A 57,269-nucleotide genomic window follows, 5' to 3' on the forward strand; every position below is an offset into this window, starting at 1 on the left:
GCCTGTGCGCCGTTCGCTGTCACCCGCGCGCCTCCCACCTGCTCGCAACCCACCCCCCCGCCTACTCCCTGTTGACCAAGACAGTCTGGATCGGTCCGTTTGACCTGGTTGAGCCGGTTTGACTGATTCAACTTGGATGGAGTTTTTGCCTGTTCAGGAGTTTTTGGGCCGGTTCGAGATTTTTTGGCCGGTTCAAAATGGTTCAAAGTATTTGAAGCCGATTCCAGGAAGCTGGTTGCTGATTTGTGTAATAAATTAGTTATTTGTTTCTTTTCAATGCCAAAATCGGTCAACTTTAGTGTTGTTTACCTATTATGCATTGTGATGTATAATGTTGTTGATTATGTATGCATACAATATGCCATATAATTTTAAAACCCCACCATAGGAAAAAGCATGTGACATGCATTTGTTATATCATTAGAAGTTGTATAAATATATATATTGTCAATGCTCTAGTTTTAATATAGTGTTATATTAAAGCATGTTTGCATTGAAGGAAGCCAATGTTATAGATGAATACTCTAGGGTTATAATTGTTATAAAAATAACCTAGACTTCTTAAATCTTTAACAAAGTAAGATTGCATGCTCACTTAGGGTTAACCATCAAGCCAATTCCATTTTTCGTAGAAAAATAGGTCGATATCTTTGTAAACTGAATTACAAGAAACTCACACGGCAAGATCTTGCCAAAAAGTCAGATAAGATGACTAAGGTTGAAGGTTTTTAAGTTGACGGTTCACGGAACACCTACTACCTGAAGATCGAGCCGGCATCTGAGTTAGGGTAACCGATTTTATGAGCATTGCGTGAGCGGTATGAGGTATAAAATTTGTTATATCACCTAGACATCGTAGGTTAAAAATCCAGTATTAAAGTTATATCGGTATGATCACCTAGGACTTAGGATATGTTTAGTTAACGAAAAATGTATCGCTAAATTATTTTAATACCCTAAACCGCCTAGAACACTTCAGCTGGAGAGAAAGTAATGTTACTTTTAGCTATAGTATCCCTAAGATTTCACACCGTGAGATTCATGCTTGGCTTTGAGTCGCCCTGGGAGTGGACTCCAATTCGGGATGGAGTGAGTCAATACCAAGGTGTAATAGGGGAAGTTGTTTCATAGTAAGTGGGAGAAGGAAGTAATGTCAACACATCTACGGTCTCTTCCATATCTCTCTCTTTAGTTTAGAGATACAACTTTAATATTTAAATGTGATTTAAATATCAAGAATATGAATACGTTCATATTCGGAAGCTCGGAAATGATGGAAATGGTCAAAGATGTAAAAAGTCAAAGAGTTGACTTTTGACTTGGAAAAGTTAAACTTTGACCAATCTTATATTCAAATATGATCTGAATTTCGAGAAATAAACGTGGATTCATGCTCGGGAGGTCAAAAATAGTCAATGCGGAAAAAATCATAAAAAGTCAAAATGTTGACTTTTTGGTCAAAGCTTGACTTTGACCAAATGACTATTTTGCTCTTTGACTAAAGTTAGTGGGAAAATCCAAACTTTTGTTGGATAATTTCACTAACAAAATAGTGGGCTAGGTGTTGGCTTATAGTGGAGACATTAAGCCCACTTAGATAGTGGATTCAAGATGTTGGATTTTTATGGATTTGGATTATGCAAATGTTGCATGGTTTTTTCTATAAAATGGGCTTTTGAATTTGGATAAAAGAATTTTGCCCATTTTTGCCAAAATTATTTTTCAAATTTGGGCTGAAAAAAAACTATTTTCTTTGAGGAAAATTCATAACCCAAAACCCAACCCAAAGAACCATCTTATTTTCGATCTCTTTTCTCTCTCTCGTTTTCTTCATCCACCGGGTCCCATAATCCAGTTCTGAGTCCAGAGGATAGTAGGTCAACTCCAGTGGTGGTCTGGAAGAGTTCGGATCGAGATTCAGCGAGGAAAAGCGGTTTTCGGGAGCTACAAAGATTGTATCCCATCCTATTAATTTACTGTCTTTCCACTTCAATTTGCATGATTATTTCCTTTTGTTTAAAAGCAATTAGAGTGTAATTAGATCCTAATTCCGCTGCATATGTCTCGTGTTTCATCAGTCATTTACTAAATTAATGACGAAATTCTAAATCATTCAATTTGGACCCAATTAGGAGTTGACATATTTCCCAAATTGAAGTTGAAGACAAATTTTAATGATGTCACGTGGTTTTATCATGACCGTTGAATCAGATAAGATTAATTTAACCCAATTTAATATTATTATTTGGGTCAAAATCCAACTCAGTCTAGAAATAGGATGAATTTGACCCAAATGTCAAATCAGACCTAAATCCAATTAATTTAACCTAAAAGGCAGGCCCATGGACCAATCAAGCCCAAACCCATAGGCTAACGAGGCCAAAGCTCATAAAGCCCATCAGAGAACCCTATAAATAGAGGCACTCTTCTCGTTTCAAAGCTCATGGATTCCAGAGAGTTTAGAGGGAATTCTCTAAAATCAGAAGACTTCTTGACTCCTGAAGCTGACCACGCTTGAAGACTGACGTCCTTTGAAGATACAACCATTTTGAAGACTGAAGTCATTTGAAGATACAACCATTTTGAAGACTGAAGTCATTTGAAGATACAAACATTCTGAAAGATGAAGTCCTTTGAAGATACAAGCATTTTGAACACGCTTGAAGACTAAAATCCTTTGAAGATACAAGCATTCTGAACACGCTTGAAGACTGAAGTCCATTGAAGATACAAGCATTCTTTCGAGACTCGAAGCTCAAGAACATCCACATGCCCTGCTTTTATACATCAAGAGTACGCATTCAACCGAGAGAATTTGTAATGACTCGACCTTTCGAGTACTCTAACAAGGGCTGTTACGACTAAATACAAATTTAAAACACAAAAATTTTGACCATAAAAATTCATTAAAATAATAAACATAGTTTTCCAAAATAAATAATAAATAAGTAAAACCTTTGTTCGGGGCCCCTAAAATAATGAAGAAAAAAAAATAACTTAAACAAATAAAAATTTAACCAACATTGAGTTTCAAATCAAAACTTTTAAATAGTTTGAAAATGTAAACTGAGCGGAAGCGATTTACATGTCCCATATGGCACGATCACAGGTCCCTTTCGTCACCCGCCGGTCCGTTCCTATCATTACTTGAAAAACATAAATTAAGAAAGGTTAAGTATAAAATACTTAGTAAGTGATCCCATTAACGAGATCAGGCTATGCATCCACGAGCAAAGAAAAAAAAATAGCCCATGGATCATACAGCTACATCAGTTTTTTATGATGAAAGGAAAACCAAAAGACGTACTATCTTGTCTTGATACGCATGTCTAGCGGCTCGTAGGCACACCGTCAAACATGATAATAACATGAACGTAAACCTGTTGATTCACGCATGTCTTGCGGCCCGTAGGCTCGCCATCAAAACATGAAACATGAAAATAAAAGTAACATGAACGTAAACCTGTCGGCTCACGCATGTCTAGCGGCTAGTAGGCACACCGTCAAACATGATAATAACATGAACGTAAACCTGTCGATTCATGCATGTCTAGTGGCCTGTAGGCACACCATTAAACATGATAATAACTTGAACATAAACCTGTCGGTTCACGCATGTCTAGTGGCCCGTAGGCACACCGTCAAACATGAAACTAGACCCGTAGGTTTTCTGAAATAAAACATGCGTCAAGACGAGACAATAAACTGCTCTACTGGTCTATTCATGCATCACATACATAATAACAGTACTGATTATAAATTTGAACATGCTCATAATACTTATAACTGTCATGCAACAAGTAAAACATAATGAAAAAATAATACTTCAAGAGTCCATCAGTTAACTTTATAATTCTAGACTAAAGACACCGATAATAGTACAACTTACCTCAACTTGGTAAAAAAACGCAAAACAAAATCTCCTTAGAACTTCTTTAGCACGCTTGAATCAACCTAAAGTTGTGGCTTAGTCCATGACAAATTCCAAAACTTGATTCAATTAGTCAATCTGATCAAGAATTAAATCCAAAATCAATAACTTAATTTTCCACTATTACTCTCAATCCAAAAGAATAATCATCCAACAACTTACAAAACTTATCGATCTTCACCAATTTTTTGCACAACATAATGATCTCTAGCTTGATGGTCAATGCCTCAAAACTTCCAAATCTTGAATCTAAGTTTCACACCAAAGAGAGGTTACTAATTTAACCCAAAATCAAATGGGTGAATTTCACCTCCCAAATTATAAGGAAAATAAGTCTTACCTGAGGTTTTTTTCAAGATTTCGGCAAAGATCGAGCAGTGGCGGTAGATGGCGCGTCGGCTCGTGGATACTATAGATAGGAAGCGGGTGTTGCTGTCAGACGGCATAAATTATTTAGGCTAGCGGCTGGTAGTGAGGGTCTTGCATGAGGAGGGTTTGCGAGAGTGGGAGAGAAGGGGAATTTCTAGTTTTACAAATTTTATTCAGCAATAATTACGAATAAACCATAGCTGTCTCTTATACACATCTAGATGTGTATAAGAGACAGATTTAGGCTAGCGGCTGGTAGTGAGGGTCTTGCATGAGGAGGGTTTGTGAGAGTGGGAGAGAAGGGAAATTTCTAGTTTTACAAATTTTATTCAGTAGAAATTACGAACAAATCATAGCTCTAAACAACGATCCAACCGTTCAAAATAAAACTCCATATGTCTCGAACAAACTGACCAAATTTGAGCACAATCCAACGGTTCAAACTCTGGAAATCAACAATTTTGTGAAAGTTGTCGTTGAAAAACTGAATTGCTTTCTCCCCATTTTTTTCCTCTTTTCACTCTCCTTTGATTTCTAAAAAAATCTCAACTCTTTTATTTTTTTTCAAATTTTTAAAAGATAAATAAAATATTTTATCACAATATCTCCAAAGATTCTATTAAATTTATAAATCAATTAACTTTTCAAATTATCTTAATTTAGACTTCAAAAACCAAAATTAAAGGACATAAAATCCATCAATTTGATACAAATTAAATCCTTCCAAATATTTAAATCAATAAAATTCAATGTTTTCAAGATAATCAGTTCGAATATTTAATCAATTAAATTCAATTTAATAAATAAAAGTTTTTTTTAGATTATTTTAATTTAACCCCAATTTTCCAAATGAAAGGAAAATTTTAAACTCAATAATTTTAGATAATTAACTTAAATTTTCCTGAAATTCGGGATATTACATTCTTCCCTCCTTAAGAAACTTTCACCCTCAAAAGTTCAAGTCCTTAAAGGCTCGTGATACTTAGTTCTTATCTCAACCTCATGTTTCCAAATTGCTTATTCAAATCGATAATTCTACCAAAGAACTTTTAATTAGCATTATCTCCACATTTCATAAAGTCTTCACCTCCTACCATGAATTGTATAACTTATCTGAAACAATATCATGTAACTTTCTAATCTTAAAACAAACACATATCACCATTTAGACCCTCCTATACACGAATCTGAAAATCTCATTTAAATGAAGCTCTTGAAGTCTCCATATACTGTAGAGCATTTGTCATTCCAAAATACATCACCATAACCTCATAATAGTTATAACCATTACCTGATGTCAGTTTCTAAGATATAGACCTTCATGATTGCATACATCTATATTGAGAATATTCACACTCCATAGAGTGGATCACCTCACTATCCATGTAACAGAAAACATATCTCTCATGGCATCTCAAGTCCAGGATTCAAAATTCGGAGTCGGCACCTAATTTTCCTGACAATCCCTTGCAATTGAGATACGTTATCATATTCAATCCGTAATAGTTGATACAAAGTCGCATGAATCATCGTTCTTTCCTAATAAATAAAGTTGATGTGCTCCAAGGTAAAACAGTAAGGCACATATGAAACACTTTGCTAAATGATTCTTGTATCAGTGACTTAGACTATTCCAACTCTACTAGAGACCTTCTATGAGGAGCCGTAAGGATAGGAGTTGCCCTCAACTCAAGTTCATCTCTAGTGCTAGGGGTCATTCTAAGAGATCAAATTTACTCAACCTTAATACTCATATAACTTGTTTTTTACTTGGAGCTAGATTACTTTCACCTTCGAATCAAATCGATGGCTTCATTAATTCCTTATTCTAGATATTTGTGTCCACAATCAAAACCTCAAAACCTACCTTTCAACATCTTTCCCCTCTTTAACGAGGCCTTACTAATTCCATTTCCATAATTTCTAACAAATATTGCTATTAAACATCCTTTCATAAAACGTTATTTCCTCCGACTCCACTATAATTTGAAGAAGATTGCTAAGCACTCTTCCAACGCGTGATAATCTAGCTTAATCAAATTCCCATGCTAAAACTGTGTTCCATGACCAATAGCTTAGGCATGATATCCATTCAACCAACAAATACTAAGATCCATAGTTCCAAATAGTAACGAGATTGTTCATACCAACTCTAAAGGTTCGTAAACACATATTTCCTATCTTGGAAACCAAACCAAACCTTTATTCTTAATCTCAAAACATCAATTCTCCTTACCTTCTCAAAACAACAAAATATTTCTCAAATCCTTTAATCTCCCTTATCTTTTCCAAGACCAATAAATCCAAGATGCTCTATTTCACTTTCCTAGTAAAATATATCTGTACCAAAACATGTGACTATTCGAATCCCTTTTCACAGTCTACAATCCAACAACCTAAGCAAGCTATATTTTTTTTTCGAACACTGCATACTGCAGTACAAAGTTCTAAATGGTAATGAGAGATTCCTATTTTATACCAAACCATGCCTTGTATCCACCCATATTATGTCTTAAAATCCAAACATTTCTTAACTATTTTAGAATCTTGAACACATTAATTTCCATTTATCTCCCCAAATGAATAAAACCTTTCCTTAAATACTATTATTTTTCTTCATATTTATCCTTACTTAACCCAACAACTTGAAAGTGCAATTTTCACTTCAAGAGAGAAACATAATCCCTAAACCAAGGCATATGACCCTTTATAATCTTTCCAGAAATCTAAAATTTCATTCCAAACTTGGAACTTTAGTAGGGTATCCCCACAAGATAACATTACTTTTAAACTTCAAAACGTTTATCCTTCCTATTGGTATGGTTAATTAAACTTGAACCTTTCCATTGCGACAAACACATAGTTCAAACCCAAGCACCTTAAGAATTTTCAATCCAATAACTCGTTTTCTCCCATCTAAAGGCAACTATAATTTCAACCATCTTGGTATTCCTTGACTAATTCATCTTACCTAGGTCTTGTAAGCAGTTCCTCATGCATCGCTTTATGCTCCAACTAGTAATTCTTCTTCCTTTTAGGCACGTTACATAAAGAACCAAAACACCATACATTACTCCTGTCTCTTATACACATCTAGATGTGTATAAGAGACAGCAATAATTTTAGATAATTAACTTAAATTTTCCTGAAATTCGGGATGTTATAGAATAGTTAACTTTACGAAACAAGTTTCTCTGGAAGCCGAGCAAACACTAATCCTTCGAGAAGATCAACAATCTGGAGGCCGATCATCCAAGAAGATCAACAAGCTCAAAGGTCGATCATCTAAAAAGATCATCAAGCCCAAAGGTCAATCATCCAAGAAGATCAATAAGCCCTGTCTCTTATACACATCTAGATGTGTATAAGAGACAGGAGCAAAGAAGAAAAAAAATAGCCCGTGGCTCATACAGCTACATCGGTTTTTATGATAAAAGGAAAATCAAAAGACGTACTATCTTGCCTTGATATGCATGTCTAGCGGCCCGTAGGCACACCGTCAAACATGAAAATAACATGAACGTAAACCTGTCGGCTCACGCATGTCTAGCGGCCCGTAGGCACACCGTCAAACATGAAAATAACATGAACGTAAACCTGTCGACTCACGCATGTCTAGCGGCCCGTAGGCACACCGTCAAACATGAAACTAGACCCGTAGGTTTTCTGAAATAAAACATGCGTCAAGGCGAGACAATAAACCACTCTACTGGTCTATTCATGCATCACATACATAATATCAGTATTGATTATAAATTCGAACATGCTCATAACTGTCATGCAACAAGTAAAATATAATGACAAAATCATGCTTCAAGTGTCCATCAGTTAACTTTATAATTCTAGACTAGGTCGCCTGGCACAAAGGCATCAATCAAAATCTCCTTAGAACTTCTTTAGCACACTTGAATCAACATAAAGTTGTGGCTTGGTCCAAGACAAATTCCAAAACTTGATTCAATTAGCCAATCTGATCAAGAATTAAATCCAAAATCAATAACTTAATTTTTCACTATTACTCTCAATCCAAAAGAATAACCATCCAACAACTTACAAAACTTACCGATCTTCACCAATTTTCTGCAAAACAAAATGGTCTCTATCCTGTCTCTTATACACATCTAGATGTGTATAAGAGACAGGGCTCATACAGCTACATCGGTTTTTTTTTTTATGATGAAAGGAAAACCAAAAGACGTACTATCTTGCCTTGATATGCATGTCTAGCGGCCCTTAGGCACACCGTCAAACATGAAACTAGACCCGTAGGTTTTCTGAAATAAAACATGCGTCAAGGCGAGACAATAAACCACTCTACTGGTCTATTCATGCATCACATACATAATATCAGTATTGATTATAAATTCGAACATGCTCATAACTGTCATGCAACAAGTAAAATATAATGACAAAATCATGCTTCAAGTGTCCATCAGTTAACTTTATAATTCTAGACTAGGTCGCCTGGCACAAAGGCATCAATCAAAATCTCCTTAGAACTTCTTTAGCACACTTGAATCAACATAAAGTTGTGGCTTGGTCCAAGACAAATTCCAAAACTTGATTCAATTAGCCAATCTGATCAAGAATTAAATCCAAAATCAATAACTTAATTTTTCACTATTACTCTCAATCCAAAAGAATAATCATCCAACAACTTACAAAACTTACCGATATTCACCAATTTTCTGCAAAACAGAATGGTCTCTAGCTTGATGGTCAATGCCTCAAAACTTCCAAATCTTGAATCTAAGTTTTACATCAAGGTTTAACCCAAAATCAAATGGGTGAATTTCACCTCCCAAATTATAAGGAAAATAAGTCTTACCCAAGGTTTTTCTTAAGATTCCGGCAAAGGTCGGACAGTAGCGGTAGATGGCGCGTCAATTCGTGGATACTATAGATAGGAAGCGGGTGTTGCTGTCGGACGACATAAATTATTTAGGCTAGTGGCTGGTAGTGAGGGTCTTGCATGAGGAGGGTTTGCGAGAGTGGGAGAGAAGAGGAATTTCTAGTTTTACAGATTTTATTCAGCAGCAATTACGAACACATCATAGCTTTAAACAACGATCCAATCGTTCAAAATGAAACCTCATATGTCTCGAACAAACTGACCAAATTTGAGCACGATCCAACGGTTCAAACTATGAAAATCAACAATTTTGGTGAAAGCGTTGAAAAACCGAATTGCTTTCTTTTTTTTTTTACCTCTTTTCACTCCCCTTTGATTTCGAAAAAATCTCTAACTCTTTTATTTTTTTTTTCAAATTTTTAAAAGAATCTACAAAGATCCTATTAAATTCATAAATCAATTAACTTTTCAAATTATCTTAATTTAGACTTCAAAAACCAAAATTAAAGGAATAAAATCCATCGATTTGATACAAATGAAATCCTTCCAAATATTTAAATCAATTAAACCACATGAAATTATTATCTCTTTAATTTTTTTTTAAATTGGCCCTAAAATCCAAAATCAAAGGGAAACAAAATTTAATATTTTCAAGATAATCCATTTGAATATCTAATCAATTAAATTCAATTTAATTAATAAAAGTTTTTTTCAATTATTTCAATTTAACCCCAATTTTTCAAATGAAAGGAAAATTTTAAACTCAATAATTTTAGATAATTAATTTAAATTTTCCTGAAATTCGGGATGTTATAGAATAGTTAACTTTACGAAACAAGTTTCTCTGGAAGCCGAGCAAACACTAATCCTTCGAGAAGATCAACAATCTGGAGGCCGATCATCCAAGAAGATCAACAAGCTCAAAGGTCGATCATCTAAAAAGATCATCAAGCCCAAAGGTCAATCATCCAAGAAGATCATCAAGCCCAAAGATCGATCGTCCAAGAAGCTCATTAAGCCCAAAGGTCGATCGTCCAAGAAGATCAACAAGTCCAAAGGCCGATCGTCCAAGAAGATCCAAGAAGATCGTCAAACACAAAGGTCGATCATCCAAAAGATCAACAAGCCTAAAGGCCGATCATCCAAAAAGATCAACCAACTTAAAGACTATAGTTTATTTCGAAAGCATCAAAATATTACGTGTTAGAGATTGTACTTACTTTCCACAAAATTAATACAAAAACAAAGTTCAAGTTTCACGAAATAAATTTCTATTGAAATCACGTGTGAACAATTACTTACTAAATTTTATCTGGATTTTTTTTTTCTGTTTATTGAGGTATATTTAAATCTTTTTTTTACTAGAATTAAAAGAAAAAAGAAAGAACAAAATATTGTGGTATTGTATGTGAGATGGTGATGTAATAATTCATATTTAAAAGGGTACTTAATGACAACATTTAACATTATAATTATATTCATTCAAAATAAAATATTACAATTAAACAAAATTGTAATTTTTTTTATTCGTATCACTAATATAATCTCATTGAACTATATTATAAATTTCAAAATTTTAATTAAGGATCATATTTTCTATGCGTAATGCTTAATAAAATAGATTTTAAAATGAACAAATACTCTGAAAATTATGATATAAATAAGTCCTAAGAGTTTTTTAAAATAAGAATATAAAAAGTACGTAGGTGGTGACTATGGGTTTAATTCTTTGTTAGTTTCATAATTTTTTGTTGAGGTAGGCTCACTTTAATTCTTTTCATGAAACTTGTTCACTAATAACTCAACTAATTCTATTTACCCAAATACATCATGAACATGTTATTATACAGTTTTTTAATCTACAAGACACATTATAGTTTTACCAAACGTCGTTAATATTAATATATTGTCAATCTTATATCATGTAACAACGAAAGTGAATATAATTTAACAGTAATTGACATATATTACCTCATTTAAGGATATCAGAGGTTCAAATCTCTTTGTCTTCATTTATTATATTGAAAAATATGAATATCATGTAATCAGGAGTGCAACAAAAAATCAAAAAACTAAAAAAATCAATCCAATCCAAACCGATCTAATGGTTTGATTTGGTTTTTTAGTATAAAATTGGACATTTTAGTTTGTATTTGGAGAAAACGAACAAATATTGATTTGGATCGATTTTTTATTAGAAAAACCAATAAAAACCAAACGGATCTAATGATATATACATACTCTTAAAAATAAAACATCTTTTAGTATTTCAATTATTATGGGTAGATATATTTGTTGTCTAGAAAAAACAAACAAACAAAAAAAAAAAACTCGATGATTGTGGAGCTTCTATGCTTTCTATTTAGAGAAGTGTCAAGAAAAAAATTGTCAAATTTCAATTTATGAGAAAAGAAATAGACCCAATTTTAATTTTAAATTAGCAAAATTGATCCATTCAAAATAAAGTTGTAGTAAAAATAAAAATTGGAAGAAAAAATAAAAATGCTAAAAAGCGAGAATCAAATTGATCCAAATAAAACAAATCCAATGGTTTTGTTCTTTATTGAACATTGGTTTGGATCTCTTATTTGTAAAACCGATTGGTTTGGTTCGGTTTTTGTTTAATCTCAAAACTAACAAAATCGAATCGATTATCATTCTTATATGTAATTATAAAACTAAAGTGAGTTTAGTTCAAAGGAAACAGACACGACCTTGTACGTTACCGACTATCATCTTACATGTAATTATAAAACTAAATACATGGACCATCATACTTGTTTATCTAAATTATATATTAAGAAAAGTATTTTATTTTAAAAATGATAAAAAGAAAAAGCATAACTAATAACTTAATTAACAATCATAAAAGCAGTATGAATGTGGTGTGAATGGGGTGCAATATCTGGATTTAAATAGGGAATAATTTTGCACATGTTTCATGCTCACCAACTCTCTCGTCAAATCAAATCAAACCATTCAAAAAGCTTTATCACAATATTCCAAAGGTCTTTTGTGCGACCACTATATTTAAAGTTGTGTAAAACCAGCAACAATTATAAGAGAATAAAACATTATTATTTTTTAATGATGGACCCTCGTGTATGATGTATCCAAAAATTTATTAGAAACAAATAGCAATATGTTTGCAATTAACTAGTATTTTCCACATCCTACTTGATTACAAGCTCGTCATATTTTGTAGACTATTTGTGATCGAGAACGACTTATAATCGTTTGGACCTTGACCTATTTCAAGACCCGACACATAAGATTCTACCTATCTCACGTTGAAAAGTTATGAGTTGAAAAATGAGCATGTATATTAGAGCTCTTTAAGGCACTTGCGAAAATTAAAAAAATAGTAGTAAAATCTCTCTTCCCACATATGGATAAATTAAATTTATTTTCTATTAATTTTAACCATTGAACTTTTATAATTGAGAACCATCTTTTTCATCATCTTATTTCTCTATTTTTCGTTATGTCGTTGTGAACAAAGTTTTTTTTTTGTTCCAACTCATCACTAACAAGTGCATGTTTGATGTGGGTGTCCTGTTAACCATGCGAAACACCCAACTTACACTATTCGCTATAAGGTTGTGTTGAAGTTGCTTTGAAGGCACCGATCATCTACACCACAACATTCTAGTTCCAAATTGTTGACAAATTGCATTTGGAGAGACTCTACAAACTTTAACTTGTATTTTTATGACTGATATATATTGAGAAAGTAGGCTTGTTGGATATTTCCCTTTTTTTCAAATGTTATTTGGAATTGATGCCATTATCACAAACATGATCATGGTTTAGATATATTATTACAGCCAACTTGTATAGTCATAAAATTGACACATTGTACTAAAATTTAGGGGTGATCAGACAAATATCTAATTTTAAAAGATAATCTTAAAAAAAATGTCTAAATCCAATTTTTATCTCAAAAAAGTCCAAACATAAATTTATTTATTAAAATATATAGTAATTGTTTAAAAATGTAGACTAATATACCCTTTCTGCAATCAAGGGAATTACACAATATTTAAATGTAGAATCTAATAAAAATAAATTCAAAACAACGAAATATAATCCAATAATTCAAACTAATTTGTAAATAAAGGTAGAGATATGGAGATTAATAAAAATTAAATCAATATTATATGTAGCGAGCACCCCATATATATAATAACCTGAATATCGGGGGCTATTCACTCTTCTTTTAGAACTCCGTGTACTTTGCATTAAAACAAAGTTAAAACCTTACCCATATTTTCTTATACAAATACTTTATATTAAAACTATTAGGCTTAATTTACCCAATACACAAATACCTTGTAAATCGAGGGATGACCTACAGCTGCCTAGCGTATAAATTAGTTTGAGGGCAAAGTAGGAAGACATTTTTAAAAAATCTTAAGAATAGACATTTTTAAGAATAATCTCACATTTTAGGCATATTTTACAATTTCTCTAAAATTTATTTTTTAGAAACCAGGCCCATGGAGGGTACGTTCACTATTTTTGGTCTATAGGTATGGTTTTGAAGGCTATAGTGGGCTAAGGAATGAGAATTTTGGAGAATGAAATGGGCTATAAGAAGGCTAGCGATAAGGACTATTGAGAAGTTTTGGGCCCAATCAAAGGCCCAATAGAAAGCCCCAAAAGGCCCAATGGAAACCCTGTCCTTCTTCGTGGATTCTCTCTCTTAGATTTTGAACTTTTAGCAAAGTTATTACCTTTCAATTTCAACGAATCTCGAATATGATTCAGATTGAGTGCCCCTTTCTTTTTTGGGGACCCTTCAACCAAAAAATTATAAAGGGTGAAACTTTATGGTTTGCAAATGTAGTTTAATTTCTTTTTTTTTAAAAAAAAAAAACAGAATTATCTACGAAAATCTACTACTACTTAGTTAATTACATTTATTTGATCGTTTATGCCTACCTAAAATTTCAAATATTAAACCTTTTTTTTTATCATCTCTAGATATGAATTAATGGTTATTTTATTTTATTTATTATTATTTTTTTTTTTGGGGGGGGGGGGTAAGATTTTGTTAAGAAACAGATTCAAGATTTTTTTCATTGAAACAACAAAATCTTTAAGAAAAAAGAAAAAAGAAAAAAGAAACATAAATTATTGGCTTACTCTTGAAGCTAACCCACATGGCCACATCAAGCACTCATTGGTTAATGGGTCTCCAATGCAACAACACAACACCACCACTACAAAGAAGATGGCTTTTTAAACTGCACCCCAAAAAAAATCCTCTTAATTGAAGACAACAAAACAAAGAAAAGTAAAAAAAGAGGGGTGATGGGTACTGAAGGGAAAAGACAAGTTGGATTGGAAAATTGGAAAAACTCAATCACAATCATCCACACATTAAACTTCACTAGTGTCTAATATTACTAAAATCTCCTAAACTTCTAAACCAAACCCATTAACAAGACAGCCAAATCTTTTGCTAACAATTAGAAAAGGACTGACCAGACACACAAAACAAATTAATAACAATAATAATAATGGGGCAAAAAAAAAAAGGGGGAGAAGCTGTAATTGATGACATAAAGGCCCTCCACACATTTCCATTTCAATATTTTTCTTTCACCTTATCACATGATTAAAGATAAAAGTAAAAATATTCGTTTTACATAAGTTAAGATCATAGGACACGGTATACATATTCAAATATTATGCTTCCTTTACCTAAACTATATCCACATATATAGGACTCCCAAATGCTAATTAAAGAAAATTCCGAAAATTTTATTTTCAAGATTTCTTTTGTGAAATTGAAGTGAATCGTCGTAAATTTTAAATAAAATACTAGAATCACTAATTTGTATGGTATAATACAAAATAACTTTATCGGCCATGTAGTTAATAATTTAACAATTTTAGATTTTAGTTAGAGATTGTCCTGTCAAAGTAAGTTAATTTTGTGATTAAGTTAGGAAATTATTTTAACCCATATGTTTTTAATATACATTTCTTACACTACTAGTGATTTTGGAATATGTTTATAAAAAATAAAAAATAAAAAATTGACAATTTGAAAGTAGGTAAGTTAGGATGAATTTATTCATATTTTAATTTACTTTTTCACCCTCCTCATCCTCCTCATAGGAGTCTCTGTACAATATTTTAATTTATGAACCCCAACACTTTTTCTTTAGTATTTATAACCCATCAAAATAAATTGCCATCTAATTTTTGAGATTTTCAAGCTACAATAATGGATCCCTTAATATGCACCTACGTGCCCCAAAAGTTCAAAAAAGACATTAAATGATGCTGGCGTAATACATTTCGTAGTTTAATAATTTACAAGTCTATTATGTGGTCAATTGTTGACCAATTAAAAATTCCAAAAATTAATATCAATTTAATATGTTTACACACATAAATGACATCTGAATGTGACAAACATCAACATAACTCTACGATAATTAATATATATTATTTTATCTAAAGTTTGAGGTTCAAATTCACTAGCCAACAAGAGCTTAGTTGTAACGACCCAACCTTTTGAATACTCTGATAAGAGTTGTTACTCATCATTACACACTTACATTCAAAACATTTTGCCTATTGAGGAAAATAAATTTCATTAAAATAATAAAAACAGTTTTCCAAAATAAATAACAAATAAGTAAAACCTTTGTTCGGGGCCTCTAAAATAATGAAGAAAAAAAATAACTTAAACCAATAAAATTTTGACCAACATTAAGTTTCAAATCAAAACTTTCAAATAGCTTAAAAATGTAAACTGAGCGGAAGCAATTTACATGTCCCATATGGCACGATCACAGGTCCCTCTCGTCACCCACCGGTCCGTTCCTATCATTACCTAAAAAACATAAATTAAGAAAGGTTGAGTATCAAATACTCAGTAAGTGATCTCATTACCAGGTTCAGGCTATGCATCCACGAGCAAAGAAAGATAGCATGTGACTCATACAGCTACACCGATTTTTTATTATGAAAGGAAAATCAAAAGGCGTACTATCTTGCCTTGAAACGCATATCTAGGGGCCCGTAGGCACACCGTCAAATATGATAATAACATGAACGTGAACCCGTCGACCCACACATATCTAATAGCCCGTAGGCACATCGTCAAACTTGATAATAACATGAACATGAACTCATCGACTCACGCATGTCTAGGGGCCCGTAGGCACACCGTCGAACATGATAATAACATGAATGCAAACCTGTCGGTTCACGCATGTCTAGCGACCCGTAGGCTCGCCGTCAAAACATGAAACATGAAAATAAAAGTAACATGAACGTAAACCTGTCGGCTCACGCATGTCTAGCGGCCCGTAGGCACACCGTCAAACATGATAATAACATGAACGTAAACCTGTCGATTCACGCATGTCTAGCGGCCCGTAGGCACACCGTCAAACATGATAATAACATGAACGTAAACCTGTCGATTCACGCATGTCTAGCGGCCCGTAGGCACACCGTCAAACATGATAATAACATGAACGTAAACCTGTCGATTCACGCATGTCTAGCGGCCCGTAGGCACACCGTCAAACATGATAATAACATGAACGTAAACCTGTCGATTCACGCATGTCTAGCGGCCCGTAGGCACACCGTCAAAACATGAAACATGAAAATAAAAGTAACATGAACGTAAACCTGTCGGCTCACGCAAGCCTCTGTCTCTTATACACATCTAGATGTGTATAAGAGACAGAGTGTGGGTCTTGCATGAGGAGGGTTTACGAGAGTGAGAGAGAAGGGGAACTTCTAGTTTTATAGATTTTATTCATCAGCAATTACGAACAAACCAGAGCCTGTCTCTTATACACATCTAGATGTGGAGGGTTTACGAGAGTGAGAGAGAAGGGGAACTTCTAGTTTTATAGATTTTATTCATCAGCAATTACGAACAAACCATACCTTCAAACAACGATCCAACCGTTCAAAATGAAACTCCATATGTCTCAAACAGACTGACCAAATTTGAGCACAATCAACGGTTCAAACTCCAAAAATCAATAATTTTGTGGAAGTTGTCGCTGAAAAACCAAATTGCTTTCTCCCCAATTTTTTATATCTTTTCACTCTCATTTGATTTCGGAAAAAAAATCTCAATTCTTTTTTTTTTAATTTTGAAAATATAAATAAAATATTTTATCACAATATCTCCAAAATCTCTAAAGATTCTATTAAAATTATAAATCAATTAACTTTTCAAATTATCTTAATTTAGGCTTCAAAAACCAAAATTAAAAGGCATAAAATCAATCAATTTAATACAAATTAAATTCTTTTAAATATTTAAATCAGTTAAACCACATAAAATTAATTATCTCTTTAATTTTTTTTATTAATTGGCCCTAAAATCCAAAATCAAAGGGAAACAAAATTCAATATTTTCAAGATAATCAGTTCGAATATCTAATGAATTAAATTCAATTAATCAATAAAATTATTTCAATTATTTCAATTTAATCTCAATTTTCCAAATGAAAGGGAAATTTAAACTCGATAATTTTAGATAATTAACTTAAATTTTCCTAAAATTCGGGATGTTACATTAGCTTAACTCGCAACTGATGACCAAAAAGTCTATGTTCAAATTTCCTCACCTCCAATTTATACTAAAAAAATAGCTTTAAATTCATTGTACCCCATATTTATTGTACTAAAAAACTAGAAAAATTATCTTTTTGGTCCTTAAGTTTCAAAATGGTACACATTTAATCATTAAATTTTGAGTTTGGTTTTAATTTAGTCTATAAATTTCATTAAATTACAAATTTATCCTTGAATTTCGATATTTTTTTTAATGTAGTCCATAGATATTAAGCCTTACACTTTTAACCTCAATTTTTTTTATTAAATACTCACCTAGGTCATTGGCCTTAATGTTTAGTAATTAATTTAAAATAGTTTTGAAGTGGAATTTTAAATTTAAATTTAATAGTGATAAAAATAATTAATTATATAAATCTTTAAATTCTTTTGATTTAATTAATAGACATTAACAGTAAAAACGAAAAGTTATTATTGACAAATCGAGGTTAAAAATGTTATGTTTTGAAATTTATTGGCTAAATTGAAACTAAACTCAAAACTTATTAACTAAATACGTAACATTTTGAAATATAGGGACCAAAAGAAAACTAAACACAAAATTCTAATGACCAAAAAAGGTATTCTTCTCAATAAATAAACATGAAGAGGTAGATATTCAAACTGATATCGAGAGGAGTAACTCACTTATCTTATTTAGTTTATAAGATGTTTGACTCATATATAAGTAAAACGATACATCATATATTGTTCAAATATAAGTCCACCAGCTCACTATAATGGAATGAAATTGTTAGTAAGATGAATTTTAATTTATAATGGGAGTTCATAAATTTGGGGACATGAAGATGGGTGTAATTAAATGAAACAAGAAACTAATGTGATTAAATGCAAAAGATTCTCTTAGTTTGACTTTGTTAATGAAATTAGAATATATACGGAGCATATCTATAGGTTGGATCTTGTGCCTAAGGTTGTATAAGTGATTTTCATTGGTTCTTGCATACAAATACTTCTTCCTATATTAGTCCATCTCGGTTAATTCAACTAGCATAAGAAAGAAAATTCAATTCTGTACCCCTAAAAACACTTTGGTTTTCAAACCAAATCAATAATATTAGGGGCTAAAAAAGGAACCCATTTTACTTGTTATTTGATTTTGGACTTAATTTAGTCTTTAGTCCTTTACAATTAGTACATATCAAAAATTGAATTATAAATTAAAAGGTCAAATTACAAGTTTAGTCCTAATTTTGTTTATTCGTGACAAAAAGGTCCCAACGTATATATAATAAGTCTCTAAACGTTCGATTTTGTGTTTGTTGGGTATTCTTGAACATTAAAATTGTTTAATAGGTTTATGAAATTTTATAAAATTCAATGTTGTTTAGAATCACAAGCATTCATTTTTCTATTGAATTTTAAATATGTTGAATAGGTCAAGAAAGTTCAATGACTTATTAGAGTTCAAGTTGAAAGTTTATAAAAATATTAGATACTTTTTTTAAGTTCAGATGTCTATTAAATTCAAAATTGAAAAGTTTAAGTCCCATCTAATAACAATTTGGTTTTAAAATTTTTGTTTTTTTAAAAACTAAGTCTATAGACAATATTTCTACATCGAAATTTTTATTCTATTGTTATTTACTTCTTACTAATGATTTAAAAATTCAAACGAAAATTTGAAAACTAAAAGAATAACTTTTAAAAACTTGTTTTTGTTTGGGTAAAAATTAAACATTTATACTTAAGAAATAAAAAGATAGAAGAAATATGCTTAATTTAAAAAAAAAATAGAAAATGAAAAATGAAATAATTACCGATGGAAATTATAAAAATCTACTGGAATCATTTAAAAGTTTGATAAACAGAGTGGAATTTTACTTTTAACTAAATTAAAACCATTCAAGAATCAACCAACCATGACAGAAAAATACTCAAACATATCTACAAAATTAAATAGATAATATAATATTTGTAGTTTAACTTTGATGTCGTGATCAAATTGAATGGAGGGAAACTGAAAGGGAAGAAGAGTGCAACTGAGTTAAAAGAAGGAAGGAAACAGAAAGGAGAGGATATTGAGAGTAAAAAAGAAAAAGCTTCAAAATTTGAGGAGGCGAACACAAATACCCATACAATAAATCAAAATATTATAAATGAAAATACGCAGTATTATTATATTATAAGGTCAGGTGTATAGTATTAAGGAAATTAAAATTAATGAAATAAAGGAAATGAGTGACACCTTACGGGGATAGAAAGAAAGAGGAGCGTTTTGGTGACAGCAAAGGGAGGGTGGTCCATATCCTCTCACACGTGAACCCGCTCCTCCAACCTCCCTACACTCATTCTATATCATTTTTTATGGTCACGTGCCTTCCGCCATCCCCAATCAATTTTCCTTTTTTTGTAATTAAAAAAAAACCCAAAAATCGGTTTGGAACCGGGTTGGAGTTGACGATGAGAGAGAAAAATAGAGAAGTATTCATTGGCACAGAAGCATGATTTGCATTATAACTACTACACCCCCAAAATTGGCCTTCTTTCTTTATTCATCAATGTGGCTCCTCCCTCTTTTTTACTTCGCTTAAAACAATCATTCTCCCCTCAAACTCTTTATAACTGACATTTTTTTATATAAATACCATTTAATTACTACTTTATTTCTATTTTTTTCTTCACTTTCTGTTCCAAACGTTACGACTATGTTTCTTCATTTCACTTTTTCACTCTTATGTTTTAAATTACATTTATTTTCTACATCGTTTTAATTATTATTTTAGCGATAATTTCATATTTGAATTATCATAACTTAAAAGTCAAACCCTAATTTCAATATTTTAACTTCAACAGTCAACATAAATGAATAATTAAAATTTTAGACAATCACTCAACTTCTCTTTTTAGGCATGTTTTCTATTCTTAACTTTTGTCTATTTATACTTTCTTTAATCAATTAATTATTTTATGTTTAGATATTTTCATTTCAATACTTTCTCTCATTACATGCTTAATCTTCTTGCCTTTATCATCTCTCTCTACTCCTAGAGATGCTTCTTTTTCTTTTTCTTTTTTCCTAGCCAACATTTCCATCCTAATCTCTCTCTAGTCCTATATATATGTCCTTTTATGCCCATTCATTTTGAAGGAGGTGTGTATTTGTGTTTACCTATTTTATTTATTGAAATGTCAATTTTTTGCTCATTAAGTTTACCTATTGTACTATTTTAATCAAGAAAAAAATGATGCCTTTCTAGAATTTGAATATCGATGTTGTCTGGAGTCATGTTTAGAAGTTAGATGGTCTTAGATGAATGCTTCGAGTTGATATGAGTCTTGTCTATCTTTCTAATATGAAATTTATCCTTTGATGCAACTCTAGGCAATGACCATTTGCCATAGACTAGAGAGCATCTCTTCTCTCCACATTTCAAACTTACTGATGCACTCTGACAGTTTTGAGGTTGTTCTTCTACTAAATGATGTGGTGTTGGACATTTACGAGGTTTCTTGTTCTATATCGAATATGTTAAGAGTATGGGTTATAAACTGCAAGTTGTCTCCTTTTCTCGTATTAGTCAAAGTCAAGATGAGTTGACGTATTGTGTAGCGCATAAGACCTTGGAGGAGCAAATATCTTATTTTCTTCCATCTTTTTATTTTGATTGGTTTATCCTGTTAGTGAATCCCATAATTATTTTTATAGTTTAGTTTGGTTTTTTGTTTTCCTTAAAAAAAAAAAAAATACTTTCGATTAAATAATAATGTATATAATTTTAATTATTTCACTTCTACATTAAATTGAACTTTCAATAAAATCCAAATCTTTCAAGGGGGTGAATTGAAATTAGTTGAGGTTAAATCAGTTTTTAGTTGGAAAAATGTACAACAAAGAAAGAAAAAAAGAAAGTAGTTGTGCTTGGAAATAGAGAACTCCATGGAATGAACATCATCATCTCATTATTTATCCATTTGCCCATCCTTTAGCATCAAAGGTAGGGATGACATTGGATAAGATGGGCTCAGGGATGCCCCTCTTTCCCCAACCCTACACCATCATATCCTTGATTTCACAAGTTTAGGATTATATGATTATTTTTTTTAATTATTTTTTACTAAAGAAAGAAATTCATATTTTTAACTCCGTAAAAATATATTCTTTTATCTCATTTTTAAAAGGTAAGTATAAATAAAATACTTTCTCGTTTTACTATGAACAGAAATGATTTTCGATTATTCTCATTTTCCTTTATCTTAATTATCTCTTTATTTAATGTATGACTATTTTAAAAGTTTCAAATACTATTTGTAAAAAAATTGTTTCTCGAGATGCTTCTTAGAACTTAAATAACAAGATGCCAATCAAACTTTTGTTTTCTTTTTTATTAGAAACACAACCTTAACTATCAAACAAACCTTTCCTACCTTTCAATTATTTAATCCCTCAAACACAGAACAAAACAGGAAACTGGAAAATAAAAAAAGCAATTAACAAAATAAACAAAACCTCCCAACTTCAAAAGAATAAATCAAAAGGAAAAATCCAAAAATAAAAATCATTGCCTATTAAATTTCTTTCCCTTCCACCCTAGCCATGCCCAACAACATAACTTTACACGCAAAAGATAGAAAAGAAATTCAGGTATGGAAAGTAATATAAATATATATAGACCTCAGTATAAATTTAAATCATAAACTAATAATTTTAGCATTTTAAACTATAAACTTTTGTAATTATATCAATTTATATCTTTAATTATATTTTGTTTGGATAAACATATACGAAAATAATATATTTTTTCAATTAAATTAATTTACTTAATAATCTAATCAATTTGGACTCTCTTTAATATATATTTTTTTAAATTATTCATGTATCGGTTTAATTCAACAATTTTAAAAAGACTACACACGTGTAAAAAATTAATGCATTGAATATTTTAAATTTAGTTCTAAACCAAGGTCTAAATTAAGTTCACTTTTGTAATTTCATAGTTTAATTGATATAATTATAGTTTCATGATATTTTTCAAAAATTCAAGGATAGTGTGAATTGACCAATTTACAAAAGTTTAGAGGTATAGATTGATTTTCTTTTTGTCCGTGTTCTAAAAATATTTCAAACTTGAATTAATGTGTATGCATATAAATAGTATATTACATCATAATAATGGCTATAAATATAGGAGCATGTTTACACCTTATATATCCATTTACATTTAAATATTCAACCCTACATGAGAATGCATCATTTCAAGTCCAAGACCTTCCACTGTGATATATTATCTTATTTGCAAGTTATTAATAGCTGGAAAAGAAAAAAGAAAAATAAATTAAAAAAAAAAGGAAAAATAAAACCAAGACATCCAACAAACACTTTGATTGGGAACCCAGATTTTGGATCTTGTGTCCGTTGCTTCTTTTCAATTATTATTATTTTTTCCTTCTTCTTTATATTTCAATATGCTATATGCTCTCCTTGCCGAGGATATAAAAAATACAAATTCAGAAAAGTAACGTTGGGAGTTAATTTTAATTCTTGTTCCTTTTAATTTTAATTTATATACTTTTTTACCTTTTTTTTTTTTTTGCAGATTATATAAATGACAAAAATATATTTCATTTATTTAAATGAAAGCCCCCATGTTCTATTTGAAGATTTCCTCTCTCAATGTGGATGAATTGTGAAATTTATTTTAAAATAGTTATAAAAAATATGGTTTTTGTTTCTATTCCAACGGGCATATTTATGCTAAGTTTTCTGAAAAAGATGTACCTCTTAGTTGTTGGACCAAACACACAAACTTTCAAAAAGTAAAAGAAGTGTGCATGGGTTAGTCTATTTTTTCCTTTATGAATTTCAATTCAATAAAGATATTAGACAGAATTATAGAGGAAAAAACACAACCGTTGCTAATATTTCAGTAAATCGATTTTGTTTTTTAAAATTATTGTTGAATAATTTCTAAAAAGTTATTGTGTGCATTAAAATCGTGGTTCTTAAATAACGGAATTTACTTATTCACTATCACCGGTAAGTATGAACTTTTACTTTATCGCATAAGGGGATTTTTACTAGGCAAAATTTCAAAGTGTGACAGATAAACAAGATATATATAAAAAATGTTTGAATATGATGATCATTTGTGGGAAAGATGTGCATAAAAGTATAAAATTTTAAATTCTTGGAAGGAAAAAAAAAAAAAAGAAAATCAATTTTGACCTTCAATTTTAACGTTAAAACTTCCAATTTCTTCAAATTGCATATCAGATATAGATAAACATTACAATCTTAACCTTTTGATTTAAAAAGTATTGCAATTTAAATAACTAACAAGAAAATTTATAAAATTAATTTGTACACTAAATCTATAAAATCTATAAAATTACAGAGAAAACAACATTATAAATAAATATTTTAATCGTTGAAATTTGACAAAATTATTATATATGCGATTAATTTGTACGTTGATCTTAAAAAAAGAAAAGAAAAAAAAAAAAAAAAAAGAGAGAAGAAATAGTGCATAGATCAAAGCTGCAAAGCTTACGGATTTTTTTTATGTTGCCCCTTGTTAAAATTAGTTGGTAAATTAACAAAAATTGAACCGAATATATAAGTTGTTATTTAAATTTATAATTCAATATAATGAACTTAGTTTAGAGTCAACAAATTTATTCCAAATCGATTGTTTTTTTCCCTCAAATTTCACCATTCGAACATATTTTTATTTATCTTTTGAGAATTTTCAAAAATAGAAAAATAAGAAAAACTATTCACACAAAATAACAAAATTTTAATCTTCTTTATCAGTGATAGAAATTTATCATTGCTAAAATTTTATTAATGTTTTTTTAGTACTTTTATAAATAGTTTAATATTTTTTCAATCTATAAAAAAAATCCCTATATTTTATCATAAATAAAAACTATTTTGGAAGAGGTATGAACACTCAATCCCAAATGTCAATGCTTAAGGTCATTCAATTTTGGTGTTTGAGTTTCCCCTATTTATTTCATTTTAATTTCCAACCATTAAATGTCTAGTGTTTATCTAAACTATTTTTTTCCTAAAAAAAGAACAATAATCATTTTAGTTCTTCCTAATAATTGTCAATTGCTCAATATATAAATATTGTAACTAGAAAATAACACGAGAATATATTTAAATTGAAACCACGTAGAATGACTAAAACGAAAACTGTATTAGGCGAGTAGATAATTACGTGACGAAATAACAACAAATATATATATATATAAACACATCTCGAGAATTTAAAGAAAAATAGAGATGAAATGTAAATCCTTTATACACATTGAAGTAGTGGGTGAAATTATGAAAAGTTAAATCCCTTGGTGTGAGAAATAGAATACGAGGCAATTAATGGGGAAAATAAAAATAAAAATAAAAGAAATAAAGGTGAAAAAACACATCGATCGGCCAGCTGCTTCTACATAAGACATTGACCAAAACGACAATGCATCATAGGACTAATTAGTGAGCCCCACAATCCAACAATCAAATTTCAGCAGTAACAAATATTTATACTTCCACTCCCCACAGCTGGCCCTATTTATATTTACCTAATTCCTCCAACCTATTTTTTTTATTTTTTTTTTTTGTTTCTTTTTTCCTCCATTTTTAATTTTTTTTTAAGTTACTATTTACTCCAACTTCAATTATTCTTCATTTATTATAATTATTGTTGTTTTTACAGATCACCCCTCTCCCCTACTATTTTTGTGTGTACAAAATTTTATTCTATATGAGGTTTTTAGAGTTCAATTACCAATTAATTTAACTTTAACATTAATGATCTCTAAGAGTTTTTCAGTCTTTAACGTTATGATTACTTATCATTAACATTTTACACTCCAAATTTCATCTTCAATTCAAAGTCAGCAAAGGTCATCAATTGTCACCTAAATTTTATTTTTATTTAATATGTAAAAACAATGTAGATATATGTTAACATCATAATATAATTAATTATGGAAAGCAATATATATATTTTAAAAAACAACTATCCAAATATTAAGTGAACCATATAACCTTTTTTTTCTGTTAAGATTCAAATTGTATTATACAGCTTATCATTTTTTTATTTTATTTTATTTATTTTATTTTATTTTATTTTTTTTGCAACTAGCAATGCTGTACGAATTATTTAGGACTGGGCCAATAATAGTTTAGTTCAGTATCTCTTCAATTTTTTTTTTTTTCAGATTTATACTTGTTTACATTTATGATATTATCTGTAATAATTGATGAGGTAAATAGTTAAATTATTTGTATAATTTAGTGAATTTGTTAAGATATGATTCTGGTTATATACTTTGAAAATTTTTCGGCCATGTACTTTCAAATGTCCAATTATAATCAATGTACTTTTAAAAAGTCTTAATCTTAGCTCATACGATTAGTTTATTGTATTTCTTGCATGAAAATTCTTATTCTTATTTAACTAATTTTGAAAAAAAATAACTTTTGAGGACTAAATTTAGAATTTATAGAAAGTGCTTGAACAAAAATTGAACGAAACAATATAATATTTTAACCTAAGTAATGTTAGTGTAATTGTTAGTTTGAGTTTTTAAACAGCCATTTTAAGGCTATAATGGTAAGCTTTTGAAATCCTATTAGAATATAGAACATCGTTGATGCAACAGAAAAAGATATTAGACTCAATCCATAACAAGAAAAGGGAAATAAATCACTTAGACGATAATACTCTCCAAAAGAACAAAAGTTCTATTATAAAAATAATCAAAGTCTCATGCTACAATTGCAAAGAAATCAAACAATTAATTAATTAATTCTAACATACTATTTAAACACCAATTAATCTAAATTATAAATTAAATTAAATACTAACTAATATACTAATCACTTATCATCAATTGTTTTCAAAAGATCTCTTGAATTTAAGGATGAATTTTCTTGTTTAGCCATGAATTTGACCTAATACCTGAAACCCACTGCAACAATAATCTAATCCAACCTTAGTGATGTAAAAAAAAAAAAAAAAAAAACTAATCCAGCCTTAAGTTTTTCTTATGAAATTGATTTTAAAATTTGACCGTGATTTCAAATTTGTTCTCTTTAATAGTTTTCATGAAAAAAAGGAAAAAAAAAAAAAAAACCACACCTAACTGAATTTTTAACTGTAAAAAGTTTGTGAATGAGATAGAGGTTAATGTTCAAATTTTACTCAACACAAAATTATTTCTAAATATACGTTTTGTAATTCAGGTGAAGTTATTCTGCAGATGCTGTGATTTTAAACTTGAATTTGAATTTGCCTTTAAGAAAAAGAGAGCAGTGAAGAACGAGAAGATAAAAAAACATCTTATAATTTTCTAAAAAGTTATCTCAACAAAAATCCAAAATTACCATATAATAGTGCCTTTCTTTCATTCTTTTCCACTTAAAAAAAAAAAAAAAAAAAACAATGGGGTAAAATAAAAATTAAAAAAAAAGAAGAACAAGTCACATGCTATGTTTAAAAACGTATACAATTTGTATTTTTTTAAAGGAAAAAAATATAAAAAACATGTAAATGTTATATAGTAAATAATTTTTTTAGTGTAGTACAGAGTAAAGAAAACAGAGTTTATTTATAAGGAAAATGAAAAATGGAGAGGTTCTGTATTGATATGAAAACAACAAAGAAGAAAACAGAAATTGAGGGATTGAATGAGAGAATTGTTGATATGATATGAAGAGAAAAATGGTATGCGATTGAAGATCCAAAAGAACTCTATATCTCATCCGCTTATTTTGGCGGCAACGAAACCGCTATTTTCGCCCGCCTCCCCACTCCCCAAAGTCCACTCTTTTCCCTCTTTTTTCCCTTACCTTCCCCTTCTTTCTCCCCCCCCCCCTTCTCCTCTCTCTCTATTTCCTTTTTTTGCCCCTAAACTCAACTTGGGCTTTCGTGGGTTTACCAGTTAAGCTTCTCTACATAATTACCCACATTCCCCTTTCTTAGATTTTTCTTCTTGTTCGAATGTACAGAGCAGCCGACGCCCAGATATGGGGTACACTACTGACCGTGCTTCTTCTTTCTCTCTTTCCAGTCTTTTGTGCCAAGAAGATGCTTCTTTCTTGACTGACGATGACCATACTGACCAACCCACTTCCCCTTCCGACCCTCTTCCCTTCTTTTTTGCCGATGATGATGATGAGTATTTTGAGATCTTAGTTGCAAGAGAGACTGAGACTGAATCTAGGACCCCTTTGCCCGTTAACGATTCCCCGGCTGCAATTCAGAGCTGGTTGAGGAGTGTCCGATGGGATGCTGTTGAGTGGATTCTTAAAGTTCGTCTTTTATTTTTAACCTATAATTGAACTTCCCCTCTTTAATCGATTTGTGTTTATGGGTTGTTTTTCATTTTCTGTGTTTTTTTTGGGGATTTTATAGCTGGGTTTTCTGTGTGTCTTCTGATTCAGAGTCGGGTACTTTTTGGATTTCAATTTCATACTGCGTATCTATCCATCAGCTACTTCGATCGAGTTTTATCAATCCGTAACCTAGTAAGCAATCTAATCCGTCAATCTGAATGTTGGGTTTTGCCGATCAAGTGTTTGATTAATTGATTGACTGTCTGTAATTGACGAACAGCAAAAGAGGTCGTGGATTTTCCGATTGTTGGCTGTAGGGTGCTTGTCACTGGCTGCTAAGATGGAGGAATCTAAAACCCCTAAGTTATCGAGCCTTCAAGTAGAGGGATTTGATATGGAAAGCAAGGCAATTCAAAGAATGGAACTGTACATTCTCAATACTTTGGGATGGAGAATGAGCTCAGTTACTCCCTTTTCTTATTTGCAGTATTTAATAAGAACGATCTTTGTCGATTCCAATTCACAAGGATTACTCTCTAAAGCTGCGAAGTTTGTAATGGCGACAGTGAAAGGTACCATCCGATCCCCCATTTCATGATTAATTGCTTCTTCGTTTGCAACTTCAATTGATCTGTTCATTAAACTGAGACTTACGCTACAGAGATTAACTTGGTGGATCATAGACCATCTATTATAGCAGCTGCTTCATTATTAGCTTCATCTGATGCTCAGATGACAAGAGAACAACTGGAGCTTAAATTGAAAGCGATAACTTCATTTGGGTCTTTAGAATATGTGAGTTATGCTACTTTCAGATAGTTCGTAATGCATAAATCAGATTTGATGTGCATATCTCGCATTTCTTGTTAGTTTGCTTATTTTCTTCCTGCATTGTTGAAAAATGCAACAGGAAGATGTCTTCTTTTGCTATAATCTGATGCTAAAAACAGAGAAAGAAAACGTGAAAGAAGAGTTAACTGGCACTCCATCGTCTTCAATCTGCACCACCACACCTAATATTGTTGACAACCGTTCTGCTACCTCCGCGTCTGGTACTAAGAGTAAGAGACGACTCACATTTGAGGACTCCAATCCAGATTGTCCAGAGAAGAAGATTCATCGGCCATAGCAAAACGTAGTTTGGTATTAATAATGAGAATCTAGGATGTTTTTCACTCCAACATTGTTGTTCGAGATAAAATTTTGTTGATCGAATGATTGGGGCTCCATTTTTCCAATACCCAATAAAGGATCCAGCAGTGACAGACAAGAAAAATAGAAATAAGGGAGAAGTAAATATGAGAGAAAGGGATAGCTATAGCCTGGAGAAGGGAGAGAAAGAAGAAGAAGATGAAGAAGAAGCTGACCTAGTGCAAGAAAACCATCAAATTCCAAGAGAATGCTTGAAGGTGACTGAAGGTTGTGGTTATTGCTAATGTTTTGTCTTCATGATCACTTGTTGTTGTCACTTGCTCTTTCATTATATTTATTTATTTTTGTTTTAATTCCTTCCATTATTTTTGTCATCATGATCATGAATTTTATTGTTAAGTATCTGTTGCCACCCTACCTTTTGATGGGAGGCTTGGGATGCTTTCCCCTTCTCTTTCAATACACTGGAGCTGAAAAGTTGTGCTTTCCTGTGTAACATTTGAGCCATTTGGTAGAGTACAGCTAACATTAATAAGAATTTTGGAATACCTTTTGATCCACTGTTAGATTCCTCCTTACTCTTTCATCACTTGATGACTCTGAAAGTTGAAGCTAGCTTTGTTTAGACAGACACCATATCTAGTTCATCTATTGAAAGACAGTCCGAGTTTAATATGGCTTGGCTGACTCTATTCTCCTATTTTATGGTCATTAGTCTGTCCTGGTCTCTTCCTTATTGTCATGGAAGTTGAATTAGAAGTTTCTGAAGATGATCCTTATGAGGGTTCTCAAATTCCTTCAATTCAGAAACAGGAAAAGAGTTTTCTGATAAAAGGGAAGTTCAGGAATGTCTCGTCCTACTTGCCGAATGTGACGTTATCGTCTGTCTGGTTATATGATCTGTAGAGAATATGCTTTAGTTGAGAAATTATAGAGGGGGAGGAAGAAAAGGTTTGTTAGCTATTTTGAGTGTGGAGAAGGGCAGGATTGTATTATTTTGGTTGAAAGTTGGTGTTGTGATGCATCCTTTGGGAGATGCATTATGATAATGAAGATGGGACTGTGAGAGATTTGTTTTGGTTGGGATATGGTGGGAGAAGTTAGCCAATGAGATTTCTGACAAAATGGTGTCAGAGGCTCCACATATGATCCCTCTTTTAGTTATGGTTTGTAATGGAAACACTGACAGTGCTTGATGACTACAGAGTGTACTGTTTTTCCCCCATGGGAATGAAAACACAGGCACAGGCAATAGAGGAAATTAAGTATCCACAAAAGTCAGAGAGCCAAACTTCAGTGTTAAGATTCCATCAATACCATTTCCACTCCTAAGTGGATTGCTTTTCTTGTGTTTTTAACCCATCCACATTAACATTGGAGAAAACTAACATGGTGCCGAGTTGTTTTTAAGTCTAGAGCTATTTAGTATCAGTTTGGAATGCGTACTTATTTGGTTGGAGTTAGAGGGAGAGACAGAGAAAGAGGAAACGATGAAGTTTCTTGATAAATGTGCAAAAGAGAGGAGGAGAATATAGAATTTTTTGATAAATATGCAAACTTCAATAGTGAATATTATTAAAAACATGTGTAGTTCAGTTATTCAACACTAACTTAAGAAGTCCGTGGGCAAACATCCCTTCATTAACTTTTGTTAAAATATATTTTTAGTATTAAGAAAAAGTAATAAAGAACAGTTTTTTTAGGACAAAATAAATAACTGCTTTCTTTTAATGTATTCCGTTGAGTTCAACTTTGTTTTTGATCTTAGTTCAATTTGTTCAAAGTTATTATATATGGAACTGAATTTTGGTAAGTAAACCAAAATTATGTCTAAAGAAGAACTAAATAATTTAATTGACTCGTCAATTTTCTTCAATCCATCATGTAAGTTAACTAATGCTTGTAATAAATTGTGTACATTTTTTTAGAAACCTATTGATATCAAAACAAATAAAGAGTTAATTTTATATTTAATATTGATGAATAATGGCAATGTTAAGAGTTCATTCAAGTCTTGCTCTAATTACTATTGTAGAAAGAAAAAGGAAAAAGTATATTAAAGAAATTTCAATGAACTTATTTAATTAGGATATGTATGATGTAAATTAGAAAGGAAAGGATATTAAGATCTCAACAGGATAGATTAATTATTAAAGTTCACTTCTTTTCTTCCGGGATTTAGATCTTCCCATCATTCATAGTAATGTAAGGAGCAAAAACATTGTTTTTATCTTAATTTTATAATTATATTTGCTGGCAACTTCTTAATAAATATATTAATAAAAATTTAAGGGGCAATTGTATATTTAGTCCTAAAGTATTAATAGATATAATATAGTATAAAATAATTTAAAGATATAGCAAAAGTTAGATCTAATTAGCTATTACTAATAGACTTGTTTATTGGAGTTACCGATAGATTTCGCTATATTTGTAATTATACCTAAATTTAAATATTTAAATAACCTCGAAACTGGGCCGGGCCAAGTGTAAGGACGTTGAGAACGAGTCAATTTTGGGACTGATTCTGGTCCATCACTTTAAAAAGCGCGCGAAAAAGTTCAATTTAAATTTAGACGAGACTAGACGCACGTGTCCGTTACGATTTGTAAGAAGAACGCGCAACCGCAGATCAGAGTCGAACAGAGATGGACCGTCGTGGCCATCGTTTCTCCGTTCACGCCGTTGAATTCTGAAGCAGAATGAAGTGATGCTCCTCTGGTGCCGGACGGAAGTAAGTAACAGCTTTCCCTCAGTTTCAGTTTCCGGTTATTCTGTTTGAAGACAAAGGAAGAACTTCAACTCCAAATATAGCAGAAAGGGATATCGAAACAGATATCGTAATAGTCTGTTCTCAATGGAGAAGAGGTTGCGTTCTTCTCTTGAATCCTCGGCGGAAGAATTCGTCTCCTCTGCTGTAAAACTTAGCCTCAAGTCGTCAAAGCACACACTCAAAACCCTAATTCATGGCGTAAAATCTTCTTCTGGCTACACCTCCTCTATTCCTCTTGCCCTACAACCTCCTATTTCTCGCGCCATCGCAACTTTTCAGAATCTTACTGGCTCCAATTGCACTAACCCTAATCCACAACGCATCCCTAGCCCCTCCAACTCCCCCCAGCCTCCTTCCACTAAACGTCTGCGACGATCTTTGCGACACTCCAGAACTCGGGAATTTGAAGGTTTAGAGAGTAATGGGTCAAATGCGAACTCACGAAAGGAGAAAGTTCTGGGAGAGCTTGAAATTCTGTCGTACCTTGTACTCTTATGCATTTCGCACCCTAAAAGAGTATTTTCTCTGACTGATTTACTGCCGTGTGCTCGGGACTTGCATGATAATTTGATTATATTTGAGTCGGATTCAGTATTATCTACGGAGATTGCTAATTTGTGCGAGGAATGGTGGAAGGAGGACTTGCCGGGGCGAGAATCTCTGATCTCTCAGTCACTCCCTTTCCTGCTCTCCAGATCGTTGACGCTAAAGAAGAAGGTGGATGTGCACAAGGTTTATATGCTTCGGGAGGCATTTTCTTTGTTTGATTTTGAAGACGAGAGTATTGAAGATCTGAAATTTTTGCTAATTCGTTGCGTTATTGCTCCTTTGTATTTGAAAACCGAGGATGGTCGTCGATTTGTTGCATATACTTTTGGCTTAAGTCGACAGCTATTGAAGGAAGCATTGGCAGTTATTCGATCCCAAATTCCGTTTGGGAGAAAATCTATGTTGGAGGGGTATGGAGACATTGTGTTTCGTGCTTGGCGAAATTCTGAAGAAAATACAAGGGATGAAATCGAAAATGGATTTTTGCAGGGTTTGGTGGAGGGTGCCATTCACGCGAGCACAAGCGTATTTGCTGCTTCAATTAGAAGGGTTTTAGGAGGGTTTATAAACCAGCGAACGGTTGATGGTGTTGAGAAGCTTCTCTTCAGTCTAACTGAGCCTGTGATATTTCGATCACTGCAGGTATTTCTCTCTTTTTAATATGTTCTTGTGAGTTGTAACATTCTGAGATTCAGTAGTCTGCATTCATCATCTTGTTTTCAGTAAACATTTTAGAAGATGAACTAAAGTGTTGAGCTTTAAGGTTTTGGTTTTAAATTTGTAAGTGTTTTAGGCTTTGTAGTGAGGTCTCAGTTGTAGCAGGTTTTATGTTCATAGCCTATTGTCCTAATTTAATAGCTTAAGCTTTTTAATGTTCTAATTGATTTAATTCACCGTCTTTCTCACAAGTTGAAAGTAAAATCATTTTCTTTGAAATTTAAATGTCCAATGTTTATGATTCTTGGAGGGATAAAAGAGATATCAGCATGTTGTAACCTTGTTCGTGAAACTCTGACAACAATGAGTTAATATAGTGCAGCTTCTATTGTGTAGTTTACTCAAGGGATTCTGCTTATAGTTGGAAGTATATAAACATTAAGCTTTGGTCAGTATGTGATTCTTATCATCCTGCTGAATTTTTTGTAGGTTGCAAATTCAAATGTTCGTCAAAATTCATTGCATCTACTTTTGGATGTGTTTCCTCTTGAAAATCCTGATGCTACAAAAGAGCTGAAAGACACATTGCTTGATAGACAGTTCTTTTTAATAGAGAAACTTCTCACGGATGAAAGTCCAGATGTGAGAGTTGTAGCAGTTGAAGGTTGTTGTCGCATTCTTTATTTATTTTGGGAAATTATCCCTTCTTCAACCATCACAAAGATCATTACCAAGATTTTTGATGAAATGTCACGTGATATATCCAATGAAGTCAGGCTTTCAACATTGAATGGCGTAATCTATTTGTTTGGGAACCCCCAATCTCATGAGATTTTAAAAGTGATCTTGCCAAGGTTGGGACATTTGATGCTGGACAATGCTCTTTTGGTAAGAGTAGCTCTAGCAGATCTCCTCCTCCTTATCAGGGATGTTCGTGATTTCCAGTTTAATAAGGTAAGGGTATCCTATAAGTCTATAACTATTTTTTCTAGTAAAAATGCTGCAAAGGTGTGTTTTTGTCCATAATGTATTCCCGAATCTCTCTGCAGGTTGTCAGTTTAGATGTATTGTTAACTGTACTTGCACACGATCAACCCATTATTAGTCAGAAAATTACTAGATTGCTGATGCCATCGTATTTCCCCACCAAAGTGTCAACTAAAGAGGCATGCAGCCGTTGCATTACACTTATAAAAAGATCTCCCATGGCTGGAGCAAGATTTTGTGAATTTGCTGCATCAGAAGGGGCATCACTTAAGTCCATTGTGGAACTTGTTCGAGCGCTAATTGATTTGGTTTCGTCCTCTGCCAAGCTAGATGAAAATTACATTGATGGTTTACTTCTTTCAGCTAAATACCTTTGCAGCTGCATTTCGAAGGAGCCATGTTACAAGATCGATCTCAAAGATTTGTTCACCGCTAAAAAATTGAAGAGCTTGCTCTTGGTAGCACAATCTAGGTGTGCTCGATCTTCTTTATTCAACATCTTTTCCTCATTCTCTCCTGATGATTTTACGGATCTTCTTGATGAGTGCATGCAATTACTTACAAACTGTCATGGATTATCAGGAGACATAGAAAAGCAAGCTGAAGTGAGGTCTGGCCATAAGTTTTTTCAGGCTTGTGATGCATTGGACGTTATGTTTGAAGCCATGACATTGATACTGCAGAAATCTGCATATCGTTGCCATATTAAATTTGGAACTGAAATTCCAAAGCTCAGTGTTTCCTCTGGAAAGAGAAAGAAATGCAAATTATCAGGAAAAATACTATCTAGATTAAAGCATTTTGGTGGAAAAAAGTCTCTGAGCTTTGAAGAAGACTACTTTGTTGCAGTAGGAATGTCGTGGCAAGTTAAAGATTTGCTTTCAGATGAAAAAACAAAGAATGCTTTATTGAGTTGCCAGACTATAGAGACTATATTTCTTAGTTTAAAGGTCATCTGCGAAGTTAGTATTGTGCAATGCGTCAATTATGACTTTATGGATGTATCTCCCGTTCTAGCATATGCATCTCTTGCTTTGCACATGACTCTTCAGAAGGCCGGCCAATATATCCCGAGTAATAGTGGAACCAAGAACAAAATTCCAGATTCTTGTAGTTCAGAGGCAAGTGCTTATTTAATGTTAGTCTATAAAACCATGCTTAAGTAATAGCCCCTTTTCCGTTGGATAATAGAATGAAATGTATGTGGTGCCTTAAATTGCAATAGATATATATTCCAATCCAGATCTCTTTTCCTTCCACCTTAAATTGCTTAGCTGTTTAGTTAATAACTCCTGTTTGATGAAAATTGGAAGTTTTATAATTTAGATCTTATTCTAGTTGAGGGAAGTGTTTAATGCAAAGTTTCTTTTTGATTAAGTGGGCCGGGGCATTTCAATTGAACTGTCTGTTCCACTTTTTTAGCTTTACAGTATAATTCTATATTAACGGACTCTCAATTCCTGTCATTCTTCTGTAGGAAAAATTGGAGACGACGCTTGATCACTTGCTTGAATGTGTTAAGAAACTGTACGTGTCAGATGATTCCCCTGATGAAGCCAAGCAAGATAATGGAAAATCGACTCAACATGTAGATCAAAAGCTGAAGGAATCTGGAACAAATCGATCTCACTCCCTTCGGGGAGGTAAGCAATTCTCCTGTAAATTCTACTCTTGAGAGTGTAAAACTTTTTCAACTAATACTTCAATCTAAAATGATACCTGAACGTCAAAGTATTTGTTTTGTTAGCATTGAGCTGACAGGTTGAGATGTCCTGATGCTCCATAACTTAATTTTTTAAATTGAGCCGACAGGTTGAGATGCCTTGATACTCCATAATTTAATTTTTTAAACAGTTCCAGTTAATATGATTATGATTATTGTATTAATCCTGGTAATATCATTCTGATTTTGAATTCTTCAGTAATCACAGGGATAAACTCAAAATATTAAGACTTATAGGTTTCCTTATTCTTGAAGTTAGGTCAGATGATAGTATCTACTTAGTTGATGGAGACAATGAAAAAGAGCCATGCATCTAATTGTTTTGGGATTCAAGTTTGAAGTAAAATCTTGGATTTTTTGAGATGCTTTTTAGCATGTAGACTATTACTCTAAACATGAATGGCATAAATTGTTTTTGACATTTGTAGTTATTCATGTAGGATGTGTTGATGCTTCAGAAAAGACGTTGAAGCAGGTGAAGAACCTTATAGCAGTCCTCAAGTTCATTGTTGATGCTATTTCCATGGGGTTTCTTTCACAAAAGTATGAATTGTGCTTGAAATTCGCGTCAGAGTATATGCAATCCATCACGTCGATTTTAGGCCAACATGTTTACAAAGATATTCAAATCGATGCGGAAATGAAAGAAATTTTTCTGTGTCTAAAGAGCTCGTGGACCTATGCTGCCAAGTTATTGGGTGAAATATCAAGACGTGTGGAAGATTCCCTGTTGACAGAGACTTCAATTCTTGGTCATTATTTGCTTGATTTGATTGCCTTAACTGAAGTACACTTGGGGTCTGCTTATGCATCACGTCTTGTTGCAGTGGCAAAGGCTTGGCTTCCTGATCTGATTTTGGCGTTGGGAGCCAGTTGCACAATGAGACCTGTTGAAGGAGAGGAGGCGTACATCAACCTTTTTGAGCAGACCAAATTCTATTTTCCCTCATGGTTTTCAATCGTTGGAAAGATTGAACTTTCTAATACGAGTGAAGATTCTGCCGAGGAGGGGGACGACGATGGATCCTCCAACAAACATAATTCTTCCACATTTAAGAAATTTCTGAAGATGATTGTCACATTTTTGAAAAGAGATCACCACATTTTGGATGCAGTTGGAGTGATTTTTATGGTTGGTTCAGAAGTTGGGTTGGAAAGAAAGGATTTTGGGCTGGTACTTGGACTTCTACAGTTTGTGTGCCGAAGCCTATACAGTGCTGACGACAGAGAGTGGGGTGACATAATGTTGGCTTCATTACGACGTTGCTACCCTCAGATAGAGAGAGAAATAGAAGAATGTAATGGAGATGGACTTTATCAATTAGAGAAGGCAAAGGCTTTGCTTGAACCTATATGGTTGTATCACATTTTCGAAACTGGTAAGCTTTCAATGATGAATGAGTAGACAAACCTTATGTTACTTTTTATCTTTTACTTTTCCTGCAAGAAAGTTATTCTTCAATGGTGAAGCTGAGATTGGCTAAATCAGTAGGGGTTTAAATTGGTTAATTTGATTGAATTGAAGTTGAGGATATTGGGACCAAAAAGGAAGCACAGCCTGCACAGCCCATGAGGTGACTCGTGCCCTTTGACAGTCGACAGACTATTCATATGGGTGGGGGTTATTCCACAGTTGATAACAAAAGTAGGAAAAGGAAAAGAAAACTGAGAGCCAGTTTTCAACGTCGTGGTGAGGAGGTTATTGGTTCGGTCCCATGAAGTGAAAACTGAAAAGTAACACAATTAGGCATCTAAAGGAAAGAGCCAGCAGCAGCTTTAAGGCCACGATATGGACCAGCCCACATCAACTTTTATAGAATGTGTTGGAAGAGAAGATGCGATGTGAAGCGAAGACTTTAAAGTGTCAACGATGAAATAGAAGTTTGCATGTAGTTTTCTGTGGCTCCTAATCCTTGCCTCGCGCTTCATAAACGGCTGGCTATTCAATTGAGAAAAGACTAGTCAGAAAATGGTTGAAAGCTTGAAAGTGAGGCTCAGGTATTATTTATATATAAACGTAGTTCATCAAATACGCCCTCATCTTTCTATTTCCGTATTTTTGTAATTTAAAAGCGAACCCCCCCATCTTCTGTGGGCCAAAAGCAGCATCAGCATCACCGGTGGAAGAGCTTCCTTTTTTTTTTCTTCCCCTCTCCCCTTCATTAGTGGGGGCCATAATGTAAAAAGCAAGAAAACTGAGGAATTAAAAATAAAAATACACACACCAGAACAGAACCACCCTCCTCCCTTCCTCTGTCAATTCCAATATGAAAGATCCTAGACTTTTCAAAAGTTTTGTAGCAAAGGAGAATAGATATATTGATAGAGAGGCAAATGAAAGACAACATGAGGGCCACTACAACCCATTTGTGCCACTAATGGGCGAACACCTTTGCAAGAGATTCCTCCAGAGACAGCTCAACTCAGCGGCCGTCCTAAGATTCCAAGCCCTCTTCCTCAAAGCTTAAAGTTCCCTAAACCCCATACCTTCTTTTCCTCTTCTTTTTATTACTTTCCAATTTAATACCATTTAGCTTGTTTCTTAATGCCATTTTGCTTCCTGTTATCATCTTACTATATAATCTTTCTCCACCAACTCCACTTGTAAAATTGGACCTCTCTTCTCTTCCTATTGAGACGATTGTGGGGAAACTTTTCGTTTTAATAATATGATTCTATATAAGTGGTCCATTTCCGATGCAGTCCAAGTATCTTACACTTTTTTAGAACAAAAATGTAACCTTGCCGAATCAATTCTAGCATATTTTAATGGATAAGATATTATTTAAAATGATTTGATTTCTTATCTCCACCTTTTCTAAGATATTATTTAAATTGATTTCCCAAATATATTGCAATTTTGTAGAGAAATAAAATACCCTTAGCCTAAATCAACTCAATTTTAATTTGAAGATTCAATCTCTCATCTACAAAATAATTATATTTGATTTTTTATTGGATTTATTCACGGGTGAATCATAATTAGGCATTTTTTAGGCAACAAATGAAAATAACTAAAATTGTGAGTTATATTATTATGCAGATTCATATAAGTTCAAGTTTTGGATGCATTAAAAACATCTTAAAACTTAGTTCCCTAAGCCTCGTGGTTGAATAAGAAGGAAAATGGATTGGTTAACATGCTTACCTATTGAAGGAAAGAATTATTCTCTAAAAATTTATATTTATAAGGAGATATCAAATTTAAAGCCATTTCTTTCAATTCTCATGTAGAATGCAATAGGGATAATATGATTAAGAATTTAAGATACGTACATTGGGAATATTACTGATTTCTTGAAGTTATTTTTCCTCAAACCAAAATATTCATTAACATTTTGCTCCTACCATTAACTTTACATATATCATTTAAAAAATTACCATTAACTTTCCTTCTACATGAGATGCGTTGTATCCACGAAGATGCTTCTACAATTTGAAATGGCAATTATGTAAAAAAAAAAAAAAAAGAAAAAGAAAAAGTTCATAAAAGAGGGGAAATGATGACAAATCAATCAAGAATTTAAATGTACCTCAATTCTATTAAAATCACTCAAATTAGATAATTTAATTTATCTTGCCACCTTTTTTCCCATCAAACACGGCCTTACCGAAAAACTCCCCCATCCTTCAGACACGTGCAAAAAGTCATTGAACCGAACCGAATCGAACCGGACCGGACCATTTTCATGATCCAAGTATTGAAGGTCAAGGTCTCCATGCACTGGCCCACACCACCGGCTGCTCTTTCCACGTCAAGAATATTCCGGCGACGTCCGAGCTCTGTGTCATTGCCCATCCTTCCTTGTATCTCCTCAACAGCGCCCTAACGTCGTCGCACACTTCGTCGCTGAACGTCACCGGACTGAATCCGTTTCCATGCAGCCGCTGAGTCCACCGCGCTGCCGATTCCCGCCTCTCAACCGAGTCCGCCGCCGAGCAAGCCACTAGGTCCACGATTGCCCTACCGGCCGCTCTCTCGAGCATCAACCGCTCGTTGCTTGTCCTCGAGAAACTCTCGTCCAATGTCTCGAAATAAACCCTAAACCACCGCAAACATTCTTGAAACCCTCTCATAAATTCAATACCATCGACGCCAACGTCGAGATCAGCTTCCTCTTCTATCACCGTAATTATCCGCGGCCGTAAACTTCGGAAAGACGAAATCAAGAAATCTCGACGGTTATTAATCGCCGCCACGGAACGTAAAGCTCCGACGCAGTTAACGGCAAGTGCTTCGTCTTCTTTAATGTCTAATTTGGCAAAGTCCAATTCCGAAAGGTCGCCTGAATGGTAAAGCGCATTGAATTTAAAAGGTACGCCCATAAGCCTTGCGAACTTTTCCATTCTTGTACCTATTTCTTTCATTACTTTTTGAGATGCGGCAACTCCGGTCCCACCGCTTGGTTTAGAGGTAACCACCGTGGTGAGACGGAGGTGCGGCGTATCGTCGGTGCGTGTTGCAAGAGCTTCAAGCAAAGTAGGCCATTGAGTGCAATATGTATTACTGATATCGATTATATGTAGCTTGGATTCGCCTTCTAAAGCCTCAATTAATGCGCCATTGCAAGAAACATGGCCAAAAGTGGTCCATGGGCTAACCTCCTGAAACTTGAGCATGACTTTCCTAGTTGATTCGAATGAGCATGTTTTCTCTGAAGCGGAGGCCAAAGCGCGGTAATTACGGTCGCCGGAATCTGTCATACGGCTAAACAAGGCCTGCAGGAAATAGGCAGCCAGCTTTTGATCCGTATCTCCATAGGGAGAGCTAAGTTCGTTTAGCATCCACATGAGCTGCTGAACGCGGGCGCTGTTCCTGTCAGAAATAGCCCTAGCGGTTTCAAGCAGGATATCAGGGGCCCACCTGCCGGAAAATTCAAAGTTGAAATCCGGAGAAGGGGAAGCGAATGAGAATTGATCGATCGGAGTTGGAGTGGTGGAGGCGGTGGCGGTGGTGGGGGTAGCGGTAGAAGGTGGGTGAGGATGATATGGGTTATAATATTGTCTAGAATTACTAGACGATGAGAAATCTTCGTCATCCATGAGAAGATTGTAGCATTCTTCGTCTTCGTGTTGATGGTAATGATATTGGTTTTGTCTAGAAGATCTAGAACTGCTAGAATTAGTTCTACTGGAATTGTAAGATTGTTCAGATTGAAGATTGACAAGCCGAAACAAGGTATCCATTTAAGACCCACATAAAAAAACTGGGAATCTCTTTAGTTTTTTGGACATAGAACAAGAACAACAAATTGTTATGGGAGAAAGGATGAGAAAGGACGGAAAGTGAAGGGAGGGGGGGATATGTTTCTCCAGGGCAGGAAATTAAGGTGTGGTGTGTGAATTATTAACTTGTAAGAAAGATGGAAGCAAGGAATCCCTTTGGGTTTTTTTAATGTTATTTGTGAAACCCCTTTTGGTGTAATCGATGAGAGAAGAAAATGAGAAACAATGCCGAATGCTTCTCAAAGCAAAGCTATGGTAAGTGGTATTCTTTTTATGGGCTAATCTCAAATGTTAATACCCATATTGACCATTGATTGTTTGGGGATTCTGTTGTGTCTCTAGCTAAGCTTAAAAAGAAAGAAAGAAAGAAAGAAAGAAAAGAAAAGAAAAAAAAAAAAAGAAAAGAAATAGAATTGTTGGGTCTGACAAAAAGATGATAAAGTGTGAGAAAAAGTTAACCACGTCTAGATCATTAATGGTGTTAGTGGAATTAGCTTTTCATTGTTTTTGAGAAATAGAGAGAGAGAGAGAGAGAGTTAAAATTACAAGTTGGAATTGGAATTTTTGAGTGGAGGCAGGCGTGCCAATTGGAATTTGGGTAGTGAGAAAAAAAAAAAAAGAAAATAACAATAACAATAACAATAATAATAATAAGAGTAAAGCTGCCGGCGTGCATGAGCATCATCAAACCCACCATCATTTTACCAAACCCACACTCACATTTCTCTGCCTCCTAATCCCTCTCCAAACTCTGCCCATTATTATTCTAACTTCCACTTTTCATTAACCCATACATTATATTGTCGTATAAATAATGATGTTACTCTATTACCAATACACCATTCCTCTTCCCCAATTTCCATGCCATGCTTTTAGTTTTACCACTTTTTTTTTCTCATTTTATATTGATATATTTACCATTCTTCTTCTTTCTTTATCTTAGGCCCTTCCTCCAAATAGCCCCAACCATTCTTCTTCTTCTTCTTCTTCTTCTTCTTTTTTGTCTTTGGCCCCAATATCCCAACTCCACAAACATTCATTCCTTCCCCATCTTCAACTATTCTGTCCTTCTTCACCACTTCCCAGTCCACCACATTTATCTAGAAATAATATTGTCTTCTCTCTCTCTCTCTCTCTCTCTAGGTTATAGGACATTTTGTTTTTATATTGGAATCTCCATTTTTAGATATGAATGTGCACTAGAGATTATGTATTGTTGTGAATGATTCGTGTGTAGTAGTGATCGAAAATCTATGTGAGAATATGTATTGTTATTCTCTGCATGAATGATTAGGTCAACTCCATTTTTGGTGTCTGTTGTCCTTCATTTTTAGAAATATGTTCTTTTTTCCAGGATATCATCATTGCTAACAGAACCCCATTTCCGTCTTATTTCACACGCACACAAATTAAAACAACCTTCATTCTCATATTACTCATCTCCCACCCCCTTTTTTTCTTCCTTTCCATTATATTTTTCTTTTTCTTTTTTTTTTTGTAATTTTCTTTCTTTATATCAATTCTCTGTTGAATTTATTTTAATGCTCACACGGTTTTTTTTTTAGTTCCATAATTATTCTGTTTGAGACTAAAGTGGCTCACTAAAAATGCTTTATATGTTTTACTTGAATAATTTTACTTTCTTTTTTTATTCTTTAAGAAAAATGAATAATTTCTTAAAGCGTATTGTGAGACGACAGAGAATTTGCATAAAACCATTAGAAAACTTTTACAAATGAGAATCATGTCACATAGTTTAAAAGTTTCAAAACCAAATAAAGATAAAAGTTCAAATTTTGTTTCTATTTGGTCCCTATAATTTTAAAAGGTTTGAATTTTATGCTTCAATTTGTTTCTAAAGTTTTGATATAATCGAGTTGTATTTGGTTCAAATCATAGAAAAAAAAAAGAAATGATGGGATAGTTAACGTAACATGTTGATTATAATTATATGGATTATTATTGAGCCTAGTCGCTGGTTGTTAGGTACATTGTTGTTGTTGTTAAATAAGTTGAAGATGTCCAAGTGAAGAGGTTGATGGGGTTCTTGTGCCAAGATGAATATTATTCTTTCTTTCCCTCTTAACATTCTCTCAATTCTCTTAAAAACTTTCCTTAGCACGCTAACTGGTAATTAAGATGTCGTTTTTGATGCGTGAAGACTAACGGTGTCTTTTTTAAAACAATAAATTATGAATGACTTAATAGAAACAAATTCATTCTTATTTATTTTTTGAAATATTTTTTTTTTTTTTTTTTTTTTTTTTTTTTACGTGAGTGATGAGAGTGTGATGCATAAAGATTACCTCGAATGCACACAAGTATTATTATATTCAAACAAAAAATATTTAGGTGCATCGTATCTATCTTTGTGCATTTTACCCAATTGTCCAATCATAATTTCTTCTTATTTCTTTTTTTTTTTTTAATATTTGAATGACTTTTTTATGTGAGTGATGAGAGTGAGATGCATAATGATAGGTACTACTTGGAATGTACCCAAATATTACCCTATTCAAACCATAAGGACCAATTAATATATAGGTTGAAAAACCAAGTCCAAAATATAATGATGATGATCGTTAGTATAATAATAATAACAATAATTAGTTGTCTAATGGTAAAATAGGAACATGAGTAGTAGGGTTAGGTGAACTGTCTCATGAGATTAGTCAAGATGCACAAAAACTGGCTTACACTCATATATATAAAAAAATAACAATAAAACCATAAATAATAAATAAAGGCCATTCATGGAAGTAACAACAATTTAGTTTATAAATTTTAGTTTGTAACAAGTCACGGTATTTCCAAATTTGTTACAATGTAATCTATCTACTTTTGAACTTTTAATAATTTAGTGCTTGAACTTTAATAAAGATAATTTTTTCGTACTTTATAATGTGTCATGTTTAGTCTTTATTGTGAAAAATATTATTAAGATTTACAAAATTAAAATTTAGAGATTGAATTGTTACTAGACCAAAAGTGATTTTTAACAAAAATAAATTACTATTTTCAAATTTTGAAACAAATATAGTTCTTAGAAGTTTAAAACTTTTGTTAGTGTATGAATTTACACCATCCATTATGTGCTACTTAGATAAATATCGTGTGTAGAGATATCCACGGGACAAGGTGGGTTAAAAAATGGCTTTCCCACTTCCCGTCCCCTTCAAATTTTCCACGGAGATTGGGGCGGGAATTCCCATGAAAAATTTGCAGGGATCGGGTTCCTTGTGGAGAATTTTCACCATTTAATTTAAAAAAACAATTAACACAAATCACTATTATGAAAATATTTTTATTAAATGGTTAACATTGATATAATTAGTTCCACATGGACAATTAGAATTTAAAGAGAAATTACTCAACATTTTCAGGTTGAAGGAAATATTATCTGTCAAATCATTCATATACATAATTTAAATTGATTATAATTCAAACATATCCCCTTTTTTTAAACTTATTCAAACATATTCATTATTTTGATTATTAAACAATAAAGTTTGAAAGTTAAATATAATATTTATATAATAAAATAAATAACATAACATTAAATTGAGAGTCCAAAAGTTAAATTATTTTTTCTCCCACTCCCTCCCCCATACCCAGCCTAAACGACAATTCCCGCATCGTGAGGCCATCCTCATTTTGTGTTAGACTTATAATTTTATTAATTAAAATTCTAAACTTTTATAAAAAAATTATCTTAGATTTCCAAGATTTTCTTTGAAAATTGTCAACACATTAATTCTAATCATCAAATTTATTAATTCGACATTTGAAAAAATCTACAAACATATAAAAATTGAATGCATGAATAATTTTTAAATGTAATCTTAATAAATTTTAAAATTTAAGACCGAAGATAAATGGGTGCAAAAGTAATTATTGTGTGTGGAAAATCGTGGAATTGCATTAGTTGAAGGGGAAATGGATGACTCTCATGCTGACGACAGCTCTTCAACAGAAACATATAAAAGGGAAATAAACAAATTTCTTGAAATTAATTTGAAATTGCATATGGTTTGGATGTCACCTAAAACACTACTATACATTACATTAAAATCATTAAACCACAATGAACACAAAATCTCACTCCATTTTCTCAATAAAATAAAATAAAATAATCTCACTGCATCGCTCATGATAGAAACTTTGTCTTAAAAGTATGGAAAGCATTGCAATTTATTATTTTTCTTAAAAGTGACGACCAACCCTAATTTCGTCAGCTTCCATGTAATTTTAATTACATAATCCTAAGATGTTAATGGTATTTTTATTTAAATATAAAAGATGTTAGATTAAGAAGAAATAGTTGAATATCGATGTGACAATTACAATATGTAGCAGGCCATTCTAAATATATATATAGTTTTTAATTTTTAATTGAACTAAATGAAGTCTTACATATATACGTTTGTCAAAATAAGCTCAATGTTACTTACACGATATAATATATTTAAGTATGAAAATACTTCTTATTAAATTTAGGAGTTACTTCGATGAAATTTTAGGCGCTTCTTATCACTAATATCATGTTTCCAAAATATGATAAAATAATATTCTCACAATACATAGGATATGGGTTTGGATCGATAGTACAAAACTTTATACCAGTTGAGAGGTCGATAGTACGGACGATTTTTTTAATCAATCATCTAATGAGTTAAATAGTAAAATACCTTTTTAGTTTACCACGTTATATCCTTGGTATACGACTATCATCTTGGATCAATAATTTTCAATTATACCACGTTATTAGCCACCCTAAAGTATTAACCAAAGTTTATAATATTTATAATTATATCCTTAAATTTTTAAATTTAAAAATTAAGCCTTCACCTTCACCTTATCCAAATGTTAAAATATTGGACCCTTAAATGTTACCGAAAAAAAAACTAAAAACAAAAGGTCTGATTAGTTTCGTTCTATCAAATCTAAAAGCAGCTCGATCAATATTTAGCTAATAATTAATTGCTATTGTTAGTTAATTATTAGCATTTTGCTTACTCCATTGGTGAACTAACATATTTGACTAACATCTTTAACACATCATAACTTTGTCAGTTTCCAGTTATCATATTCCAAATTTTATAATATTTTGTAATTACGTGCGTAAGATAATACGTTTTTAAGGGTAGCAACATTGGACCTTGGTCAAAAGCCATTTTATCCTTACCTTCAACTTTTAATTTCTATAATAAATTAAAGTACAAATTTCATCTATAACACGTCCCAGTGACAACCCAATAGAAGTCAAAAGTAACCAACATCCTTCTCTTTTACTTTCCATTACCTAAGAATTCCAAAGAGAAAAACTGTTTTAAAGTTTTTTTTTTTTTGGATTCATTACCATTTTTATATTTAATACTTAGATTTCAAAATATTATATTTTTACTTTTGAATTTTGTACATAGTTTTCACTGGTTAGATTTAAAAATATCACATTTTAAAGTTTGATTTTCCATTTGGTCCTAAATTTAAAGATTTTATATTTCATTTGTAACATCTTGTGTTAACACATACAATGTATGTTAAATTTATAGTTTATTCAGATATGGAAAAAAAATAGAAGATTATAATTAATATATCAAATAATTTTTTATAGAGTTTGACCTAAATATTTTTAACTATTTGAAAAGAGAGAAAAAACATAAATTTATAAAGGAATTATTGTCCTTCAAACATATCTCCACTATTGGACCATCTACGCAAATACATCTCCACCATTAGATTGTGATATTTTATGGTCTAGACTACATCCGTACAAGAAACCACTTTGCATATAACTACCTCGACCCAAATAGTTGTGACAAGACAAAATAGGAATTATGTAAAGGTGTAAGGAACCTCCTCATATCCCCTTCTGTATATAGTATAGATTATTAATTTTAAAAAGTAATTCAACTATAATTAAATGAATTTTCATTAATTTTTGACAATATCAAGATTAAATTAAACTCTCACAAGATAATTATTTTAAATTAATAAATTGAAAGTTAACACCAAACGTAAAAACAAACCTTAGTCAAAACTAAGGGTAAAATTGTAAAAATCAGGAAACCAACTTACCAAATTGAAAATAAATTCAAAAGAATCAAAACTCAAGTAAAAATGTTATATTTTGAATCCATCGTATAGAGATTAAGCTCAAATCTCATGAATAAAAAATGTAAAATTTTGAAACTTGAAAACTATATAAAATATAGGGGCCAAATGAAAAATAAGCTCAATCTCATAATAAAAATGTAAAATTTTGAAACTTAATAACTATATGGAACTATATAAATTACCAAAACTCAACATAACAAATAATTTGACCTAAAGAATAGTCGTCTGCTGCAACCAGCGAAGAACAGTGTAAGATAAGAACTACAAATGACTTCAAAATATGTCCCTCTGTGTGGTAAAATAAGTGGGATCAGTTTGAGACTTGAGATCAATCAACGACAGAAAATGACCAAAGTAAGATTCCACGGAATCACAAGATAATTTAGCAGTGTTGGATACGATGGAAATAGACCTCTACTTAGAAAAGTATCCATCCAAACATGACTTATTGGGGGAAGTTTTAGAGTGCTCCTCGTTCACTAACTCACAACAGACACTATTTTTTTGGCAGTGCCCTCTTTTACTTCCAGGCCAATACGTTGAACAAGAAAAACAGCTTTGGAAAACAAATAATATTGCAAGAAGAGGAGCAGTTCTTGCATCTGGCAGTTTATTTTTACAGCACACTGTCGGATAAAGAGGATTCATATCTGAATTGTGCTTTACTCCCTTTTTCCCTCTCTCTCTCTCTCTCTTTGGGTTTTGGAAGAGGTGGGGGTTTCTAGGCCATAATCTACAAACTCAAGAGTTTGTGAAATGATCTTTTGTCGTCAGTAATGGATTCCAATACTCAATAGGTCAAAGACATCCTTTTTTTACAAGCTCCCCTATTCAATAACTTCTGTGATTTTAACACCACAAGAAAACAGTGACTTAGGCTAGATTGGAAAACCGATGCCCTTTTCTAAATTGGCAATTATGGGACTCTTACCACGAAGAGAAGTCTTTGAATTCTCCTGCAGCTGTTCTTTTCTTCGCCGAGATAGTTTGTCTTAGACTAGCATCAACAGCAGGGGGTTTGGATTGGGCATTTCTTGCTTTCAGATATTTCCCTACACCACCACCGGCAGCTCCGTCTTCAGCTACTCCGGAGCCTGGGTTGCTATACCATGATCCAACCTTATCCTGAAATGAAAGCAAACATACTCATCTGAGCTCATCAAATGAGTTTTTCAAATAATGAAGTAAATACTATAATAAGCTTCAATAAGGGTCATTGGGTTGTGGAGACAAACGTTTTCTGCATCCTCCACATACTTCTCGTCTTTTTGCTTTTCTTCCTCTTCGTCGGGTTCTGAGTATGGATTCACAAAAACTGTGACGCTTGTTATCTTGATCTCCTCCTGCACAAGAAAGATGAGATGTGTTGGGTGTTGGGTTAATCACGGTAGGATGTAACTTTGAAACATCTAGGGGGATATTAATGTCCAAACATTGGAAAGAAACAAATTAATTTTTGGCTATCATTCCATAGAGATGTCGATGTAATCTCAATAACATGCTCAATCACCCACGCACACAGAACTGACTTAATTGAACTTTAAATTGGAGGATTCTTAAATATTTTCGAAGTGAAAATAGGGAAATGCATATAAACACATCCAACGACAGAAGCAGGTACTGGAAATCACATTGACGCTAAAAATGAAGGTTCATAATTAGTAATTACAAAGATAATATTGAACTGACCAGCGGCCGATCGTTGTCATCAACAGGAACCTTTTCCATTGCTGCCAAAGCAGTCAGCCCACCGACAACACTGCCAAATACAGTATGCTTGAAGTTCAAGTGATTGGCAGATTTGTAAAGAATAAAGAACTGAGAGCCATTAGTGTGTGGACCACTATTCGCCATACTGACAATACCCCTTCCAGAATGAAGCAACTTTGAGTTAAGTTCATCTTTGAAGGGCTTTCCCCATATAGATTCACCCCCTCTCCCAGTACCAGTTGGATCACCACCTTGAATCATAAAATTCCTACATTATCACATCTTCAACGGGTAAATACGCCAGATAATCAGATTATCATTATTAAACTGCAGTGGGCAGTACCATCTTACCTAATACTTCTATGAAAAGCAACTCCATTGTAGTAGCCATTTTCACACAGTGTGATGAAATTCTCACATGTCCTTGGAGTAATATCACAATGTAGTTCAATATTCAAATCTCCATGTGTTGTATGCAACTGTACATATCCTTTCTTCTTTGGGTTTTTCTCGACCTTGATATATTCATATTCATTCTTTGTAACAGGGTCGTAAGATGTAGATGTGAAGGACCTGGATGCAGCACCAGTAGTGTAACGACTCTTCATCTGTAATAACAACTTGTGTTAATATATCATTTCGATGCCAAAAAATATTACAAAATCCATTGTACCGAGAGCACTGGTCTTCTCTTTAATATAAGTACCTGAATTCTAATTTAATCAAATTTTTTGGACAAAAAGATCCAATTTGCTCATCGAAAAAGCATATAAATGAATTATGAATATGAAGGGATGGATCTAGAAATAAATAGTAGATAACAACTGACCATTTTAACATTCACTGGTGCCCTCTCACCGGCCATGTGCATTGCAATTCGAGCAGCAGTTTTTTCACTTGGTGCAGCTTTCGCAGCAGCTGCACTTCTTCCATGCACTGAGGCAGATGCAGCATCCACAATACTAAATGCCTGCGTAGGTTTATCCTCTCCTTTTGCATTCTCCTTGGAATCCTCTTTAATGCGTGACCTAGCAGCTAAAATTGCAGCAAGTGCAGCCGCCCTTTCTTTTTGTGCCTTGCCTCCACCTCCCCCATGAAGTGCAGTTTGCCTTCCCTCTTCGGTTCCAAGTTCCTGCAGCATCTGCTTGATGTCCCCCGACACATTTATGTTATATGTTGGATCTGATTTCATTTTCTGAAGTTCTGGGAAAAATGGAAGTTGGTAAAGTGAGTCATGGTGCACAGGCAGGATGGAATTAACACACACACACACACACACAAAAAAAAAAAAAAAAGGAAAATGATCTGTAGCTCACCTTCATCATCAACTTTCAGGCTATTTTTCACATGATCAAAATCCAGGAGAACCTTACTATCAAGCGCAGTAGGATTCTGCAAATCAGCACTGAGTTTGAGGAAGTGCATAAAAATGAAATTTTTACTATCAGGTCTAGAAATAGTTGACAATGGACAAACTCTGGAACCCTTTTACCTGAATGGTTATAATATCTCCCCTACTAAATGGTTCATCAGTGAGAAGCTCCTTCCAGTTTTTTGTCTTGATATTTAATTCTTTAACTGCCTATAAGGTGGAAATATCAGAAAATCGAGCATGAAGCACCAAGTACTTCAAGAAGAAGCAAGAAAAGATCACTGAGAATGAGAGCACCGCAAAATACGACGTACCTCGTAGCAGAAGACATTTCCAGTGGTCTTTATAGCAACTATGTGAGTGAACTCGGTAAAAACTTTGTTTAGTACAGGACATTGGAACTCGCCTATATCAAAGCGATAATGCAGTAGGATTATCCACAACAAAAAATGTGACCTTCCAAAGCATATAATTTTGAATTATGAAAATATACACATTCTGAATTATAGAAATATTGAACTTTAAAACACATCACTGAACTCTAATCACATTGGTAAAAACCTATACCAGAGCCAAAACAAAGAATTATTTGATAACCAGGAATATTATGCATTCATATGATTTCTCAAGGCAACATAATGCTTAGGTTTCAAAACTAAACCAACCTTCAGAATTCTTGTGGAAAGTCAGCGGAATTAGTTCCTCCTGCTTCAAGGGAGCTCCAGTAACAGGATTTTTACCATACTTTCGAATATAAGGGATGATATTCCTGAACCCGAGTTCCAATATTGAATTGAAGAACAATCAATTTACTTATTTCAGGCACATAAAGATTAAAAAAAAAAAGAAAAGAAAACCAACACAGCAAATTACTGTGAATCTTGAAAAACTTACATGATCTCGAACACGCTGCCATCAGCGGTACATACAGGGTCCTCGAAAGGTGTAAATGTAAGCCTGCAATTAAACTGCAACTGTTAATTCAGGAGAGATGCACGAACAAGAAGTAAATAACAATTCTGTACAGGAAAAGAATGATAAGTAAGAGGAGATTAGAGAAAAATGAGGAATTACGCGCAGCAATAGAAAGGAAGGCGTTTGAAAGGGGTTTGAGAGTCCTTGGGTTTGGCGCCACCCCATTCGGTGGCCCATTCAGTTTTCGTAATAAACAGACGGTCTTTACTGTGCTGTTTTTTCCCCATCTTCCTTTGGCCCTTTGAGCTTCGAACTCGGAAGCTGGCGAATCTCTGCAATTAGGGCTCCTACTTCCACACCGATTCAAAATCCAGACGAGGTTACCGAAGCTGACTTTTAGCCGACATGTCGTCTTCCTAATCCTAATATACGACAACAAGGCGGCCTACAATTCAAATCGACTTATCGGTTTGGTCTCTCTAGGATGCATTGCAAGATAAATTTCAAGTCTCGTCTGTCGTGTCTTATCTGATTCTCAAGTCTTTTGAATTTAAAAAAGTGTAGATTTCCAAAAAAAAGTTTAGTACAGGGAGTAGAGATGTCCAATTTTTTCACAAAGACGAGCCTCGAATGGGGTGAGAATTCCCCGATTAGGGGGAAGGGAGTATGAAAAAAGTTTTACGTGATGGTACGGGGAATGCATTCTCCGACCCCGCTCCGTCCCGATTAGCTTATACATATTTATTTAGTATAATTTCCTAATGTCATGTTATTATTGTTATTATATAAATATTATATTTAAATTTCAAATTTGATTATTTATTGGAAAAGATAATGAGTATGTTTAAATTGAATATTTAAATTTAGATTATATATGTGAATAATTTGATTTATATTTATTTCTTTCTACTAAAAAAATTAATTAGTTTTTTTAGGTCAAAATTTGAGCAATTTATCTTTAAATTCAAATTGTCATGTAAAACTAACCATAATAAACAACTTAGTGATAAAGTTAATTATTTAATTACAATTTGCGATTTAAATTAATTGGTTTTTTTACAAAAAAAAAAGTAATGGGGAAAAATTCTCCGCAGAGAACCCGATCCCCGCGAATTCCTTGTTAGGAATCTCGTCCTGATCCCCGTGGAAAATTTCACGAGGATGAGGAATGAAAGGAGGATGGGGAATGATATCCCCGACCCCACCCCGCTTCGTGGACATCTCTAATTGGGAGTATAATAGTAGTATTTTCACTAATGTTTAATAGATTCATGAATTTTAAATTTTGTATCTAATTAGTTCTAAAATTTTCTATTGTATATCTAATAGATCATGATATATTGATCTATTAGATAAAAAATTAAATTTTAGGGGAAAAATATCTTTTGGTCCCTGAGTTATGAAGAATATGTGCATTTAAGATGTTCTAAATTGGCCAGTTTGATTCTTGAGTTTTAAAGAATAAGTTAGATTGAAATTGAAGATGGCGGATGCTATCTCGCATTTGGCTTTTTGACCCTATTTTGGTCTTTTTTTTTTCTTGTTTTTTTTTTTGCCACCAAAATAGTCAAGCTTATATCTCAAAATACATTTATCAGCCACTAAATGAGAAACCTGAGGAGACTGTATAAACTTGCCTACCGATTTTGCCCTTGAGTTAGGTGTTGTGGTATTTGATGTAGTGGAATCGGACGAGATCCCTTTTGTATGGACCATTTGAAAAGGTCACAGACAAGTGGCTCCCGTCTTTCTTCACTCGAGGTTTGTGCTAGTTAGTTCTGCAGTAACCAAACTCGAGCTATCTAAATTATTGGATGATGCTATGTGAGGTCGATGCTTACATACGCACAGAGCATAGAATGAAGGACTAATATCGAAGGAACTCGAACAAGAACAAACGATTGAACTCGAATGATGAAATCGTTAAGGATGCAATAACCCAGAAAAAGAATGTCCCTCTCTAAATAAAATCTTTAAATTTGAAATTAAAAAAAGTTATAAATGATTACATAGCAAGATGACATGGAAAAAAAAATTATTTTTTAATATTTTCCAATTTTTCTCTCCTCCTGACTATTCTACCATTATCAATGCCAAAATTTATCTCCAATTTGGAAGTGGTGACATTTAGTAATGAAGAGTGTAACAATCCCACCTCCTAGGACTACTAAAAAGGGGATCGTTACTGCATGCATGCATAAATATTCACATTGAGGCAAATAAAGTAAAAATAAACTAGAATAATCATGATTTTGAACTGCTTTAGGTATATAAGAAAATGTTCTGCCATTATCTCAAGATCTTAAATCGTTCAACTCGGGCAATCTTTTAACATGAAATAAATTATATATATAAAAAAATTATAATAAAACCATGAATGTAATAAAAACAAAACATGAGAAAATATAAAGGGTCAAATGCGGAAGTGAAATCTGGTTCCTTTAGCACTGTCACGGATTCCTCTTGTCAGTCGCCCGAGTATCCTTGCCCTTACCTGAAAAAATATATAAAGATAAAGGTTGAGTATAAAATACTCAATAAGTGATCCCATTATCGGGATCAGACTATGCATCCACGAGCAAAGAAAGATAGCCCGTGGTTCATACAGCTACATCGGTTTTTTTTATGATGAAAGAAAAACCAAAAGACGTATTATCTTGCCTTGAAACGCATGTCTACCGGCCCGTAGGCACACCATCAAATACGAAAATAACATGAACGTGAACCCATCGACTCATGCATGTCTAGTGGCCCTTAGGCACACCGTCAAATATGGAAATAACATGAACGTAAACTTGTCGATTCACGCATGTCTAGCAGCCCGTAGGCTCGCTGTCAAACATGGAAATAACATGAACGTAAACCTGTCGGCTCACACATGTCTAACGGCTTGTAGGAACGCCGTCAAACATGAAACATGAAGAAAAATAACATGAACATGAACCTGTCGGCTCACGCATGTCTAGCAGCCCATAGGCACACCGTCAAACATGAAAAAATAACATGAACGTGAACCTGTCGGCTCACGCATGTATAGGGGCCCGTAGGCATACCGTCAAACATGAAACTAGATCCGTAGGTCATCTGAAATAAAACATGCGACAAGGCGAGACAGTAAACCGCTCTACTAGTCTATTCATGCATTATATACATAATATTAGTACTGATTAGAAAATTCGAACATGCTCATAATACTTATAACTATCATGCAACAAGCAAAACATAATGATAAAAATCATGCTCAAGAGTCCACTAAGTAACTTTATAGGTCTAATCTAGGTCGTCTGGCACGAAGGCACCAGTATAGTACCACTTACCTCAACTTGGTCTCAAAAGTCTGCACAAATATTTTCTTAATAGCCCTTGGATAAAACTCAAATCAACCCTAAGACATTAACCACAAGTTTAGTTTAGCAACTATGGCCTAGGAAGTGAGTCAAAAATTAAATAAATCCTCAGGGTCCAAGTTCAAAGGATAACCAACCAACTTACACAAGACTTACCCAACTCTAAAAATATTCCGTCGAAAAGAATGGTCTCTTTTTTGATAGTAACGCCCCAAAGATAATCATTTTCCAAAATATATATACTTATATATATTTTTCGATGGGGATGGTGGTGGCGATGGCGAGGCGACGCTGGCGTTGACAAAGCAACAATGCGGCGAAGCGGCAGTTAGCGGTGACGGCTAGGGTTTGGAAAGGAACGGAAGAAGAAGATGAAAAAAAAGAGAAAGGCGTGTGGGCTTGAGTTGAGAGAGAGAAAACTTATTTCTTTTTCTTTTTCCTTTTCTTTTCTTTAACCTTTCCACAAGTATATATAAAAAACTAAACTTTTTCCTTTTTCCTTTAAAAAAACAAATTCCCTAATCATTTTCCAAAATATATATACTTATATATATATTTCTTTTGAAAAATCTAATAAACACATTTAATTATCTCCATAGATAATCAAATCTCCAAATGCAAGCCAAAATAAAACTCAATTAATTCTAAATAATTAAATTATATTTTAGCTTAGCCAAAAACATAAATCTCATATAATTTATCTAAGTAGCCAACATAAAAAAAACTTAATTACAAAATAAATCAGGATGTTACATTCTAACCCCCTTAAGAAACTTTCGTCCTCGAAATTTTTAATCCTGAAAAAGCTTGGGATAAAGCGCTCTCATGACGTCCTCACGTTCCCACGTTGCTTCCTCGAACTGATGATTCTGCGAAAGAACCTTCACCAAAGCTATCTCCTTGTTGCGCAAAACTTTCACTTCCCTGGCCTAGTTTCGAATGGGCTCCTCTTCGTAGCTTAGGTTCTCATTTAAATGCAAAGGCTCATAATCTACAACATGAGATGAGTTTGCTAAGTACTTCCTCAACATGGAAATATGAAAAACATTGTGAACTGCAGAAAGAGATAGGGGCAAGGCCAGCTGGTAGGCTACAGGGCCAACTCACTTTAAGATCTCAAATGGCCCGATGAACCGAGAGTTCAACTTACCCCTCATGCCAAACCTCAACACCCCCTTCATAGGTGCCACTTTCAGAAACACCTTTCCACCTACCTCAAACTCCAGATCCTTACGCCTAACATCAGCGTAACTCTTCTGCCTACTTTGAGCCGTCAACTTTCGAGCCCTAATCTTCTGTATTGCCTCGTTCGTGGTTTGTACTAACTTAGGTCCTAGTAATTTTCACTTACCAACCTCATCCCAACATACGGGTGACCTACAACTCTTCCCATAAAGGGCCTCAAACGGTGACATGCCAATGGTTATCTGGTAACTATTATTATAGGCAAATTCTAGCACACAAGCACGCAACATATCCTCCAGTGTCTGGTTTAAACGCTCAGTTTGACTGTCAGTTTGTGGGTAAAAAGCCGTACTAAAATCCAAACGTGTACCCAATGTTGCCTGAAGGCTCTACCAAAAGTTGGAGGTAAATCAAGGGTCTCTATCAGACACGGGGATGCTGGTACCCTGTGCAATCTTACCACTTTTTCATATACAACTGAGCCCACCTATTCACTGAATATGTAGGCTTCCCTGGGATGAAATGTGCCAGCTTAGTGAGTCTATCCACTATAACCCAAATTACTGTAAAACCCTTTGCGGTTCGCGGCAAACCTACAATGAAATCCATCGAGACATTCTTCCTTTTCCATTCCGGTATGCTCAAAGGTTGCAACAAACCTGCTGGCTTTTGTCTTGGAGCCTTTACCTGCTGACACACCAAGCATTTACTGACAAACTCTGCTATCTCAACTTTCATGTTATTCCACCAGTAACAACGTTTTAGGTCCTGGTACATTTTGGTACTGCCAGGATGTATTGAAAATAGGGAGTTATGAGCTTCCCATAACAGATCGTTCTTGAGGTCACTGTCTGCTGGTACACATAAACATCTTCGAATAGTAAGACCATTGTCTGCGGACAAGGAGAACTCACCACCCTGTCTTGTCTTCACCTGTTGCGCTACTTCAACTAAGTAAGGATCACTGCGTTGAGCAACAATGATCCTCTGCCTTAAACTTGGTTGTATAGACAATTGTGCTAACTGCGCAGAGACCTCCCCTACCACCAACGCTATCTCAACCCGCTCAAGGTCCTTACATAAACAGGTCTGCCTGGTGATAAGGGTTGTTGAATGGGCTACCTTCCTACTTAGAGCATCTGCCACAACATTTACCTTTCCTAGGTGGTACAGAATCTCACAATCATAATCCTCCACTAGCTCCAACCACCTACGCTGCCTCATGTTTAACTCTTTTTGAGTGAAGAAGTATTTTAAACTCTTGTGGTCGGTGAAAATTTATATCTTCTCGCCATACAAGTAGTGCCTCCAGATTTTTAAAGTAAAGACAACAGTTGCCAACTCCAAATCATGTGTGGGATAGTTCAATTCATGGTTCTTTAGCTGGCGAGAGGCATAAGCAACTACCTTACCTTGTTGCATCGACACGCACCCCAACCCTCTCTTGAAGGCATCACTGTAAATAACGAAACCACCCGTTCCATTCGGTACGAT

At 33.3% G+C, this 57,269-nt stretch overlaps 4 protein-coding genes across 5 annotated transcripts; 2 read left to right on the forward strand and 2 right to left on the reverse strand.

Moving 5' to 3' along the window:
- Window positions 1–27,383: 27,383 nt before the first annotated feature.
- On the forward strand, window positions 27,384–29,710 carry LOC120072562 (cyclin-D5-1-like). Its single transcript, XM_039024953.1, has 5 exons — window positions 27,384–28,038; window positions 28,171–28,254; window positions 28,343–28,634; window positions 28,724–28,857; window positions 28,973–29,710. The coding sequence occupies exons 1-5, from the start codon at window positions 27,754–27,756 to the stop codon at window positions 29,189–29,191; spliced, it is 1,014 nt and encodes a 337-aa protein (XP_038880881.1). The 5' UTR covers window positions 27,384–27,753; the 3' UTR covers window positions 29,192–29,710.
- A 2,091-nt stretch (window positions 29,711–31,801) lies between these two features.
- LOC120072745 lies at window positions 31,802–38,657 on the forward strand. Its single transcript, XM_039025223.1, has 5 exons — window positions 31,802–33,178; window positions 33,683–34,147; window positions 34,243–35,301; window positions 35,658–35,823; window positions 36,344–38,657. The coding sequence occupies exons 1-5, from the start codon at window positions 32,072–32,074 to the stop codon at window positions 37,306–37,308; spliced, it is 3,762 nt and encodes a 1,253-aa protein (XP_038881151.1). The 5' UTR covers window positions 31,802–32,071; the 3' UTR covers window positions 37,309–38,657.
- Window positions 38,658–39,196: 539 nt separating this feature from the next.
- LOC120074503 (protein SHORT-ROOT-like) lies at window positions 39,197–41,489 on the reverse strand. The gene has a single exon (XM_039027653.1). It carries the CDS (start codon window positions 41,088–41,090, stop codon window positions 39,612–39,614), a length of 1,479 nt encoding a protein of 492 aa, XP_038883581.1. The 5' UTR covers window positions 41,091–41,489; the 3' UTR covers window positions 39,197–39,611.
- A 5,900-nt stretch (window positions 41,490–47,389) lies between these two features.
- LOC120074338 (peptidyl-prolyl cis-trans isomerase CYP65) lies at window positions 47,390–51,698 on the reverse strand. 2 transcript variants are annotated; one of them, XM_039027430.1, is made up of 11 exons: window positions 51,403–51,698; window positions 51,223–51,285; window positions 50,994–51,097; window positions 50,643–50,734; window positions 50,449–50,538; window positions 50,273–50,348; window positions 49,786–50,159; window positions 49,308–49,564; window positions 48,936–49,224; window positions 48,482–48,589; window positions 47,390–48,371 (listed from the first exon to the last, which is right to left on the reverse strand). In XM_039027430.1, the coding sequence occupies exons 1-11, from the start codon at window positions 51,528–51,530 to the stop codon at window positions 48,174–48,176; spliced, it is 1,779 nt and encodes a 592-aa protein (XP_038883358.1). In that variant the 5' UTR covers window positions 51,531–51,698; the 3' UTR covers window positions 47,390–48,173. The 2 variants fall into 2 exon arrangements, with proteins under 2 accessions (XP_038883358.1, XP_038883359.1); XM_039027431.1 differs by having other exon boundaries at window positions 51,223–51,296; window positions 51,403–51,509.
- Between the last annotated feature and the right edge of the window lie 5,571 nt (window positions 51,699–57,269).

This window comes from Benincasa hispida, chromosome 3 (genome assembly GCF_009727055.1).
Source record: "Benincasa hispida cultivar B227 chromosome 3, ASM972705v1, whole genome shotgun sequence".
Taxonomy (NCBI): domain Eukaryota; kingdom Viridiplantae; phylum Streptophyta; class Magnoliopsida; order Cucurbitales; family Cucurbitaceae; genus Benincasa; species Benincasa hispida.

Excerpts from the sequence above, each read along its gene's own strand:
- LOC120072562 (XM_039024953.1), top strand. The coding sequence starts at position 27,754 with ATGGGGTACACTACTGACCGTGCTTCTTCTTTCTCTCTTTCCAGTCTT. Across the intron at positions 28,039-28,170 it reads CTGTTGAGTGGATTCTTAAA|AGTCGGGTACTTTTTGGATT; the intron begins GTTCGTCTTTTA and ends CTTCTGATTCAG. Across the intron at positions 28,255-28,342 it reads TTTTATCAATCCGTAACCTA|CAAAAGAGGTCGTGGATTTT; the intron begins GTAAGCAATCTA and ends ATTGACGAACAG.
- LOC120072745 (XM_039025223.1), top strand. The coding sequence starts at position 32,072 with ATGGAGAAGAGGTTGCGTTCTTCTCTTGAATCCTCGGCGGAAGAATTC. Across the intron at positions 33,179-33,682 it reads TGATATTTCGATCACTGCAG|GTTGCAAATTCAAATGTTCG; the intron begins GTATTTCTCTCT and ends AATTTTTTGTAG. Across the intron at positions 35,302-35,657 it reads CAGATTCTTGTAGTTCAGAG|GAAAAATTGGAGACGACGCT; the intron begins GCAAGTGCTTAT and ends ATTCTTCTGTAG.
- LOC120074503 (XM_039027653.1), bottom strand. The coding sequence starts at position 41,090 with ATGGATACCTTGTTTCGGCTTGTCAATCTTCAATCTGAACAATCTTAC.
- LOC120074338 (XM_039027430.1), bottom strand. The coding sequence starts at position 51,530 with ATGGGGAAAAAACAGCACAGTAAAGACCGTCTGTTTATTACGAAAACT. Across the intron at positions 51,286-51,402 it reads CTTCCTTTCTATTGCTGCGC|GCTTACATTTACACCTTTCG; the intron begins GTAATTCCTCAT and ends GTTTAATTGCAG. Across the intron at positions 50,349-50,448 it reads GAGATATTATAACCATTCAG|AATCCTACTGCGCTTGATAG; the intron begins GTAAAAGGGTTC and ends GCTGATTTGCAG.